The 72089-nt window shown below is 37.6% G+C and overlaps 5 protein-coding genes and 3 pseudogenes across 7 annotated transcripts in view; 5 read left to right on the top strand and 3 right to left on the bottom strand.

Annotated features, from left to right (window-relative positions):
• Nucleotides 1-5532: 5532 nt before the first annotated feature.
• On the bottom strand, nt 5533-10117 carry LOC148697549 (uncharacterized; annotated as a pseudogene).
• Nucleotides 10118-24828: 14711 nt separating this feature from the next.
• LOC137723434 (CASP-like protein 5B2) lies at nt 24829-26749 on the bottom strand. 2 transcript variants are annotated; one of them, XM_088692670.1, is made up of 4 exons: nt 26427-26749; nt 26245-26389; nt 25415-25547; nt 24829-25300 (listed from the first exon to the last, which is right to left on the bottom strand). In XM_088692670.1, exons 2-4 carry the CDS (start codon nt 26373-26375, stop codon nt 25097-25099), a joined length of 468 nt encoding a protein of 155 aa, XP_088548796.1. In that variant the 5' UTR covers nt 26376-26389; nt 26427-26749; the 3' UTR covers nt 24829-25096. The 2 variants fall into 2 exon arrangements, with proteins under 2 accessions (XP_088548796.1, XP_068318734.1); XM_068462633.2 differs by having other exon boundaries at nt 26245-26748.
• Nucleotides 26750-32576: 5827 nt separating this feature from the next.
• LOC137722387 (aldo-keto reductase family 4 member C10) lies at nt 32577-35761 on the top strand. The gene is made up of 7 exons (XM_068461378.2): nt 32577-32966; nt 33054-33104; nt 33237-33313; nt 34210-34297; nt 34603-34878; nt 34980-35228; nt 35425-35761. Exons 1-7 carry the CDS (start codon nt 32847-32849, stop codon nt 35509-35511), a joined length of 948 nt encoding a protein of 315 aa, XP_068317479.2. The 5' UTR covers nt 32577-32846; the 3' UTR covers nt 35512-35761.
• Nucleotides 35762-38046: 2285 nt separating this feature from the next.
• On the top strand, nt 38047-41011 carry LOC137723108 (aldo-keto reductase family 4 member C10). Its single transcript, XM_068462270.2, has 7 exons — nt 38047-38369; nt 38788-38838; nt 39337-39413; nt 39553-39640; nt 39946-40221; nt 40295-40543; nt 40708-41011. The coding sequence occupies exons 1-5, from the start codon at nt 38250-38252 to the stop codon at nt 40039-40041; spliced, it is 432 nt and encodes a 143-aa protein (XP_068318371.2). The 5' UTR covers nt 38047-38249; the 3' UTR covers nt 40042-40221; nt 40295-40543; nt 40708-41011.
• On the top strand, nt 40118-40794 carry LOC148697550 (NADPH-dependent aldo-keto reductase, chloroplastic pseudogene; annotated as a pseudogene).
• Nucleotides 41012-42150: 1139 nt separating the features above from the next.
• On the top strand, nt 42151-44292 carry LOC148697551 (uncharacterized). The gene is made up of 4 exons (XM_088691951.1): nt 42151-42493; nt 43691-43704; nt 43838-43981; nt 44192-44292. Exons 1-4 carry the CDS (start codon nt 42231-42233, stop codon nt 44290-44292), a joined length of 522 nt encoding a protein of 173 aa, XP_088548077.1. The 5' UTR covers nt 42151-42230.
• A 19435-nt stretch (nt 44293-63727) lies between these two features.
• LOC148697552 (serpin-ZX pseudogene) lies at nt 63728-65093 on the bottom strand (annotated as a pseudogene).
• Nucleotides 65094-69210: 4117 nt separating this feature from the next.
• Nucleotides 69211-72089, top strand: part of LOC137723637 (NADPH-dependent aldo-keto reductase, chloroplastic) — a 3277-nt gene continuing 398 nt past the window's right edge. Inside the window, exons 1-7 of one of the 2 annotated variants that reach the window (XM_068462834.2) lie at nt 69211-69351; nt 70191-70329; nt 70439-70489; nt 70607-70683; nt 70924-71011; nt 71135-71410; nt 71878-72089. The exon at nt 71878-72089 is cut by the window's right edge and continues 34 nt beyond it. In XM_068462834.2, the coding sequence (XP_068318935.2) occupies nt 70201-70329; nt 70439-70489; nt 70607-70683; nt 70924-71011; nt 71135-71410; nt 71878-72089 (833 nt within the window). In that variant the 5' untranslated portion in view covers nt 69211-69351; nt 70191-70200. Of the gene's footprint in view, nt 69352-69961; nt 70080-70190; nt 70330-70438; nt 70490-70606; nt 70684-70923; nt 71012-71134; nt 71411-71877 lie in introns of those variants that run through there. The other variant, XM_088692671.1, reaches the window with a different exon arrangement.

The raw sequence follows: 72089 nt of genomic DNA on the forward strand, positions 1-72089 counted from the left end.
TATGTACTTTCATTTCTCCCCCAATTTCAATCTTTCTTCTTCTCCTTCCCCATTTCATCCGTGCATCCCTTTCTTCCTCCTTTTCAGTTCTTCCTCTTCTCCTTCACCATTTGCTATGGATCACCATTTTGAAGATCAACATTCTGAGGAACTCCAATTCGAAGAGGAAGAGCTCGAAGGTGGTACATTTTTAAATTATTATGATTATTAATTTTAGTTTTTGTTTTGTATTCTAACTAGTTTTATGCTTAAATTGAAAATTTATTTTTGTTTCTTGGTTTTTAATTGTTTTTTCTGTATTTATAAGGATCAACTCAATAGAGATGTGGACCCTTAATTCCGAATTGGAAAGAACAACCTTGTTCATTTGATTCATCTGGAAAATGCATTAGTGATAATTCTAGTGCGTTTTCAAAACATGTAGTGGCAGAGGTTAGAGATTACAGAAATATTCTGATGGTGGCATATTGGAATAAATAAAAAACAAAGATAAACGTTTCATGATTTATTTTATTATACCTTGAAATTTGTCTAATAAATTCTTTTATTTTTTAGGGGATTGCCGAAAAAAATAAGCATAATCGGCAGTTGAAAACTATGAACCACACAACCGGTTCAAAATATTTTGCAAGTGTTCGGAAAAAATTTGTATGGGTTGTACAATTTTAAGAATTGTAGTTAATCTTAAATTTAATATATAGTTGGTAGAAATTTTATTTTTAATATGAAGTTTGCTTAAAATTGCTTATGTACGACATCATAACAATAATTTTATGTATCTAGATCTTATAATGTCAGTTAAAACCAAGAGTATTTTGAGTATTTTATTTGTTTAACGGTTGCTTGATGTCGGTTAGGACCGTCATCATGTCAGAATTCAACATCGCTTCTAACCGAAATAAGTTTAGATGTCACTTTTAACCGACGTTGTTCTTTTTTATTTTATATTACTTTGCTTCTTGGTGGCGGATTAAGGGGACTAATCAATGTCAATACCCTTTTCGTGACGCTAGCAATGGCGTCGGTTCTCCAATCCGACATTGCACGATTTACTGTTGGATTTTTACCAAAAATCCGACACTAATGTGTGTTGTCTGGCTTTATAGTTACGCAGCACCTGAGACTATGAAGGTTTGGGGGAACATGGATTACTCGTAAGATAGTAGTTTAGCGTTCCTTATCTTTCTTGAGCTTTCTTACCCATGTATGCTTGTATCCTACTAATGCAGATGTTTAATCACCTTTGCGTTTTTGCTTTAATTAGCCAATGATCATGTCTTCTTGTATCTTTCTTATGTCCTTACTTACATGTATAATATCATGCTCTAGTTACTTAATTATTTGCCACTATCTAATAATGTTATTTTATATTTTCACTAGACATGGACGAAAGAAAGATTATGGCATGCTTTATTGTTAAGTTGTGGTACTTGAATATTGTGACTTGGTTGATGATGTGGTTGATGATGAATCATAATTCAGCTAGAAGGCGGAATCGGTAACTTGCACTTAGAAATCGCATATTTGTTAGGAGAATGGTAGGGTCAACCTATTTAGACAGCATAATAGGATATGATGATGTTCATTGTGTGAACCAAATTAGAATGGATAAAAGAACGTTCCATTATTTATGTCGGATGCTCCGTGACCACGATAGAGTAAAATTGGATGGTGTGGTGACAATGGAAGAACAAGTTTGCAAGTTTTTGAATATATTTTCACATCATGTAAAGAATTGTACAATTGGGAGTAGGTTTTGTCGATTGGGGGAGACCATAAGTAGGTATTTCAATTCCATTTTACATAGAGTATCAAGGCTACAAGGTAGACTTTTGAAAGTGCCAGAACCCATTCCTAATGCCTACCCAGATCCTAAATGGAGTTGGTTTGAGATATTCTTCATATTTTATAAAAATTACTTCTAAAATTAATGTAATTAAATATATTGAGCTTACTAATGTTAATGACATTTTTTATAATTGCTTGGGAGCATTGGATGGGACTTACATTAATGTTCATGTCCGTGAACGATAGACCAAGATACTGATCAAGGAAGGGAGAGACTGCGACCAATATGTTGGGAGTTTGTAATCTGGACATGCATTTTATATTTGTGTATGTAGGTTAGGAAGGGTCGACCTCTAATTCTAGAGTACTCCAAGATGCGATAAGTAGACCATCAGGATTAAAAGTTCCCATAGGTGTTTATTTTAGTAATTTGAATCCTCAATTTTCTTATATATATTGTAATATAAATTTTTTTGGTGTGTTAGGGTGTTACTACCTTATGGATGGTGGGTACACAAATGGTCTAGGATAACTTGCACCGTATAGGGGAGTGTGTGACCATCTCTCGGAGTGAAGAAATAGAAGACTCCCGATTAATCATGAGGAGTATTTCAATATGAAACATGCTGCAGCTAGAAATGTCATTGAGAGATGTTTTGGACTACTTAAGATACATTGGAGCATCTTAAGAGGTCCATCATTTTTCCCAATTAAAATACAACTTAGGATTATGACAGCCTGCTACCTATTACATAATCTTATTAGAAGACATATGTCAGCTGATCCAATAGAAAATGAAATTCTAAACTTGGACGAATCTGAAAGTGATGATGATGATGAAGATATGATTGAGACTGTTCAACCTACACAAGAATGGACTGCGTAAAAAAACACTTTGGCTTTGAATATGTACAATGAGTGGCATGCACAAGTGTGATTTGATTAAATTTTCTTATATATGCATGTTGTGATTTGGTTATGGTTTGTTATTTGAACAAATAGTGATTTCTTATGTATTGTGTGACAAAGTGTGATTCGGTTATGATACTTTATTCGAACAAAGTGTGACCTGGTTATATATTTAGTTAAAAAGTGTGATGGTTTGCTTATGGTTTTTATCACTTACTATTAATTATATGCACTATTGATTATATGCTATCTTATTGTGTATGTAATTATAGGAATGGAAAGTGAACAAAGAATTCAACCAAAAGGAAGATTTGTCAAATTTTTTTTTTCTTCCCTTTTCTTATCCGGTTTAGTATCGAACACAGTATAAATAATACGGTCATTAATTAGTCCGATACTGCACCAAACGCCTGACTAATTTAGTCAGTACTATCCAATGACTATTTATCATATCTGACATAAATAGTCAATACAGTACAAGCTACCAAACGAGACCTTAGTCTCATTAAAGGCAATCTTTGTTTGCGCCAAACACGAGCTAGGACTCCTATCTAAGGCAATCCAGTCTAATGAGATTTAAAGAGGCCAAACAAATGTGCCCATAGATTTTAAACAAAAGAATTCAACGTTCTTTCTTATGAGCAAAAGTGCTTTTCTAAGTAGTCAACATCAAACGGACTCTCACTAAGAGGATAGAACACACTACTAGAATAATTCACATCACCCCATTTCCACCCCTATTTTAATATAGTTATCCCCATTTATATGGTGTCACTACATCACGTCATGCAATAAGATTATAGTATACAAGCCAGGATTCTTGACATTCACCAATAAATCTTGAAAGAGAAGATTGCACAGGTTGTATATGTGATCTCATGCTCCACACCTTGCAACCGCAAACCATTATTTTGCATATATTTATGCGGTATTTATCTTAGACCATTCTTTGCATATATAATTATCGATCATATTCGTGAATGGCATTATAATGATCGTGCTGGTTGAAGATCAAATCAAAGACCAATTTAACATGACCCCACCACGAAATGGCAAAATCTACAACACCTAAGCTGACAGCGTGACAGAAGCAGCTTTGTTTGAATGCCTCATGAAAACTAGGGTTTGAGCTAGGCGAAACCGGCACGCAGGGTTTTGCTTTGCTTAGGGTTGGCGTACTTTCGATGGCTGCTTTGAAGCTACAAATTCAATTGGGAAGGGAAAGTAACTTGAAGATTGAATTTCAACGGTGGGATTGGATTGGACTGTGATGCAGGCAATGACTTCATCCACGACAGAGACAATTGAGTGGTTTCTGCCTGTGATGAAGCAAGCAAGATGAGTAGCTGTACAAACAATACTAGAGATACACACGGTTGACGATTATAATATCTAAAATTATTTCTAAAATATATATGGCCGGTCCAAAAATTAATATTTAAAAATTATTTATAAAATATACGTGGCAGGTCCAAAAATATAGTTTAGAAAATTAATAAATATCCCCTTGCAATTTTTTATTAAAAACTCTTAGCTAATTTTTTATTATTATAAGGACAGTTCTTTTATTATTAAGAATATTTTATTTTGAATTAAAAAACTCTCATAGTCTCGTTAAACGTGGCTCCATTTTTATCTTTTTAATACACAAAAATATCCTTAATAATAAGAAAAGATGCTTAAGTGTTTTTTCATTTAAAAAATATTGTGGGAGACTTAAATAGTTCTCTCTTTTTACCCCGGATATTCCAAAATTCTGATTTCCCATTGGTAATTGACTATGAATTAACGATTGATTTGGAACTGAACTAGCCCAAGCTTCCTATATCATATGACAGCGAAAGCGTTTCGCGCCTATTGTTATTAGTGGAATAAATTTACTTGGCATGTTGTCCAAATCAACTCGTATAAGGGAAAAAGATTGTTAAGTTGTCAATTTTAGAGTTAATCTAGAAAAGTTTTTGACTGTCATACTTGTAAATGTTTATCCTCTATAAATATATATACTAACAAAAGCGTTTGATTACTAACATAAAAATTGATTTTCTTGATTTTCAACATTCGATACATCATGTTTTTTTTTATCTCAGAGTAGTACTTAAAATCATAATTTTGAGACACTTTCATACCTCCGTTAAGATTTAAATCAATGGTTAACTAGTGATGTGGCGCCTATATGGACAATAATTAGATGTCATGTGTTAATATAGGGCCCACGTGGATTAAAAAAAAAAAAAATATATATATATATATAATAATAATAATTATAAATAATTTAAAAAAAAAAAATTTCATCTCCTACCTCATCCCATCCCCCAACCTAGGGATGGGTTCGGTTCCGTTCGGTTCGGTTTTTTGCGAAAATCGGAAACCGAACCGAAATTACTATTCAGATCGGTTCGGTTCTGTTTCGGCCCGGTTCGGTTTTTTTTTTTTTTTTTTTACACCAAGTATCTTAAAAAAAGTATATGAAAACAACTTGCAGCCATTTTGTAATAAGTCATATTTCAACATAATCGTCAAAATAAGCATTCCAAATTTCTAATATAATCAAAGACAATGAAAATAAACATTCAATTCAAAGTTCAATTATAATCAAGTGTTCCAAAGTCCAAATTTAAATAAACATTAAAGTTTAAATCTTCCAAAAGTCCAAACTTAAAATAAACATCAAAGTTCAAGTATTCCACATCTAAAATAAACATTCCAAATTTCAAGTCTTCCACACCTAAAATAGCATTCTTTATGTGCTGAAGTGATTTTGAAAGGTGCCCCACAATGAGAGTGATCCATATACTTTTTCAATGACAATTTGCTTGTTAACGCTTGGGTGGCCTAGGGGGGCAACATATCACCTTTTTTTGAACTTCTACTTGCCATTTCTACATACAAATAATAAAAGAAAAGATACTAATTAAAATGTTATTTAAAATAATCTAACAAAATTAAATGCAATAAATAAAATTACCTTTCTCAACTTCTTCACAAAACTTCATCTCCTCAATGGTTGGCTCATGATGTAATGCAACATGAATGGACCTAAGCCAATTTTGAGTACATATCAAAGCCTCCACCATTTTTGGACTTAAAGAACTACGATATGGATCAATTATCCGTCCACTTGTACTAAAGGAGGATTCTGAAGCAATGGTTGATACGGGAATAGCTAAGATCTCTCTTGCAACACATGTCAAAATTGGATACTTAGAAACCCCATTCACTCTCCACCAATTCAATACATCAAAGTTCTCCTCTTCTTCTCCTTCATTAGGATCGGAAAGATACTTGTCTACATCATTATGCACAACCCCGGCTCTCTTTGCTTTTCTCATTTCACTTTTTTCTTTCAACTTTCTTTCTATTTTGATCATGCTTGATGAAGAGTCTCCTCTTATCGTTTGAGAACTACCACCACCACTTATACTTTGTTGTGTACTCAAAGACATATCTTCATGAATCTTGTAAATATCAATCAACAAGTCCTTCACCCCATTTGTGGCACTTTCAACCTTTTCTTCATCCTCACCAAATTGTATCTCAAAATAATCAACGACTTTCTCTAATTTGTGGCGAGGATCAAACACAAGTGCTATAAAAAGATATTGATTCTTGTCCTCAAGTGAACCCCAATACTTGTCATATTTTTCTTGCATCAACTTGGAGATCATAGACAAAAGTTCATCATCTTTGTTTTCATGCAAGAGACTTTTGATCTTAAACAAATCACCAAAAGTAGTATGAACGGTTGGAGTATTAGAACAACATACTTTTAAAGTGACTTCATAAAAAGGTCTAAAAAAGATTGCAAATATCCCCGCCTCACTCTAATCATCCATCAAAGGTGGCCCCTCCCTCATATTATCATGATTGTCTTTAACAAAGTACGGAGGGTAATGACCATCATCTACTTTTAATCTATCAAAAGGCATCTTGAACTTTAAAGCCGATTCCAACATTAAAAATGTGGAATTCCACCTAGTAGGGACATCCAAAATCACAAGTCATTTGCTCTCTATTCTCACTTTCTCAACACATCTTTTAAAGCTTTCCAACCTTTGAAGGGAAGATCTTATGTACCTAACCGCATTTCGAATGCTTTGTATAGCCGTATTCAACAATTTTATCCAATCATTCACAACCAAATTGAGGATATGAGCAACACACCTCATATGCAAATATTTTCCATCATGCAGAGTGCATTAGGAATCCCCCACCCACTTATTCGGTGCACCAAGCCCCTTAAACCGGAATCATTTGCAGAAGCATTGTCAACCATAATGGTTAACACCTTCTCTATACCCCACTCCACTAAACATTCCTCCAAAAGTTGAGCGATGGATTCTCTTTTATGATTTGGAATGACACAAAAATTCAAAATCTTTTTATGTAACATCCAATCATCATCAATAAAATGGGCGGTGAGAACCATATAATTGGTTTGTTGAATAAAAGTCCATGTGTCCGTTGTTAGACACCCTAAATGTCTTCAATTGACTCTTCAATCTATCCTTTTCGGAATAAAACAAGCTAAGTACATCCTTAGCAATTGTCTTACGTAGCAATTGTCTTACGATTAGGCACTCTCCACATAGGACATGCTTACATGCAAAAACGGTGAAAACCTTCTCCTTCAACAGAAATAAAAGGCAACTCATCTATAATTATCATCTCAACACAAGCCTTAGTTACTTCCTCTTGAGAAAATCTTATAGCTTCCAACTTATCTTTCGTGCCGGCAAAGGTTAAGATCTTTTGCCTATTTGCGGCAAATATTTCTTTATTAGAACCGTAGCTTCTACATCTTGCTATATGGTTTCTTAAAATAGTTGTACCATTTTTATTTGGGTCGGCCACATATGATTGAGTGTAATACTTGCACAACCCCTTAACTCTACCACCCTCAATTTTTCTTTCAAAATGCTCCCAAACTGTAGACCTTTCATGACTTTTTAATGATTCCAAAAGAGCTTCTTCTTTACTTACTTGGTCACGTTGGTCACCTTCTTTTGGAGTTGTATCGGCGGGATTTCCGGATCCACCAAGAGAACTAGGACTTTGTTGAGGTGCCACCATGGTGTTTTGAGGAGGAGTTGATTCACCAACAATGTCCGTCTAAAATACGAGAATCATACAATTAATTTTTCAAATAAGAGATTCATCACAATTAATGAATTAATTATTAAATACAAGGGCAAAAGTAATAGAAAGATATGACTACTTACTTCCGATGGTATACTCGAAGGTGAGTTTGTTTGATCCTGAAGGCTATTTGACTTTGATCTCATTGAGTTTGAACTTTAGCTTGAGGCCCTTGAGACCTTTGACGCCTTTGACTTCATCTAATTCACACAAAATAATAAGATGATAGTACTTAGTACTACAAACTTATACAAAAGTAAATTGGTGCAGATTCGGTTCCCTTGGTATAAAAGTTAAAAAATGCAGCAAGAATGCAGCAAGGCCAATGATACAAAAATGCAGCAAGAATAACTGCCTCACAAAATCTGACCGTTGACCATTATCAAAACCTCGTTAACCCAAAAATAACAGCAAACAGAAACTAACATCAAATATTGACATGTACATCTGTACACAAATCAATGAAAACATTTCCGCGTCTTCTCCCCATCTTCTCCACATCTCCAGGCTCCAACATCCATCTCTCTCTCTCTCCATCTCTATCTTCTACTCTACAATATCTGAGGATGGTAATATCCAGTCTGGTTTACATTTATGTTCTTTTTAATTTTCTATGTGGAATTTGTAATATCCAGTCTGGTTTAACATATCTACCAAACAGACATAACAAGCACAGTTTTACATGAAGAGGAAAGAACCATTCAGATGCAGCAGAGAACAAGAATTCACTTTCTAATGCACAGTTTTACAACAAGCACAATTTTACTGATGCAATTAATGACTTAGTTTATCCCAAACCAACCATTCATTCTGATGCAGTTAATAACTTTAACATCAAATCAAAATCAACATGTATAGCCAACAAGGAAAGAACATATCGAATATTACAATTTCTGAAACATGGATATTCTCTGAAATTCAAAGCAATACCCACAACCACAAACAGGTTCTCAAAATCCCAGGAAACCATCAAAATCTTCAATCACGATAAAGAATAAGTAATCAAATATTACAATTTTTGAAACATGGGTATTCTCTAATTCTGCATGCAGTTTTAATGATTGTTTTAGTAAAGACCTAAAGATATATATCATATGGCTTTGATGGAAGAGAAATGGATGCCTTCATGGTTAGAAATCCATAATCGGTAAGCAGAAGCAGAAGCCCAGAATTGGTAAGCAGAAGCAAAAGCCCAGATATGAGAGTATGAGACCAACCTTTTGCAGTCGAGACTCGAAACGGCAAGAAGAAGCTCACGGCGAGATCAAAGACTGGCGGTGAGGGCAAGGTGTGAGAGATTGAGAGTGAGAAAGGTCCGCCGATTGCGAACTCGCGGGTCGCCTGGGATTCAAGACTAAGAGAGACAAAGAGTTTGAGAGAGACAGAAAGTGATTAAAGTTGAAGACCGAGAGAGAGAAAGAGAGGAGGCTAACCTTTTGTTGTCGAGACTTGAAACGGCAAGAAAAATCTGACGGCGAGATGAGAGAGAGATTGACGATGAGAGCGATGTGTGAGAGATTGAGAGTGAAAAGGGTCGCGCCATCGCGGGTCGCCTGAGAGATTGAGAGAGACAGAGCGAGAGAGAGATGAGGCTCAGGCTGCGCGAGAGGGTTACTACTGGGTTTAGGCTCTAGGGTTCATGAAAGAACTCTGAACTGAAGGCATGGAACGAGATAGAAGAGGCCAGGGGAATGAAAAATAAGGAGGATGAGGGTTACACCATTACAGGGTTTTGTTAATTTCCTCATAAAAATTAAAAAAAATCTCACAAATCCTGGAGGCATAAGGGTTCGAACCCATGCCTTCACCTTGTAAAGTTTCACTGAAATCAACTTGGCAATAGGTTCTATTTTGTTATGATTGTATGGCTAAACTATTTATAAATATATATATATATATATATCGGTTCGGTTCGGTTTCCGAACCTCAAAAATCGAAACCGAACTGGCCAGATTCGGTTTGACAATTTCGGTTCGATTTTTTTGCAGTTCAGTTTTTTTCGGCCTCAATCCGGTTTAGTTATCGATTTTTTTTTGTTTTCAATTTTTTGAACCCACCTTACCCCAACCCTCCATCCCTCCCTTTTCTCCTTTGCACCCACCTAATCATCCTCACTCCCTGCAAATCCACACTTCCCCCTCCATCTTCAGCTGTGCGCTGCCAGATTTGCGGCGAGATTGAAGCTGTGGCACGCCTGTGCTGGCGGCGACGTCGATTTCTCCTCCGTTTTGGTCAGGATCCCGTCGCTTGTTCTCTGCGGAGTGGCTGCTATCAAGTTCATGGCGGGCCTGGAAACTGACAAGTTGTTAGCCAAGAGGATGAATAGAGAACAGCGAGGCATGTGCCGAAGAAGAAGACGGTACAGATGCAGATGGGTCTAGGAAGAGCCGACATCATTTGCCATGGTGGGGCTCAAAGGTTCGAGCTCACGGGGCTGTCGGATAGGAGAGGAGGGTTAGGTGGGTGCAGAGAAGAGAAGGAAATGAGGGAGAATGGATGGAGTGTTGGGGGAGGGGTGGGGGGAGGTAGAAGACGACCCTTTAAAAAAAAAAAAAAATATATATATATATATATTATTTTATTATTTATTATTATTATTTTTTAATCCATGTAGGCCTTATATTGACACATGTCATCCAATCATTGTCCATGTGAGCGCCATATCATCAGTTAACGGTTGATTTAACAACAACTTTAACGGAGATATGAAAATGTCCTAAAATTATGACTTTAGGTACCACTCTAGGATAAAAAAAACATGATGTATTAAATGTTGAAAATCAAGAAACTTTAGAGTAATAAAATGAGATTAACCCTAAAAATAAAGAACCAAGCTTTAAAGGAAAAAAAAATTTAAAAGTAAGATACTTTCCATTTATCAACTTTTATAAAGATTGTCTTCTACATGTTAAGGATTCAACTTGGGTTGGGTACATAAATCCAAATCCGTCTATGCCCAACTTGATTTCCAACCCAACCTCAACCCGATTATTTATTGTGTTGGGTTAGATTGATGCCTTGCCGCCAATGTTAAACCACAATTTGATTTTGAGCTCAAGTTCGCTCATGCACATATTGCCAGTCCAACTTTATACATTGATAAGGAATGAATATACTTGAAGTTCTTGTTAGTTTTCATATGGATAATGAAGGATAGTGTTACTTTTAAATTTCTTTTGGTTGAAGCTTTAGTATATGTGTTGTAATGTAATTTCAATTTTGCATAGTTGAAACATTAGAAATGACCTCCAAGTTGTTTGCTTTGACTTTTGTGCGGATGAAGATGTGTAAATTGAATATTTTTAACTAAGATAGACATTATTTTGTTCAAAATTTGAAAAAATTATGCAAAATAAGTTGTTAGAAGATTGAACTCGATAAAGTTAGATGAACCCAAATCCAACCAAAGTAAGATTGGAACTAATTAAAACCAAAACCTGACAAAACTTGCACGAATCCGAACCAAACCCAAGACCAAATTATGAAGATTGAGTTAGGGTTGGGTTGACCATCCAACATGTATATTATTCATATATATATATATATTGTGTTCATGCATATGTAGGTAATTTGTACCTTGAAATTAAGAAGAATATTTGGCTGCACCTAATGGGACGAGGATTCTCTCCAGATTCTTTTTGTGGGAATTCGAAAATCAATCAATCGTGTCTATTCATCGTACATTATGCCGTCTGTTTTTGTTAAATACTATTTATATTTAATTTTAAATAAAAAATTTCAAAATGATTTATAACCGTACAATGTACGATAAACAGACATGATTGATTGATCATCGGATCCCCACAAGAAGAATCCAAAGAGGATCCTATTACCACCTAATGTGCACCTTCTTATCCATTCAGTGTGATTAACAATGTTTGAATACATTTGATAATTAGAACAATATACTATTTTAATCACTAATTTTGTTACCAATTAAGATAATTAATTTGATATGATATGTACACACGTATATACACTGCAAAAGGTCACAAGGTGTGATAATGCAGGAAACAGAATACTGTTTAACTTGTTACAATTAAAAAGTTATTTTTTTTACTGTAAATAACGTAGACACATAATGTAAAATCAAATAAAAGAGAACTAAAGCACAGTGATTTTGTACCCTTTTCAAAAGAAGAGACCAAGGTGTGATTTGTAAAATGATTCTTACTAATATCTATATTAAGGAAGTACGGAAAACGTCTAGGATAATGCTAAGAAAATCATTTATTTAAATTATATTTTATGAATTATTAATAATTAAATTATTATTTAAATATTAATTAACGTTCATATTTTTTATTAGTAACACGACAAATTATTTGAAAGTGTGCTCTAAAAAATTGTTCGGCTAACATTACTCATCAAAGTTATATCATGTCAAAGATTGGACAACCCAACCGTATTTAGACACAGATTTTGATCTTGGGTCTAACCTTTTGTTTTATGAATAAATAATAAGTTGGCGTAGACAACAAGCTAAACACCCAATCAGATTTGATCAAACACGTGAAAAAAAAAAAGAAGCAATTAGATGAAGACAGCAACACAAAACCGACTGCTAAGAGAAAACCGCTGCTGATCAACAGATCAAGGCCATCAGTATTTGAACAAAAATTCAAACTTAGTTTTTTTAACCAAACCCTAATAAAATAATAGTTAACAAACTTAGTTTTTTTTTTTTTAAGTAATTAATAAACTTAGTAAAATAAACCATAATTACGAAGTTTGGTATGATGTTAATCAAAAGATGATAATACCGTGGGTTTGGATAGAGCTTTCAAGGTCGTCGTGCAGGCTTGCGTTGAAGTCTCTTGGCTTCAAGAGCTGGACTCCAAATTCCCTATCCTATTTACGCCACGTCACCAATTCCATATCCCATTCCCACACAGCCTTTTGAATTAAAACCCTCACCACCTTCAGCCCAAATCAAACCTGAAACTTCCCAAAAAAAGGAAATTTATTAGCCTTTGTTTTTCTCCCTTTTGGAAACCAAAAACTGCAAAAGTAAATGGAGGGTTTGATTCCTTTTGTGTACAAGGCCATAGTGGAATACAAGAATGGAAGACAAGGAGGTGGTCATCATGTGTTGAACTCGTGGTTCAGTGACTCGCCTTCAGCTTCCTATATCCGATTGCCTGGCGACTCCGGCCGGTTCCAAGCATCTGATTTCCAGCTGTTTTCTGGGACTTCGCCAGCTTCTTCAACTGCCCAAATGATGATATCATCTGGAGTTCAATCTCCACTTCGTCATCGAGTTGCTAGTAACTAATGGTACGACTTATGAAAGTATGAACTAATTAGTACGTATGTGGCATGCATGGCTGAAGAAAGCTGAAGGTGTGCAAATTTGTCAAATTATATGGTGGTGGTGAGCTGCTGCGTTAAGTGGAATTTGTGTATGATAACCTTTATTTTCGTTCAATCTTTATTTTCTTTGTTTTTATGGGTTTAATTTAGTTGAATTTCGAAGCAAATAAGCGTGTGAAAACCAAAGGGGCCATGTGCTGTTTGCTTTGTTGTTCTTGTTGTTGTTAAGATTTGTGTGAAAATGGCTCAAATCTCAAATGTAAATGGTGATTGTAATGTTTAAGAAAAGTCTACGTGTTTCAACAGTGAATTGGTCGACAGTTGTTTGTAATTATATCTTCATTATTTTATCTTCCCTTTGTATTTTTCCTTTGTTTGACTTCCTTTACATCTTGGATCATCTGAGCTTTGTTGGGGTCAGACTTAAAAAATTAAGCGAAGTGTTTGTTTTTTTTTTTTTTTTTTTTTTTTTTTTTTTTTTTTTTTTTGAGAACTTACTTTCAACTTTAAGTATATTCAATATAAATATAAACCCTTTTTTTTTTTTTTTTTGTTGAGCAAAATATAAATATAAAATTTAGAGATTAATAAAAGTCATACTATATACTTATATGACTTTTTACTGACAAGGAATATAGGGGCACGGCAAAGTGGTATTCAATTATGACCGAAGAGTTTACAAAATTCCAATATATGCTTATAAATATATAATTGGAATCATTTGGTCTTTTAATCTTTATTAGAAAATCACTTCCAAAAAAAATCATACAAATCATAGATTGTGTAGTCGTTCAAATGTTATGAAATAAATTTAAGGTTCATGATGAATATATTACTTGATACTGGCCACCGATTTTTTCTCCACATTTAAATGCATATACTTGGTGGTTAGAATTTTCTATTAAACCACATTATTATTTCCTTGTCAACAAAGATTCAACTAGAAAAATCCGCTAAGCCATCAATTCAATTATGCATCTTTCTATATTGACACAATGGAAATATGATCGTTCTGTTTCATGGGAGCTGCAACAAGTAAAATATAATCATATGGCTAATTCCCTACGATGGCTAATTCCCTACATCTATGATCGTTAATTATAGAAAGAGATCCTCTTCAAATCTCTTCTATCAAATCTTATTAATCAACAAATCCATGAGAAAGGGCCATTGCCACCATCACCTCCCCAGTTGTCATTTCTAATGATTGCACCTACCCCACCAACGGGTAAAAAAGCACCATCAACATTTAATTCGCAAGAACCTTCAGGGGGCGGTATCCAATGATAGTTATTTTTGTCTGGAACATGTACAGGTCGCTTATTGACTTGACAAAATTTCCCCATTGTCTTCTGATCGTATATAACCTCATTCGATTTATTTTTACTAGCAGAATTTAACCTCATTCGATTTATTTTTACTAGCAGAATTTCTCCGAAAACCTCAAAGCCTTCATAATTAATAGCAAACAACAAAGGCCATTTCATCCGGTCATACGCTTTTGCCATAACTAGTTTCGTAGCAACCTCTTGGGAGACTCCTCATTCGTCCTCTTTCCCATGAACTTCTAGATTTCATGATCGCATTCCATCCGATCATCTTACTAATTAACCCTTAACATGTTGCACGAGTTCAAGTTGAATCCAGTTTGGGTAATCCGAGCTGCAACCCTAAACAGGATTGGAGTTTTTTTTTTAATAAGACAATAATCTATTTCAAACGTCGAGGATTTGTACTATGTTACACAATAAGTCAGCCATAATAATTAAATATCAAGCATGAGACCTTCAGCTTACAAGTAGAGATAATTATCACTAAAACATAATAATTGTTATAAACTTCTTATTTAAGTGTAATTGTGTAAATCCTAGATTTGATTTGATTCTAGTTATTCTTTCATATTAGGACTTGTATTCCTTGGAGGGGAAGAATTTCTTCTCTCTCTCTTATTACTATAAATAAAGGTACTACATAGGGGGAACAACACATTCTCTACACAACTCTACAAACACATCTCTCTCTATATTCTCTCTGTGCTGCCGGCCCCCTTCCCTTGTCAGTTAAATATACACCACAACACGTTATCAGCACGCTCCTACCACTACGCTTAGGAATTTGATGTAGAAGTTTTTTGCATCAAATCAGCTCACCAATATCATCACCCAATCATGTTCTTTCAAAACAACGGTTTTTATCTCGATATTTTTGCAGCCCTAATAGCATGAACATTCACCATAATACATGACCCAACTTTACATTTTTTGAATTTTAGATTCTACATAAATTGTGTATGCATTATATCTATAATTTTTGAATTATGTGAATTTGATATTGTCATGAATTGGATCAAATATCTGCTCATGCATTAAATTATTTTATATGAATACGCATTGAATTAATCTAGAATTGAAAGAAAAAATTAAAAGATTTTTTTAGGGTTTCGCTGAACACCCATCCATGTTGATGGGCTTCCTTCCCCCGAGCCGAGCCACGTTAAGCCACCAGCCCTAGGCATACAGCCTAAGTGGCTGAGTCGAAGCCATGGGCTCCTGATTTTTAAAACCCATAAAAACCTAACGCTGTCAATGGCATCTCTACCATCACAGGTGAGCCTACAGCCCAACCATTGACCTTGGGTCACCGTCCCTGATGGCTTGAAGCTCATCCATCGATGTACATTAACTGAGATTCCTTCGAATCTCGTTGGATTCTTTTTTTTAAATTCCAATTCGAATTTCTAGGGTTTTGGTTGAAACGTTGAGATTTCTCCATCGTAGTTCATATTCATGATCCCTGTTGACTCACGAACTCGCCCCAAGAATTTTTGTCCCAAAACACGGCCACCTGAAGCAGGGATGCCTGTCTTCTTCCCTTACGCTGGGGTGTTTTTGGTCCCAAGTCGAGCCTAATTAGGCCTTGTTTTTCTCAGCCTAAAAATATTTTTTTTTTCCTTTTTGGGCTCACTTGTAACGGCCTAAACCATTAGCTCAGCCCAAGAGTGACACCAGCCCGTAGGGCTATGGTGTCCCATACACCTGTGACACATTAAATCTCAGCCCTTACTGGTGCATCAATGTCTGCGAAACACCAGATCAGAGCCTGTTTGGGCTTGCACCTGCAGCCCGTTTTCTGTGATGCTGGGCTTGCCTACATGCTAGGCCCGTGCCTATCCCAACCCAGTTTTGGGCTTGGACTTCACGACACCAGTTCACTCAACCTACCTGTGGGCTTTGGTCAAAATTTTTGGACCCCGAGTTTTAATTGCCTATTTTTTAGGCACTTTTTGGGTTTTATAATTTTTCACCCACGCTTTAAAATTTGGCCTGAAGTCCAAATAATTAATTCCATTATAATTATATACCTGAAATTCTATTTGCATATTTTCTTGTTGCATATTTCTGTATATATATCTATGTTTGTCTGCAGGAACATATGAACTTGAAGTTCATAATTATTTCGAAACCTGAAGTTTCTAGAAACATGCCTTGTTTGAAAACCTGAAGTTTTTTCATGTCAATTTAAACCAAAACATGTCTATTAGAACCAGAATGTTCTACTCTTATATGAATGGATTGATTTTTCTCCATTACACTAACCACATCTTGTCCATTTATTTTGTGATAAGAACATGTCCAATTTGAATAAACTTGACTTCACCGCTTTAGAGGTCTCTGGAAAAAACTACCTTAAGTGGGTCCAAGATGTGAAGCTCCATCTCACTGCAAAGAATTTGCGCCCCGCCATTGAAGATGAAATGGACAACCCAGTTGGCGAAGCTGAGAAAGCTACTGTCATGATTTTCATCCGAAGACATATTCATGATGCAGTACAAACCGAGTACCTTGATGAGGATGATCCACAAGCGTTTTGGGTCACTTTGGCTAATCATCTTGATCACCAAAAGGACATTTTCTTGCCTTAAGCTTTTACGCTTCCAAGACTTTAAGTTTGTAAATGAATATAATTCTTAAGTTTGTCGAATTCGATCACTTCTCAAGTTTTGTAATGAGACCTTGATCGAAGAGGATCTTTTGGAGAAGACCTAGTTGACTTTCTCTACTACTAATATTGTCCTACAACAACAATATAGGGCTCAGAACTTCACTAAGTTTTCGGGTTTGATCTCTGTTTTACTACTCGCTGAAAAGCAGAATCAGCTATTGATGAAAAATCATCAAGCTCGACCTACTGGGGTGACTGCTGTGCTTGAAGCACATTATAGCATAAATTAATGCCCAAAATGCCAAAATAGGCGTGGTATGGGTGTCCAGAAACTACCTCATCAAGGTCAACAGAGCCAAGGCCCATCTAAGGGAGGAAACCAAGCCTAGAAGCGCTCTAACCTTGCTCCCAAGGGCCCAAACTTCAAGAATAAGGGCAAAGCACCTGAAACCATGGATGTGGACATGTGCTATTGATGTGGTTCCAAGGACCATTGGTCTCATGTCTGCAGAGCTCCCCAAAAGGTTGCAGCTGAATATTATTCTTGTCGTAAGAAGTTTGAATCAAACTTTGTGCAAGTGGATGAACCGGAGAGTATCAAGATGGAGGTTTCTGACTTTCAGGAGGATACCACCCCTATAGAAGATTATAATCTTAGAAATAAACTATTTTCTAGTTGAAATTTAGACAATGGGGTCGAATTCCACCTAGTGGCCGAACCCCACCTTGTTTTTGGGTTTAATTTTGAACAATTTTCTTTTATGCTTGGATGATTTGTTGGTGATTTATTTTTGGATATTAAGTTTTTAATTAATTATTATCCTTGAATGCTTAAATTATTTTGAATGGATATTTGTTTTAGAACTTTTATGCATGTGACCGATTCAAATTAATTTCTATTTTAGGTATGACTAGTGGAAAAGTTAGTTGTCTGTCAGATAGTGCAACCACACACACCGTTTTGTGTGAACGCATGCATCTATTTCACTAACTTCATACCTAAGAATGCATCTCTAACAATCCTCTCAGGCTTATCCAACCTGATCGAAGGATACGGTAAAACACGTATAATGTTGTCCAATGGTACAATCTTGACTATTGATTAGGCACTTTATTCTCCACGTTCCAGAAGTATGTTGCTAAGTTTCAAGGACATTATAGATAATAATTAACATGCTGAAAGCTATGTCGAAAACGGAGTTTAATTTATGTGCATAACTTCCTACAAATATGGCCAGAAGTGTACTCTTGAGAAGATGGAGCGTATCCCGAGTGGTCTATATACTACGACCATAAGCCCTATAGAAAGCCATTGTATGGCCGACCCTACCTTTGGTAATTACACTTTGGCATGATCATTTGGGACACCCTGGACAAGTAGCGTTGCGCTATATCCTCAAATCATCACACGGGCATCCACTAACCCGAAGTTTAGGTTCGATTCAAGGACTCGCATGTCAAACCTACTCCATGGGAAAGCTCATTATTAAGCCTTCTTATGACAAGATTCATTCGAATCCTCCTTTCTATAAATGATTCAAGGGAACATTTGTGGACCGATTTACCTTCCCTACAGACTATTTAGATATTTTATGGTTTTGGTTGACACTTTCACACATTGGTCACATATGTGCTTGTTGTCCATAAAGAACGTTGTATTCTTTAAATTGTTGGCTCAGGTTATCAAGCTCAGGGCTCACCACTCTGATTATCCGATTAAATTTATTTGATTGGATAATGCTAGAGAATTCACATCTAAAACTTTTGATGACTATTGCATGTTGGTTGGGGTTGAAGTTGAACATCTAGTAGCCTATGTTCACACCTAGAACGGCCTGGCAGAGGCATTCATTAAGCGCTTACAAATGATTGATCAATCGTTGGTCATACATACCAAGCTCCTGATCGCTGCTTGAGGCCATGCAATATTGCACGTGGCCATGTTAGTCCGCCTGAGGCTTGTTGCAACCCAACCATATAACGTCATTCGGTTGGTTACTGTATACAAACCCGATATATAGCATCTGCGAGTTTTTGGTTGTGTGGTCTATATGTCAATTTCACCGTCTTTACGTACAAAAATGGGGCTACAACGAAGGATGGGAATCTATGTTGGATATGATTCTCCTTCAATAATTTGTTATTTAGAACCTTTGATAGGCGATCTGTTTACCATTCATTTCGTGGATTGTCACTTCTATGAGATAGTTTTCCTGTCATTAGGGGGAGATGAGAACGTCAATGTGCCTAAAGAACGATGTGAATTATCGTGGAAGACTCCTACTTTGTCTCATTTAGATCCCGCACTTCTCAGTTTGAGACTGAAGTGCAGCACATATTAGATCACATATTCCAAATGCTTTTACCGATTTAGCGCGATGGACAAGATCACATATTCCAGCTGCGAATGTGCCTGCAAAGATGGATATACCCAATGTATGAATGACTTCCCTCTTGGAAGCCTAGGACACCACTTTGGTTGAGGCTCAGAACCGGCTGCAATGGCAGCCAAGGTTCACAGCTTCTCTGACCTAACCGACCGAGGTGGGTTCAAGAGTAAAACTAAGCAGCCACAAACCAGCCAATTGAGTCGTGATTGCCCTCAGGGTAAATGTCCATATTGTGGCAGGACGGGACACTTTAAGAGCCAATGCTTTGAGTTGATTGGGTATCCTGAGGATTAGGATAAGACACGTGACCCTGACTTCAATAAACCTCGAGCTTCTGTTATAGAAATCAAGGATGATTCAGATGATGTTACAAGCAAAGCATCAGCTTTGATTGTCGGTACTTAATGTTTCCACTTCTGTTATGACTAATACATGGACAATTGATTCTGGAGTCACTGAACATATGACTTATGATTCTAGACATGTTTCCTCACTAAAAACCTACACCCATGCCGAGGTTAATGTTCTTAACAATGATACCGCCTCAGTTCTTGGGGAAGGCATTAGTTCCCTTTCTAATACCATGAGACTTGATATTGTTCTTGTGGTTTCCTCCTTAAATTATAATTTATTGTTTGTTGCCCAAATAACCCTTACGTTATATTGTTTGGTGGTTTTTTGGCCCTATTTTTGTGTATTTAAGGACATCCGAATGCGGAAGACAATTGGTTATGGTATTAGACGGGGGAAGCTGTATTTTCTCAAGTTGAATTCTAGTAGCTCGGGATTGCTCACTCAAGCACTGTCAGTGAATGGGACTTTATCAGATAATAATAAAGTGTCAGATGTATGGATGTGGCATCGTCGTCTTGGCCTTGCTTCGTTTGGTTATATGCTTAAGTTATTTCCTAATTTGTTTGTGAAAAATGATGTTTCGCAGTTTAAGTACGATGAGTGTGAAATGGCTAAGAGCCATCAAACTTCTTTTCCACCAAGTTTAAATAAGAGTTCTGTTCCTTTTATGATTGTGCACTCGGATGTTTAGGGCCCTTTAAAAACTGCATCTCTTGGTGGAGCTCATTGGTTTGTCACCTTTATTGATGATTGTACGAGAATGACTTGTGTTACTTTGTTAAAATCAAAAAGTGAAGTTAGTATGGCCTTTTAAAAATTTCACAAAATGGTTTCGGTCCAATATAATATGAACATTCAGGTGGTTCGAAGTGATAATAGAGGCAAGTATGTTAATACCGAGCTCCGTTCTTTCTTTGATATAACAATATTGTTAATCAGACCACATGTTCATATACCACTCAGTAGAATGGGGTGGCTGAACGAAAGAATCGACATTTATTAGAAATGGTTCATGTTATCTCCTTGAGGCACGATTTCCCTTACATTATTGGGGTAGGCCACTCACGTCTGCTGCCTATATTATTAATTGGCTTCCCTCAAGTACTCTCGAGTTTCAGACACCATTTCAAACACTTATGTCCCTGCTCAATTGCCCATCAGTTCCCAACCTCTTATTCGAGTCCTTAGATGCGTGGCTTTTGTCCATGTGCACCCCTTCCCCAAAAATGACAAAGCAAACTCGAACCTCGAGCTCTTCAATGTGTGTTTATGGGGTACGCTACTACTCAGAAGAGCTATTGTTGCTATCACCTTCCAACCAAGAAAATGTTTATCACTGCCGATGTCATTTTTTCATGAAATTGAGATGTTTTTTGGTTCTTATGAGTCCTCATTTCAGGGGGAGTTTCAAGGTGAGGAAGTTCGTTTATTCGATTATGAAACCAAGCAGCAAACTACTATGCAGCCACCCACCACCGAACAACAGACCATTACACATATGTTGACTGCACAACAGCCGACCGCCGAGCAGCAAGCCACGACACAGTAGCCTACCGCCAAGGAGACGCCAACTGCACAGCAGCCTAATTCCCAGCAGGTTGTTGCTGCACATCAGCTTATCGCCAAACCTGAGATGGCGGGTGACACGTCTCCCTTGCAACTAAACCCCATGGTTGTAGAAGAAACAATTCATGCTAACTAGTCCCTCAGTGATTCTCATAACTAATCGTCTTCTAGACCAAATGAACCACCACTCCATAGTCTCCTGGAAAGAATTAATCGAGGTATTCCTAAACCCACTTATAAGCAGACCTTAAGTGTAAAACTAAATATTTAGTGAGCAAACCAACCCATAACTCAAGAGTGAGGTACCTATTAAACAACTATGTGTCCACTTGTCGCCTGTCTAAATCAAATAAGTCATTTGCAAATCAATTGTCTACTGTATATATTCCTAACAGTGTGTATGAAGCCTTAGCTGATCCTAGATGAAAAAAAACGATGAATGAAGAGCTAAGAGCACTGAAGAAGAATGCTACCTTAAAACTATCGAACTTGCCAGCGAGCAAGAAACCTGTGGGATGTAATGGGTTTATATAGTGAAATACAAAGCCGATGGAACGGTTAATCGATTTAAAGCAAGACTAGTGGCAAATGGTACACTCATAAATATGGCATAGATTACATAGACATCTTCACACCAGTAGCCAAGATCAATACCATTCGAGTTCTATTATCCCTGGCAATGAACCTAGACTAGTCGCTTCAACAGTTCAATGTCAAAAATGCATTCCTACATGGAGATTTAACTGAAGAAATTTATATGGAGCTTCAACCAGGATGTACTAGAACGGACATGAACAAGGGTAAGGAACGTAAGCTAAAAAAGTTACTGTATGGATTGAAGCAGTCACCAAGAGCATGGTTCGGCAGGTTCACTAAATCAATGAAGGCATTCAGGTATAGACAGGGCAATTGGGATCACACTTTGTTCTTGAAACAAAAGAATAAAAAGATTACAGTACTCATTATATATGTGGATGACATAGTGGTTATAGGGAATGACCCAGCTGAACAATCAGTGTTAAAGAAGTATTTGTCCATGGAGTTTGAAATGAAAGATGTTGGATCTCTGAAATACTTTCTTAGAATTGAGGTATCAAGAAGCAAGTCTGGAATATTTATGTCCCAAAGGAAGTATATTATTGATTTGTTAAAAAAGACTGGGATGTTAGCATGTAAACCTGTAGCAACTCCGTATGTTGAAGGAAAGAAGTTGAGTATTGACCAGAATCAAGTACTGGTAGCCAAAGGAAGATATCAGAGGTTAGTTGGGAGATTGATGTATTTGGCACATACAAGACTTGATCCTGCTCATGCCCTGCGTGTGGTCAGTCAATATATGCATGATCCAGGAGAACAACATATGAGTGCAGTTATGAGAATATTGTGTTATTCGAAAGGGAGTCCAGGAAAATAAATTTTGTTTAAGAAGAATGAGCATTTCAGGATTGAAGGATATACCGATGTCAACTGGGCAGGTTTGGTACATGACCGATGATTGACATCAAGATACTTCACCTTTGTTGGAGGTAATTTAGTAACATGGAGAAGTTAAAAGCAAAATGTAGTAGCTAGGTCGAGTGCAGAAGCATAATATAGAGGTATGGCTTTTGGTATTTGTGAACTTTTGTGACTTAAGTTTCTATTACAAGATTTGTGGGTTGATCATAGTCAATCGATGAAGTTATTCTATGACAACAAAGCTGCAAAGGATGTTGCTCATAATCCAATACAATATGATAGCACTAAGCATGTGGACGTTGATAGGTTCTTCACTAAAGAAAAATTGGAAGGGAAATTAATTGAATTTCCTCCGATTAGGATTGAGGTTCAAGTGGCGGATATACTTACAAAGGCCGGTTCTAGCTACAAGTTTTCAATGTTTTTGGACAAGTTAGGCATGTGTGACATATATGCACCAACTTGAGAGGGAGTGTTGACTTGTATAATATTTCCTTTAATTGTGGGATTCCTATAATTTTGAGTTTCCTACTTTAGGAGATAAATTGCATGATTATATATACCTCAGAATGAGAAGAACACAATAAACACATTCAAAACATTCTTTTCTATAACCGGCTCCGGCGGCTTTTCTCAAGTCTTCAAGGGCACTCTTGATGACGGAACCATCGCCGCTATCAAGCATACCAAGCACGGTGACACCGAGAGCATTGATCATATTCTTAACGAGGTTCGAATTCTCTGCCAGGTGAACCATAGGAGCCTGGTGAGACTCATTGGCCGCTGTATCAACCTATCCTCGTATATGAATACGTTCCAAATGGAACTCTTTCTGATCATCTTCACTGTCGTCACAGCGAAAAATGGGCTCCGATTGGTTGGCGTCAGAGGCTCCGAATTGCTCACCAAACAGCTGAAGGCCTTGCCTATCCTTCACTCTTCTGATGTGCAGCCCATTTACCACGGTGACGTGAAATCCAGCAACATATTGCTGGATGAAGATTTTGAGGCAAAACTTTCAGACTTCGGGATCTCGAGGCTGGTTGAGGACAAAGAAACCAGTAATTAGGGGACCCCCGGTTATCTAGACCCTGACTACCTCAGTAACTTTCAGCTCCCGGATAAGATCGACGTTTACAGCTTTGGTGTTGTACTGTTGGAGCTGTAGACTTCTCAGGAGGTTATCGATTTCAACAGACGAGAGGAAGATACGAGATTGGTGCCGTACATGAAGAGGGTATTGAAAGGAGGAAGGTTGATGGATGCTGTCGATCCAGTTATTAAAGAGGGTGCTAGCGAGCACAAATTGGAGACGATGAAGGCGCTGGGATTTCTTGCCCGATCGTGCTTCAATGATCAGAGGCGTAATCAGCCCTCAATGAAAGAAGTTGCTGATAAGATTAAGTATAGGATCGCTTTCTTACTAATTTCAAGTGATGTTCCTGCATCCGTATACCTGCGAACAAGGCCGTGGTAACCAGTCTGAATCCTAATTCAGAAAGGTATAGCTCATCAAACTGTATAAACTCTTCTATTATTCAACTGTCATCAATGTCCATGCCTCGACCAATCGATACATGTTTTCTAGCATAACAAAATGAATAAACCCTAAGAAATGAGTAAGAGGCAAAGAATTTGTGGGAAGATATATCAAGAATCGCAATAAATAGTGATGGTGCCACAAACTATCTACTCGCCTTTGTAGTTTTGAGATGATTATTCAGCCAAACCTCCGTGATCCATCCGTCTCTTCGAATCCTCGGGCCTTTATATAGTGGCACTAAAAAGTTGACAAAAATACACATAACCAACAAACAAAAGTATAACAAAACGCGAACACAAAGCTCAGTTACATTGCACGATGGTTGAACGTGGGGTGTTGTCCGCATGCTCCGTTCGCACATCTGTTGTGCACTGCAGGAGGCAAACCGATGAAATAACTAATGTGCATGTAGTTTCAAGATTTAAATTCCATACCTAAATCCCGGAGGGCAGGCAAACAAGAAATCATATTGAATCTGTAGAACTGCTTCAATACATCTCTGTACATTAAGTGGATTAAGATATGGTACGGTTGAGGGTGCAACATAAAAAATACACATTGAAATAAAATACGAGGGTGCTAAATTGCCTCAGAAAAAAAAAATGAGGCAAGTTGCAGACTCTTCCATTTACGAGCAAATAAATGAATGCTGTAGCGTAAATGTATCATCGGTAGAACTGAAAAACACAACCCTCTAAACTAATGCCGATAGGATCCAAAACATCACGTGAAAGGATATGGAAGTAAGGATCCAAGTGACAAAAGTGAAGGAAACTGCAAGCTTGTAGCTACCGCATGGTAAACCCCATCTAACCGTGCAGAAATGAAAGTCTCTTACAAACAGAATTGCAATCCCTGATGAAGAGCTTGCAGCAGCCAGTGATAAAGTAGCTGTTAACTGAACATTCAAATTTGGATTTATTTCAGCAGCCGGTATTCGACCTCAAACGTACACAAGACATAACATCAGCCATAAAGGATGTGAAAAGAGTTTAAGGGACGAGTGACATACCCAATCACCAACAACAAATAGCCTCACTAGTAATTTATTTTGAAGGTCTCTCTTTTTGCTCAAAGCATAAATATCAAGACAAGCAAGCCCCAAGCTCCATAGCACTTGAAGTGCCATCGACGCAACCAAATAGCTGAACCATAGGACAGAGATCAACACGAAGCTTTTGCAGAACAATTAACTACCACTAATTGAAGAAAAGATTCATAACCCATCTCAGACCCATCAGGAACAAACTAATAGCAGTTAACAACAATCAATAGCATCAAGGAGCACATATTGGAAACAAAGTAGTGACAGAAAACTATGAGAAACAAACAAATATGGCCAATTGGTTTCACTTTCCTTATGTTAAAATCTCCGAAAAAACTTTCAAAAATACAAAGAAATGTACATGTCGATGACTAGTGTACCGATAATTTCTGCATTCGTGTATCAACAAGGTCAGTGGATTATGCACTAATCTCATTCTAAGGTGATACATATAGTTCTATAACTGTATGCTAATTCTATAACTCCACCACTCATATACAGTTTCGCCGAAAATTTCTCAGGTTGATCTCCTCAGTGTTTGAATTTCAATTTCAACTATCACGGCCGGATTCTCGTCATATATTTATGTGTCAATAAAACATAAGCAGCTTAAACCAGTCAAAAACAGTTCACCACTGTAACAATATAAATCCTAAATGCAATTAGATACCAAATTTCAAACCAAAACTCATAAAATTCAATAAAAATAATTAGGAAAACCAATAAATAATGACTTCGGGTAAATTAAAGTGCAAGAAGTTGAAATAACGGAAACAGAAAACAATAAATAAATATACCAGAAACAAGTGAATTCAGCGAAGCCGTCGGTGGTGACCATGACGGCGATGGCGATACCAGCACATGAAAATTGCGATACCCTCAGCAGCAACCCGCTCACGGACCCAGGTCTCCCGAGCAGCTCCTTCATTTCTGAACCGGATTGTGTCTAGAGAGACACAGGGGAGCCGGATTGAGCAGAGAGTCTAGAGAGAGACAGGGGAGCGAGAGAGAGTCCCTAAAATCCAAAACCCTAAACCTCACGCTCCTCCCATACGGGTTCAATCTCCCCCAATCTCCGCCATGAAATCCTCCACTTTCCGATTTCAATCGGAGGAAACGTGTGTCGAAATCGCTGATTGGATTAAGTTGGATTCGGGAAGATCCAGGGAATCCCAATCAGTGGTTCTGATCAATTTGATTTCTTTGATTCCAAATTACGAAATCGTCCCATTAAAGAAACCCTAATGTTGATTTATGACCGATCTGGGTTGTTTAAGGACGGAATTACTGTCCTGTCGTGGTGGACCCCAGTTGACTATTGAGAGTTTATCAGTGATTACTAATTAATTAGCTCGTGAGGTTGAGTAGGGCCCACTGACTGACACTTCCTACGTGGCCCTGCTTTTTCATGTTACTCGTTGCGAATGAGAAGGGTTCCTGTACTTTAAGGACCACCGAGTGTACCATGTGAGGGAGAGGAAATCTTGGATCTAGCATAGGTGATCGAACTTGTAGAGCCGTTTAATAAAAAAAAGGTAATGACATAAAGACTATGGAAGGGCAAATATTCATTGATTATGAGTAATCGGGGTTATCAGTATATTTAAATTTGACGGTTACGGTTATGGTAATCATTTAGATAAATAAACGATTATGGGTATAACTGTTTACCTATGAAATTTAAATGGACGGTTATGGGTATTATCAGCGATTATAAACGAGTACCTATTTACCTGTTTATTTTAATATATGTAAAACTAAAAAGAAAATTAATAATCAGCTTCTAACTTAGGTTTAGTAACCCGAGATATATTTGGTTATAAAGGGTTATATAAAATATATATATATATATATATATATGCCTCACTTGGGAGAAAAATATAGTTAATAGTACAGACTAATGTTTAATATATGTAATTGAATGTACTAAAGCATTAGAGTGTTCAACAGTTTTGTTTTGGAGTCTTATGGAGATTTGACCAATTCAAGATAATGATTACCTTGAGCATTTAGAAACATGTTATTATCAAATGATGTGTACTTATATATATATATATGTGTGTGTGTGTGTGTGTGTGTGTGTGTGTGTGTGTATATTTAATTGGCCTCCAATTTTCAATAAATATTTGACGCCAAAATTAGAAATCGATTAAATAGCTTGGATGACACACTTCGACCCAGAAAGTCTACTTAGACCCTGAATCGAGCTGTGCTGGCCGACACCTGGAAGGTGACGAAGCCATAAAATGTGATAGTGTATAAAAAGTGAATAAATTTGAATCTAAAAGTGTCTAAGTACCAGAGTGCGCTACGAGTGGGAGTGAATCCATTTCACACGCGATGTCAGAGCATAAGTAAGGTACAATAGTGTGGGTAAGAATCATACCCTCAGAAATATACATCAATACTAAGATTCGCCACAGATTCTTATCGATACAAACTCAGCAGCTAAAACTTGGAGGGCACCAAACAGAAGGTGTGAGTAAGCAATAAAACCAAGCTTCCCAAGGTTATTACCTCTCTAAAAGTAATGCCCCTAAATGTAAAACCCGTATCGTTTTCCATAAGACAGTACAACATATATACATATATCCAAACCATACTCAGAAATGACCAAAACCACGGTTTGCCATCAACTCCACCATACATTAATAAGTAGGCCAAATGAATTAAATCAATACAAAGTAATATATCAGTCAGAGTCATCTAAAATGACATGTACAACTTATCCATATCTCATCAATCATGACTAGCATATAAGTCGGAGTCACCTATAATGACCTGTACGACTTATCCATATCTCATCAATCCTGGCTAACATATAAGTCGGAGTCACCTATAGTGACCTGTACGACTTATCCATATCTCATCAATCATGGCTAGCATATAAGTCGAAGTCACCTATAGTGACCTGTACGACTTATCCATATCTCATCCATCATGGCTAGCATATAAGTCGGAGTCACCTATAGTGACCTGTATGACTTATCCATATCTCATCAATCCTGGCTAGCCAATAGCTCAATAAGTATACCCGCACACGAGTCGGAACCACCTAACGTGGTCTGTACGACAGGACTGGGTGTAAATAAATACGCTCAAATGCTACGATCATCTGAAGACTGGGCGAATAATCGCGGGTCACCTACGAGTCGGAACCACCTAAAGTGGTCTGTACGACAAGACTGTGCACCTACCTTGAATCCAAGGTGAGCGTAAGGTGCGGGAGGTGAACATCACACTGTACCCTGGCCACGGGAGGGAGCACTAACACCGGGGTGCAGGTTTATGAGCTCTCAATGCATCTCAATGTAACATGTGGAACTCATGGCAACCAGTACGATAGTATCAAAGTTGCCTAACACATAACTGTAGTCATGCTATAACTCAATCGATTCAATTAATACCATAAATTCACCTGAATTTACCTGGGTGTCATGAGTTCACCTTTGCACTTGAAAGCATTCCCAATAATTATATGCAAGTAATATACATATGGATATACCATGATGCAATCTAATACTCAACCATGTCGTAGCATGTACAATTATAAACAATACAGTGAGAAGTGTACAATCAATAACACCCTACTCCCAAATTACTTATTTTCAGGGATAATTATCCATGACGACCCAATTAACACTAATTTAGCTAACTAATTCATAAAACTAAAACTTGTCTTTACCAATTTCCTTCGCATTACTCAATTTCCCAAGCAAGGCTTTTGTCTCAAATATTTTATCGCTGAATCTAACGTCTCGTTAGACTGCCTACATACCCTAAACAGGGATCAAACCATTCGTAGTTCATATAGTACTTCAAGCATTCACAATAATTATATATGAAAGTAATATACCTAATCAATTTAAAAGTGTCGATAGAACTCTCAACAATATATACGATAAAAAGGAAAAGATCCACTTACCTGGAGTTCACGCTATGATTCTCTAGCGCACACATCGAGGCGTCTTGAATGATTGGTCCCTGTGACCAATTATTAAATCACATCTCAGAACTCTTATCCGAAGAATACGTAATTCACATAAAACACAACCTCAACGACATTTTAAAATAGTTTGGGACCCATTGACCACAAGTCAACCATCGATCAAAGATCGACGGTAGGGTTTACAACCCTGTATAACTTGACTCGGAAGATCTGCATATCAGATTTCTAATCCGCAACTTCCAACGATCCACAATATGTTTCTAGAATAACATATTAAAATTTCTTTACGATCCAACGGTCAGATCTCCACCAATTGCCTAAAACAAGTGGCCGTGAACATTTATTTTACTAACTTACAACTCCAATTCAGGAAGATCCGTAAGTCGGATTCCCGATCCATAAATTCCTATGATCTTTAAATATTACGTATTATAATGTATCCAATTTTGGTGACGATCCAACGGTCGGATCGTCGATTCACATTTTTATCAAGTAACGTATCGTAACGAATTTAGGTTCCAACTATCAACCTACGTTATTCAAATGACAAAACTGAATTCAAGACATTTGACATAACCTAAAAATAGCATTGGCGGCCCACTGGCCACGCGCCACCGCGGGTGGTGGTCGGCCGCCCCGACTCGCCGGAAAATCCAACTATTTCCAAAAATTCTCAAACTTCACATAAATGAAAATCTCAATGAGTGGAGCAACTTTCATACCTGCCACGAAATCCAAAAGTGGACGGAAGATGGTCAATTTTTCCCACAAAGCCGGCTGGTGCCTAAAACTTCCTGACGCCGATTCATCGTCTACGGTGGTCCAATAGGGTCAAGGTTGGTTGGGTTTTGCTCCTGTGATGATGGGCTACAAAGCCCAAGTGGTGGCATCGTCCATCGCTTTGCCGATTTGCCGGAAAATCGAAAAGGGTGGCCGGAGCACCATTGATTTTCGTCAACTTTCGTGGCCTTAAACCGCCACATACCATGGTTAATCAAGGTGGTTCTTGGGTGGGTTTTGTAGAGGGGAATGAGATCTTCAAGATGGTGGTGGTGGTATCGAAAACATCCACCGGAGTTGGCCGGAATCGGCCTTGGAAAATGGACTCGCGGTGGTGCGGGTATGGGTGCACGGGAAGCTTTTCCCCCTTTTTTTTTTTTTTTTTTCCTTTTCTGTTCTTCTTTCTTTCTGATTGGCTGCAAGCTTCACTTCTCTCTTCTAATTGGTTCCTTGTCCCTTTAATTTAATTGGTTCACTAATCCCACAAGGTGGGAATTCAAATATTTAAACAACGAATTTCAAACGTCCATAAGTATACCGTTATAAACCGGACTCGTAAACGGTTTTCGCCTATACGTTCGTACCAATGAGTACTACGAGGATATGCTAAAAGAATAAGTCCCACATCTCTCAAGTCGATGGTCAACAGAAGTCAAAGTCCTTGCCTCTAGGGCAATTTCGTAAATTCACGCTTTTAAAATAAAATAAAAACGTAAAATTTGGAACGGGTTGTTACATTGGATAGATGAACATATGTTTCTAAATAAAAATCCAAATATTTTTCAAATTAGCTTATTAGCAGACTGATGCGTACTTACACACACACACACACACACACACACACACACATATATATATATAAGTATACAAGAATATTAATTAACCTACAACCATGCATGATTCTTGTAATAGATTGACCGTCAAATAATTGGGAGACATCGTATATATTCATAAATAATATTGCCGTTAATATAAAAATACATGTTAAATGTACTTATAACGGTATTTAATAGTTAGAAAAAAGAAATTATGACAAATTTCTATTTAATTTTCAAGTTGTTAAAAAAATAGGTAGACGGGTAAAAAAAAAAAATGTAAACAGTATGCGGTTATGGGTAAATAGGTATCCGGTTATGTGTATGGTTAACCGTTTATAAACGGTTATAGGTATGGGTATACATGTTTATGTAAATATCCAACGGATAAATGGTTATGAATAAATAATCGCGATTATCTGCCCGTCATAACCGTCACTCATCCCTAATAAAAACTAATCCTTTAAATTAAATTTGCAAATAATGTGTCATCAATATGAAATAAACATTAATCAACATTGAGTAATAAATTCAATCATCAACAATCGCATCATATAGTTTAGAAATTTAATTTCGTCATCAATATGAAATAAACATTAATCAACATTGAGTGATAAATTCAATCATCAACAATCGTATCATATAATTTAGAAATTTAATTTCATTAACATTACCCAATAAAATATCGTCACGTTGTGATGTCGGATTAACCAAAAGGAAGAGGGATGTATGCCTTTTGGTGAGAGAGTGGATCCAGAGACCTAGTGAAGGGGTGGACTGTCCGACTCAACATATACACACGTTTTCTTAACTATCTGACATACTGGTTTTTATTATATGTTCAAGACTTTGATTGCATAATCGTAACCATGCGGCAATGTTTTGTTCTACGGTTGGATAAACACAGGTAGTGCATATTTTAATTAGGAATGTTTTGGTTTCGAAATTATTACAATAATTTAATAAATGAGAAAATTTCAAACGTGTTACGCACAATAGAAAACTCAAAAATCTAAGATATTAGACCACATAAAGTAAAAAGTCTTTGTTTTGATCAATTTGGTGGCTTGAAAGAGCTCTTTTTAAACAAATTATTTATTGTTTAAACAAACGACAAACATTAAATTAACCAAATAATTTTATTGTGGATATAAAATGGTAGAAAAAAAAATGTCTCGTTTTTCAACCTTGATATAGGGTATAGACAAGCAAGTGGTGAAGAAACTCAGATTATATCTGAAATAAACGAATTAAAAAACAAATTGGTAACAAATATTGATCAACGTCAGTGGTGACACGACGATGACGACAACCAAGCTGAAATATAGGAGAGAGAAGCACAAAGGAAAGAACCCAATAGCCGAGTAAGGATTCTTGTCAGATTTTTTTGTGAGGATCTCAAAAATTTTTAAATCACATCTATTTATCGTATATTATGCAGTCAGAAATTATTATAATTTTTTATTTAAAGTTGAATATAAATAGTACTTGATAAAAACTGATCACATAATTCACGATGAACGAATATAATTAAAAGATTCAAAGAATTCTCACAAAGAAGATCCGCCGTCCTCTCTTTAATTGTCCAACTCCAAAACAATTCACGGCTGGGCCCATAAAATTACCATTCTCTCCAACTTTAGGTGTAACAGCAATGGACCATATGGTTCTTCCGTTTAGTTTTTGGTCAAATATTTGCTTCTTTTAGTCTATGCAACGTCATTCATTTGCCGTGTTGCCGTTTTCCTCCAGCCATATATGGTAACTGGCCCAATTATCTTGCTCCATTATTTGCACTCAAAAATCGAAGAAAAGTGTGAATTTTTCTGCAAACAAACCACAAAAAAGGCGAAAAATGGCGGAAGCAATTCGGTTCTTTGAGCTCAACACCGGGGCCAAGATTCCGTCAGTCGGACTGGGCACGTGGCAGGCCGAGCCTGGCGTCGTCGCTGCCGCCGTCACCGCCGCCGTCAAGGTATCTTCGGTTGCTTTAATTTGGAAGTCCAATTCCAAAAAATAAATAAATAAAATTGAGTTTAATTTTGCGTCTGTGTCAATGCAGGTTGGATATCGGCATATTGATTGTGCTCAAGCTTATGGAAATGAAAAGGAGGTATTTAAATTTCAATACTTTTGATTAATTGTGTGTTTCGAATTTTTCTGCTTAATTAATCTGGTTTGTTCTATGATTTATGTATCGCAGTGACCAGTAATTTCATGGATTTCTTTTTTTTTTTTTTGGTAGATTGGGTTTGCTCTGAAGAAGCTTTATGCTGATGGTGTAGTGAAGCGCGAGGAATTATGGATCACTTCAAAACTCTGGTCTGTTTTCAATATCTTATTAACTTTGGGAAATATACGACACTGGCTACAAACTTTTAGTAAAAAATGAACACGATGTTTGTCAACAAAGGGGTACTAAACCGTTGTTTATGTATGACTTATTGTCGGTTTAATGTCCTTTCAATTTTTATTTTTTACTACATGTTTGTAACCGATTTTGTTGTGTGTATTTCCCTTTCCATTTCAAGACTCTTGAGTCTTTAGATCATCTCCAACCCTTCGAGGTTAAGCTTAAAAATTTAAGTCAGAAAATTTTAAGCTATGAGTCCGAAACTATTTTTCCCCTCCAACCCTTGTGGTTTAAAATTTTAGTTCGAAATTATTAAAAAATGATTCTAGCCTAACTTTTTGTTTTCGGTAACTTTTTTTGAAAATAAAATTTATATAGATTATCCAAATTTATTTTTATGAACATTTTAATTTAAAAATATTTAAATTTCGATAAGTAATTAAATATCATACAAATACATAGGTATTTATAAAATTTGAAGTTAAATTTGATTTAAATAATTTTCTTAAATTATTTTAGACGTTAGATTTAATTTTGGACCGTCAAATATTGTTTTTTTTTTTTACCATTATATTTGATCTTATTTGATCATAGCCATTAGATTATAAGTAAAAAAAAAAAAAAAAAAGATTTCAAATATGACAATTTAGTGGGTCCAGAATAATTTAAGTCAAGCTTAAATCGTGAAGAGAATCTAGCCCAGATATATTTTATCCCCAAGACTTATTTTAGCCTATAGTTAGAGATGGTTTGGAGATTTTAAAGCTTATATTTTAAGTTTTATCCCTTGAGTTAGAGATGATCTTACCATCTAATTGGAAAGGTTGAATTTGAATTTTGAAATTGCATATGTGACACTGTGCAGGTGTAGCAATCATGCACCAGAAGATGTGCGGAAGGCAATAGATGGTACCCTGCAAGACTTACAACTCGACTATCTCGATCTGTATCTTGTATGTACAATCTGATATCTTGGTTTGCTGGTGTATGGGTTTAGGATTTGGATCGTACATTCAAATAATAATCGAACATTACCATTAAAAAATGTTAAATCTTCGACAAGATAACATTTTATTTGACATGATCCAAATGATATCTGCAAAAATAATTACAATCTTGGGATATGATTTAGTTCGTTTTCATGATATGACGTTGGAGTATGTTTAAGAACAAGCAGCAACCTTACAAATTTCACTAGTATCATAAACTCATAGAATCTCGTTTTATTTGCCACCGAATGTTCGTAAAATTATTGTAGATCCACTGGCCGGTCAAGATGAAGAAGGGTTCCGCTGGCTTTAAGCCTGAAAACCTTGACCAACCTGACATACCCAGTACTTGGAAAGCACTGGAGGCAGCATATGACTCTGGAAAGGCCAGGGCTATTGGAGTCAGCAATTTTTCTACCAAAAAGCTTGGCGACCTGTTAGCTGTAGCGCGCATCCCTCCCGCTGTTAATCAAGTGGAATGCCACCCTCAGTGGCAGCAGCCAAAGCTACATGAATTCTGTAAATCCAAGGGAGTCCACTTAAGTGTGAGTATTCTGATATGAAGTTAAAAGCCTCTTTTGATGATTTTCGAAAGGCACAAGCTGCTAATTATTGGTATAATGCTGTGATGCTTTTCTAATTTCAGGGGTATTCACCATTGGGATCCCCAGGCACAAGTAGCATTAAGGGTGATGTCCTTAAGAATCCAATTCTATTATCGGTGGCAGAGAAGCTGGGCAAGACTCCTCCGCAAGTGGCTATCCGATGGGGGCTACAATCGGGTCACAGTGTACTGCCTAAGAGCACAAAGGAGGAAAGGATCAAGGAAAATTTTGATGTTTTTGATTGGTCTATTCCTGAGGACTTGCTTGCAAACTTTGCTGAAGTAAAGCAGGCAAGTAACTCTTTCTTTGTCCCGTCATTCTTTCCCCAAATTCAAGCTGTGATTTCTTCTTCTTGGTGTATCATGCTTGAATTATGAACGAACTTTCTGTTTGGGAAGATTCGGTTTAGTAACATCTGCTATAGTCTAATTTCATTTCTATGTGATTCGACTTTGCTAAAGTTTCTTCGTATTTCCTTCCGTACAGGAAAGGTTAGTGAAAGGTACTGGATTTGTCAACAAGGAGCACGGTGCATACAAGACCATTGAGGAGCTCTGGGACGGAGAACTGTAAGCATAGGCTGGAAGAGTGAATGTTTGAAACATTCATCTTTTCTATATGCCTTTCTTTAGCCTGTTTGTTTCGTTGTAGCTTGATTTTCAGTGGCTTCTTAGAGAAGGGTGAATTCAGAAGCTCTGGTACTTTTGTTGAACATTGTTATAACTTGTAAGGTTCTTCAGAATCATTGAAACATTAAACCTGTTCACTTCGTCTGTCATGAAACATTGATGTCAAATGTCAATGATCATTTGGTTTAACGACATTTGCAAAATGTCACCTTCTTCGGAGCCAGATATATCAAGTTTGTGGCAATGTGGGCATGCAAAAAAATTAAGCTCTTACAAGGCGATGTTTTATGAGGCATTTCACAAACCGTTTGTCCAATTATATCTTAACCCGGATTAGTAAAAGTAATTCAAGAGAGTTGACAAATTACTCTATCTTAAAAGCCAGTTCTGAATTCAAGAGAGCTGACAAACTACTCTACTTTAAAAGCCAGTTCTAAAAGAACTGTTCACGCAGAGTGGAACGACGCTTTTGCGTGAACAGTTCCATTTCATCTTGAAAGAGATGAACATCAGTCTGATTTTAATGCCTGAACTGTTCACGCATAGTGAACGATGGTTTTGCCTCTGTTTCTCTGTGGTCCCGTTTACTGTGCTCAAAATCAGTCCGTCCATTTCATCCTTTTCTCTCCTCTGCTGAGCATCGCTCTCTCTCACAACAACGCTCTTCTGCTCAACGTCGCTCCCTCCTTTCTGGAGCTGCGCAAGTCGACCGCCCCCACCCCACACATCATCCCCACGAACCCAGAGACACCCCAAACCACCCCCACGAATACCTCCTGGAGTTAATCAAGGGGAATTGCGCTCTCACCGGCAGCAACCAAAGCTGCGTGAATGCTTTGAAAACAGAATGGACCAGTTGTCAATCTTTTCGGCTCCCCAGTTCAGTAAGGGCTAGTTACGTAAAGATTTTTGTGATTAATACCATAGTCCAGGGATTTGCATCATTGGCGACGAACAAGGTCCTTACGAATGCTATTGGTGTATACCTCAGTACTTGTTTGCCATGTTTTCTGAAATTTATCAGGCAAGTGCTTTTTCCTTTTCCCCTTCTTTACATTCCTTCTTTCTCGTTCAGTTGTGTTAGTTTCTGCACTTGCTTGTCATTATACGACAACGTTCGATAGTTTTTTCGATGTATCCTTTCATTGGTCATATCGATTAGGCACTCGTAAGCTGTGACTTTAAGAGAACTTCCATATTCGCAATTATTCAACTTCGTTAATACAAGACATTGATTGAATTCAATATTCTGTTCGATTGATCATACAGGAGAGGCTTATTAAAAGGAAATGGTTTTGTGCACGAGACTCTGGGTGCATACAGGACCCTGGAAGAATTATGGGATGGCGAGAGTGAGCAGAACCTTGATGTTAGGAAGCAATTTCCTTTACATCTCCTTCAGCTTCTTCGAATACATAGAACTAACAGTATGTAACTACAAAATTTAGTCTGCATAGAAATCTGGATTAGGAATGTCTTGAATATAGTACGTTGTACGTGAAGATATTGCTGAAGGTCGAAAATGTTGCATCTGTTGGGTGTTGAAATGGTGGAACTGTTCACTGTTGCTTGTTCGATTTCCTTTCCTAACCTGCTTTTTACTCGTGTCTCTACACTTCAACGGAAACTAACTAATCCTGATTTCTCTGCCTTGCCTTAACAACAGCTCTCATCATCTTTCTGTCACGTTTTCACCTTATGCACTCTTCTCCTGTATATATTGAAGTGACTCATTAAAAATAGAAATGAAAAAAAATTGTGCAAACAATTGGTTGTAAAGAAGAACGACTTCTTGCATGTAAAAATCATTTTATTTTAGTATATCATCAAATTAAGAGAATGATTTAGGTGAAACGGGTTTACATACCAAGACAAAGTTATAAAAGTGACCATAACACTAAAATAAAAAGTGTGTTCCATTGAAGATCTTCTTTCTAGAATTAGATAATACTACAAAAGCGAGGGACTTTGAACACTAAACAGATTGAATTTGCAACAAAAAAGTTAGAGAATTTGAACACAGAATGTAATGAGTTTAAAAAGAAAACCTATTCACTTGGACAATTGCGGCCATTTAATTTGGGAGAGACTAGTATGACACACCTCAAAATTTGACAATTTATCATTTTCCTTAGAATTGTGTGGTCTTCTGGAAAAAGATTGAGATCATTTTTTATGGCTTGAATAAAGGCAAAGAAATAGCTGGTTGATGAGTCTACCAAGTGTCTTACCTGGACCACTTGATGACTTGATTTGACAACGTAAAAATCTACGGCCACAAAAGGTGTCAACTTCTATTTCAACGGCTCAGATCTCCTGTGCCACTTTATAGGGTGATACCAGAAAGATTTTTCAATCCGTTCAAAAAATGTGTACAGTGTCCATACAACATATTTCATTATCTAAACGGTTGAACACTTAAAAAGAAATTCAACTAATTGTATGTTTGCATGTAACTTGCCATCTCGTGCACTTAATTACATTGATAAATCTCTATATACCCGAACGAGTAGAGCACTAACCACATCCCAGAAAACGAAAAAGTAACATTCCTTGTCAAACGGTCGTAAACGATGACGTCTCGGATTCTCTCCCGCTCTCTTATAAATGCGAAGAGCCTTTTCATTTTTCTAGATTACTCTCTCTCTAAACTTCTCTGTCTCCACCTGAGGAGACTGAGAAATGGCGGACGACATTCGTTTCTTCGAGCTGAACACCGGAGCTAAGATCCCTTCTGTAGGGTTGGGGACCTGGCAGTCAAGCCCTGACCTCGTCGGCGACGCCGTACACGCCGCTGTCAAGGTATTTTTCTTTCCCTTACTACACGTTCTATTTAAATTTTTTTCGAACTGAAAAATCGATCATTGTGGAAGATTATTGGCTATCATTAGTGAAGAAAGTTGAGTTTTTCTTTCCCTTACTTCATTATCATGGGATTCGTTCACAATACACCTCTCGTGTGGTGAAATTTGAAGCCTAATACGTGGAGAATACAAAAGAAGGTAATATAGAGTGCCTGTGACTGTTGAGCACAACCTATTATGAACAAAGTTAATTGGTTTTATACCATAAAACCAATTTGACAATACGAAGAATAATCCAACTTCCTTACAAGGCCCTACAATATCCCTATCAATATGTGATTCATTCTTAACAATTAGCCGTTTGGTTTTGCTGAAATTTAGTATATAAGATAAATTTGTTGATTTACTAATTGTAGGCGGGTTGTCGACATATTGATTGTGCTCAATTCTACGGCAATGAGAAGGAGGTAACTTCAGTTTCGTTTACGCTAAATTACTTATTCGAGGGCATATTCGACAACTATTTTGTTTTTAGTTTTACGGTTTGTGTATTGCGCGAGAGATAGACGAAAAGTATATGGGGAAATGCAGGATGAATAATGATGGAGGGATCTATCTATAACGAAAAATGAAAATTAAAAATTAAACGTAAAATGGTTATCAAATGAGCCCTGAACATTTGTTGTAAATTTCTTTTATGGTTGACGTTCGTCTTTATGTGTTTGTTCATGTTAAGTAAATTGTACCCAGTAATTACTATCATTATGTTTAACTGTCAAATTTTTATTTTTTATGTTGAGCTGATTGATTGCCTTTAATTACCTTTATAATTTTAATTACTATGCGGTCATCTCTTTACATTAAATCTGGATAAAATTTGAAATGATTTATGTTAGTATCATTCTTTGAAGATGCTTGAGTCGTTACCAGAATTTGGTTCGACCAACAGTTTTTATTTCTTGTAGGTTGGTTTGGTTCTAAAGAAACTGTTTGAAGATGGTGCGGTGAAGCGCGAGGATTTGTGGATTACTTCCAAACTCTGGTTTGTTCATGCTAATTTAACTAAGTAGTGAGATATTTTGAGTAATTTCACTGAGCACACGAAGAATTAATTAGAGTAACCGCTGGTTATTTATGCTAAGTGATAGTGCTGTGACCCTTGTTTGGTTGTTTATCCGCAGGTGTACTGATCATGCTCCCGAAGATGTACCAGAGGCATTGGACAGGACTTTGAGAGACTTGCAACTGGATTATGTTGACTTGTACCTTGTACGTATTTCCTGTTCCAATCTTTTTCTCAAGTTATGCCTGTATCAGAATTTGATACCAAATTGTGTGCATTTTGTTTTAATAATTTACATATAGAAGAGGCTCCTTATAAGGAATGGAATCGTCGCGTGTTTTCCGAAATCCAAAATTAGATTATATAAGTTACTTTCAAAGGCATTGATTCCCTTGAGTCTGGCTATATTACCTGCATCTTGCTCTAAATATCAGGTTGAAATCAAATATTGTTATGTCATTTTGTGAGCATTATTTGGCTGCAACTAATGAGCCTGCTGGAAATTTCGAAGATACACTGGCCAGTCCGGATGAAGAAAGGGTCTGTGGGTTTTAAGCCTGAAAACCTTACTGATACTGATATCCCAGCAACTTGGAGAGCAATGTAAACCCTCTATGATTCGGGCAAGGCTCGAGCTATTGGTGTGTGCAATTTCTCCACAAAGAAGCTGTCAGATTTGCTGGATGTTGCACGTGTTCCTCCTGCTGTTGATCAAGTGGAGTGCCATCCTGTATGGCAGCAGAACAAGCTACGTTCCCTCTGTAAATCCAAGGGAGTTCACCTTTCTGTGAGTATGCAATACTTAATCACATTGTCTGTGTCCTGCGCAGTTACAAAAGTAACATATATTTTTCTTTCAGGGATATTCACCACTGGGCTCTCCTGGAACAACATGGGTCAAACTTGAAGTCCTTAAGAATCCAATTCTTCGGACAGTTGCTGAAAAATTAGGCAAAACTCCTGCACAAGTTGCTCTTCGATGGGGGCTGCAAAAGGGTCATAGTGTTCTTCCCAAGAGTACTAATGAAGTGAGGATCAAGGAGAACCTTGATGTGTTTGGCTGGTCTATCCCAGATGACTTGTTCGCCAAGTTTTCTGAAATCGAGCAGGTAACAAGTCGTCACTGGAAATGATTCTTATTCTCAGTGCTATCAGTACCCGTACTTACCTACAAGGAGAATGCCATTATTGCAGTATCGCGAGCAAATCATGCTGTAGTAATTGCTATGCAGCCTTTTCTCCTAACTAACTACACTGATTTCCAATTATGCAGGCAAGACTGATCAGAGGGGCCTCATTCGTTCATGATACTTTTGGTCCCTACAGGAGTTATGAGGAGTTCTGGGATGGTGAAATCTAGATTATAGGAAGTCTCATGAATCATGAATGCTTATGTGGAAGAGATTCTGGGAGCATTTTTTATGATTAGTATGACGGTTGATTTCGTAAACAGCGATTAGTTGATTATGCCACTTGCAACTTTCAGCATTTTGTTTTTCTTGATTGCCTTTGCCTGTTGCCCAGCTTTGGCTTGATGGTATTTGTGTTTGGTAATTCATTTGTTCTTAGTTTTTGGATTTTGTTGAGTATCTCACAACCAAAGTCTAGCATAAAAACCCTTGCACTTGTGACCAATTGATTATAGATGTTACACGCCACTAATAAGAATTGAGAGTTTGTCGAGAGTATCCCACTTACATTTTTTTTTCTTTTTTATTAGTAATTTTTTTGAGAAATTGACCAAAATGATCAATTTTTCGATAGTAGTCAATATACAAATGCAATTTACCTAGGGGAAGTGTTATTGGTACTCTAAAAAATCTCATTCTACACTCCTCACAAATGTTTTTTTTTTTTTTTTCCAAATATAGAAAGTTCAGAGTGTAAAATGAGATTTTTGAAGTGCCAATAATAATTCCCTTTACCTAAATGGTAGGGCTAATCGGAACCTGGAAAGGTTAGAGACACTTTAGCTCACCCATCGTCACTATCAAATAACACATCATCCCAAAGCCTTCAATCGTATAATCATTCGTGTTTTTTCTTAATTATTTGACGGACTACATATAGCTTAATTTTCAATTAAAAACTAGAGAAAAATTTGTCGAATTATCAGATAGAAGGCCCACTTTCAACAACATCCATATTGTCTTCAACTTGATAATTACTACGTGCAAAAATCCGTTAAGTGTGGAGTTTTCTCACAAAAAACCTCAGTATTAGTTGAAGTGAGGTTAGAATATTTAAATGTTTTATCACAAAAAATCTCAATATTAGTTGAACTGAGATTAGAATATTTAAACTTTTCTTTCTTAGATATACGGTCAATATGGAATATTTCAACACGCTCCTTCATGTAGAAATCGACACATCGGCAACTACATAAAGCAAAGGGGACTCACCCTACACACACAGCCACATGATCCACCATCATCGTGCGGAGCCAAGGGGACCCACATATCACGTGACAATACTCGTTAAAGGGGCTAAGTTGAACCACATTGTTATGGCAATCTACTTTCTCATCCTTTTAGTATAGATATTACCATTTGTTCAAAAAGAAATAAAATAAAAAATATGGTTCCCTAGCATTACCCTTTAATGTGTCACATCTCCTCTTTTACGAAGTCACCAAATTGGGCACTTTTCCAACCTCAAAGCCATAGGCCCATAGATGATAAGCCCAATACTAAATATTTTATTTCATTTACCTAAAACCCCAAGCATAAGGACAAAACCCTGATCCAATTCCAAAACCCTAAACCATCTGAATTTTCAGCCATAGCCGGACCTCAAATGTCTCTCTTCTCGATGCTCCGCAGGCCGTCCTACCCCGCCCTATCCCTCGCCGTCGGGTCAGCACCCATCTTTCACCGCGTGATCTCCACCATCCCTACTTTCAGCCCTCAGCTCATCCGTAGAAGCTTTGTAGTTCATCGATTCTCCACCGCCACTGCCACCGCCGTGGAGCCGATCAGCGAACAAAGTCTTGTCGAAGTCCTTGAGTCAGAGATCAAGTGTGCCCAAGACGAGAAACCCAAAGAAGCGTATAACTTTTAGTTTGCAACTTTACTCTCCAAATTGCTGTTTTTTTTTTTTAAAGTTGCATTTTTTTTTTTTTTTTGGGTGACTTTTTCATCGAATTAAGCTAAGGGCCGTTTGATATTAAACGCAAAACCTTTAGTCATTCTTAAAAACAATTTAAAGGAACATCTCTTGAAAACAGTTTTTTTTTTTTTTTTTTTTTTCTTTAAATCCAAAAATTTGTTTGCCATTGAACTCAGAAACTATTTTAGATCTTAAAATTAGGAAAGTCCCAAACTGGTTTCATAGTACTGGTCAGGTAAGTAAGTTAGGATCTCATTGGCAACTACCCTTCCCATCTCCTCCCTCACCGTGTTGTCGGCACCATCCAAGGCTGGCAATTCCCTTAACCTTTTCCGCGTAGCATTAACTAATTGGAGCTACGGCGGAGTCGAATCGACGCTGGCAGTGGACTCGAAGCGACGCCCAGCGGAGGGCGGACCCGATCAACGCTGGCAGCGAAGATCACGAAGAGGGAGATGAGAGAGAAGACGGAGAGGGGAGAGAGAAGAGGGTGAGGGCCGGGCCGTAGAGTTTTGTGTTTGGAGATTCTGCTTTATTTTATTTTATTTTTTTAACAAATGATACAATCTAAAGGATGTGAGAGAAATAATTTGAGATGTGTGAATATAATCTTTCCCAAACTAAGGAGAGAGAAATGTGCTTAGTTTCGCAATGAGTTAGTAATAATGAGGTTCAAATTTGTCTTTGACGAGAATCGAACTTTGTACTTAGCTTCACAATGAATTAGCAATAATGAGGTTTAAATTCGTCTTTGATGAAAATCAAACCTAAGATCTTTCACTTACAAGAAAAAGGAAATACCACTAAGTAAAGAGGAGGACCACTAGACGATAGTATTAAGTAGTTGTAGATGATTGTGTTTAAAACTTTAAAAATATACTTTTTGTAATTTTATCAAGAAAATTGTTATTAGCACTCCAAAAACTTTATAACACTCCTTATGTATTTTTCTTTTTATTTATAGAAAGTTTAAAATGAAAAATAAGAAGTGCCAAAAACAATTCCCTTTATTAAATACACATTGTTTTTAAATTATTCTTAAATTTAGTTTTTGAAAATTTAAAAACAGGCCAAACAAAAATTTAAAACTTATTTTAAAGTTATAAAAACTGTATTTAAATTGAATACCGAACGGGCAATTTTTTCAGTAATCCAATGTCGGGTAATTTTTTTTTTTTTGGTGAAAATTGTGGGGTAATTTTTTATTTATATGATTTTCAAACATTAGGAGTGTGAAGACGATTGGAGCATTTCCAAAGGTGAAGACGATTGGAGCAATTGTATGATTTCCACAGGTGAAGACGATTGGAAGTGTGAAGACCCCGCGATTCCGATGGTTGTGAGCATTTCCAAACCAAATGGACTGCAATTCGAGTTTGGCGTTTCTGCTTTTGCAACTGAGATTTTGATCGATAGCTTGTCAGTCAAGCAGCCTGAGCGTTGTTCCATAGACCTTGATTCTACTTATGATGGACCTCAATTTCAGTAAGCTTTGTGTCAATGGATCATACCTTTTGTTTGCATCTATTATGCACTGGATAGATTCTGATGATGGCTTCTTTTGTGTTCTGATATGTGCTGTTTTTTTTCCGTCAGTGACTTGGATGAGGAGTTGCAGAATGCTTTCTACAAGGATCTCGAGGGTTAAGTCGAGCACACCATGTCTGACTTCTTGTATGATTACATGGAGAACAAAGACAAGATGTACCTGATGTGGTTGAAGAATGCCAAGGGTTTTGTTCAGCTCTAAACGAAAAGAAACGGAGCTGTGTCGTGGAGCTGTATTAGTTTGAGAACCTCTTATTTATACTAGTAGTTAAATAACTAGTTTAGTATAGTAGATTGAGAACATTAGGGCAATGCTGAGCTGGAGCTTATTATATGTGGTTTAGAACTAGGTCAAATATTGTTTACTTCTAATGCTTGATCAGCGCAGATGGTGTTTCTATACGTATTAAGAGTTGTTACGTGTTAAATGAATCGATTACAAATACATTGCCTACTAAGATGTTATTTGGAAGTGTTTTCAGAATTATTAAAAGCGCTTTTGATTTTCATAATGTTATCAAAAAGAACTAATAGATTGTAGAAGTACTTAGTGCTTTCTCAAGGCATTTCTCGTGGTACTTCTCGTTCACATTACTTACCCTACAACACCATTGCCAAAATTATCAACCCTTTGCTTTCCTCTACTTCGCCCTCGGCCTACCTGTTGGAACTGTGGATGGTTGAGTTGGGCGAGAACGGTCACTTACAAACAAGAACAAACAACAGTGAACAACCTAAGGCATTGGTGTGGGTACCGATCAAAAGTTCTCCAATGGTCAAGTCAGTAGAAGATATTAGAACTTAAGCAAGGGCTAGAGAACAAAGTATGCGTTACCAGTGATACGCCCTTGGTGGGTGTATTTATACTAGTCGGGGAGAGAGTCTTTTTAAGATATAATATGTATTAAACCAGGAGAATCATCCATGATATCTAGCATAAGATATTGCTTCCTTTTAGAATTGTGATTACTTGTGGGCACGCCAATCCATAGACTGTGGGAATTTCCAAGAATATAGGAAACCAATATGATCTTTAGTCGGATTAGTTTTTCATGTCTTGCGGAGCAAGTATGGTCAATCTCAGCAAGGCCTACAAGCCTCACCCATCATTCCAGAGCCCAATAGGGTGTGGTGGAACCGTTGGTCTATTTAGTCGACTAAGTCTGTTCTGAGCCGTTAAGTCATTGATCAGACTTCTGAGGTACTTGTATTCTGATCAGCCTTCCTCCAACTGAGTAAAATTTATGGTCCCACATTGCCTGTGTGACACGCCCAACCCTAATAACCTCCAAACACCAGGGTAGGCACATGCTGGCTGACACCCGAAGATGATGAAGCCATACTAACATGCATGAGAAAAATGAAGAATTACGAATATAAATAAAACTTATAGATTTAAATACAATGCTTATGCAATTATGGAACTTGTTCAAATCATAAAACTAATCTGAGACACTATAAAGGAAATAATATAAAATTGAATGAACAAAGGGATAGGTCCTACACCGAGAGGACTCGAAGATGCTGATGCGGGAGTGCCCTGACACCGGGATTGTACGCCTTGATTCTAAGTCTTGAAGGGGTGCAAAACAAAACATGAGTAGACCAAGTTGATACATAAGTAATACGAAAACAGTTAATCTTTAATGTACTAACCCCCAGGTTTAGAAAACTCATATATCATAATAAGTAATAGGTTTTTTCCGAAAACCCTAGCATGAGACATATATCGTATATAGGGTGCTTAGTAGTAGTAGCACAAGGTACACACACACACACACACATATCTTCATTTTCCCGAAGGCACTACATCTCCCGGCCGAAGCCAATATAAATATATTCCGGCCGAAGCCACCAACCTACGCTCGGCCGAAGCCATATATAAGTATCTTTCAGCCGAAGCCACCAACATACGCCCTACCGAAGCCAATATAAATACCATTCGCCCATAGGCAGTATCATTTTCCCGTAGGCCCTACATCACCCAACCAAAGCCAATTAATGATTTCATTCGCCCATAGGCAGTTCGTATGAATAACCACTAAGTAAGCACATAAAAACATTAACATAATATTTCTAATATATATATATATATATATATATATGTCTTAAATCGGAGCTCAGTAACTAAAACATCATATCGTAAAACCACGTTCAATCATATATACCACAAAGAACATAAAGTTGATAAAGCATAATATATCATAAAGTGTAAATCCAATTTACTCATAAACGTTTCATAAAACGTAAACAACAAATCATGCTTTTCATGTATGCATTTCTAATATTAAAATATACATTTTAGAAGGGGTCTACTCACAGATACTTTGCCGTCGAAGAGCCGTTCAAACTAGAGAAGATGAAAATGTCATAAACAATTGCACCTAAACACATAAAAGGACCAATTAATAAAACTCTATCATAATGATTCAATTTCAGGAAATAGACGTCATAAACAGATTCAGGACGTTGAAAAATGTAAGAGGGGACCTTGGATACCCTTACGCGTCGCCACAGGACAGCGATCCAGACAGCTACGCGCCATTGGACGCGTCAATTTGGGTCGTCGAAAAGTTGGCCAGAAAAGTCGCCTGCACTGCCGTCCACGACGGCGGAGCACAATACCTCTGGTAGAGGTGTTTTTGCACCACGCGCCGGCCAAGATAGGTGCCCACACGCCAACTAAGATCTGGGTTTTGGGTTTAGGCAGGTTCTCTTTGGGTTTAGGCCTGATGTTGCTGGGCTTGGGCCTAGCTTGTTGGGTTGGGCTGGGTCTCATTTGGGTTTGGGCTTGTAACTGGGCTGGGTTCAATAAGTCACAATTGTGGCTTGGGTCGAGAGTTTGGGCCAGGTTCTATAGCCCAATAACTTTAGGTCGGCTAGGGTTGTGGGTCGGTTTAACCCCTTTTTCAGGTCGAGTTAGCCAGAATCTGGGAAAACTTCCCAAGCTTCGTTCGAGCTCCAAACTACACCATTTTTAATGTTTAAACTGTGGAAAAGAAGCTACGTGAGAGAGGAAGAGGATCATACCACTTTTTGGCCCTATTGTGGCCAGGAAGTGCCAGGAAATCCAAGTAAAGTCGCGGTCCATTGCCGAGGAACTGGGTGTGCTAAGTTCTGTGTCTTTATGCTCATAGAGAATGAGAGAGAAAAGAGGCAAGGAGTGAGGGTGATGGTGGTGGTATTGCCGTCATTATCATGGTTGTTTGGGTGCCTATGGCTCAAAAATGAGAGATGAGTGAAGAGAGAGAGACTTACGAGAAGGAGAGAGAATGAAGAGAGAAAGTTGTGAGGTTTGTCACGGGAAAGGGAAAAAAGAAAGAGAATGAAGTGTTTGGGCTGGGGGGCAAAAAACCAAAGGGTGGGCCCCACGTGGCTCACCAATTAAGACCAAAAGTAACCCTTTCAAAATATCTAGCCCAATCCTAATGAAATTACCAAAATACCATTCCGTTCTAAAATCCGTAAAGTTATTCGGGACGGGTTGTTACAATCTACCCTCGTTAAGAAAATTTCATCCTGAAATTTGAAATAACTTACTAAAAGTAAATACTCGAAGATAGGAAGAAGAATATATATATATACACACACACACACACATACACATATAAAGAAGAAATCAAGTCAGAACAGTTGCATCAAAGAGAATATGCCACACCGTCACGAACGGGTTGCAATGGTTCTTCTTCCCCCATCAATATAAAAGTAGGAAGATATTTTGTAAGGATATAAAGTCGAAAATATATAATAGCGTAAGGTGAAAAGTATGTACATAATACACGATAATGTCAAAATAGATATGTATTAGCATAGGAGTCAAAAACTCATATTGAATTTAAAACTGAAAGTGGAGATGACTCGACCAAATATTTGTAACGTCAAAAATACAAATATATAACTAATATAAGGTAAGTTAAAATATTTGTACTGAAAATTAAAGTAAAAAATGAAAAGTGGGTCTCGCCTAAGCATTCATAACGTCAGGTACTCCGAGAACATGTGTGTGTCTTTGGGTCGAGCTGCAACAACAACTAAATAGTAACAACTATCGAAGACGAGTATACCTACCCACTTGCTTAATGAACCCAACGAATATGCCATCGATACTACAGTTGGCTGCCTGCAATATCGACAATATATTGTTGTCTCGATAAGCAAGTAGCGATTTCCTAAGGTTGTAAACGTACCAATTTATCCAACACCAAGTCAACAACAACAGAAGCACACAGTTTCTCATATGGTAAATTCAAACATCCAAAGACCAATTCGCAAAACTCTACTTTCTAACCAGTGCTGCTAATAAAATCTATCATACCAAGTCTCAAATAGTGCCATACTCATATTGAAAATAAAAACTTTCATCGTAACTACTCCAAAAAAGATCGGTGCAAAATCTAATCATTCAAAAACCACAAATAAAAAAAACGCAACATGTCTTTCAAGATCTAGATAGTTTGTTCAGACTGTCTAATGGTCAGCAAATAAAAATGTGATACAAGATAAACAACTTAATACTCAAGGTCTTCATGAAAACTTCACAAAACTTATAAGTGAAATGCGCATCATGATGAGGTACAAAAGTGGCGATGCACCGAAAACCAAAACAATGTGACTCATAATGCCTAGGCAAGTTGATTCATTGAAAATTTCTCTCTAATTTAGCGAACAGCTATGCCGAGAAGGCTAAGTGAACACCCATGAATTTAAGGGTCAAAACAAGTCCAACAAATCTAAAGTATATGGTAACTGAAGTGAATGTGTAGCTTTGATGCAAGAATACGCGTAAGTACCTAACTTGATTTTTGTGGTGGCAAGTCGAGATGGTTGAGTGCGGATTCGACTCGGGTGATAGTCTAAAGTAATCTAATAGACAGGAACTCAAACTTTTTCCCCATTCTAATATTCACAACAACTTGTTACAATGATAATCTCAAAGATATTCAAACACTGGTGGTAATAATTCGCTCGATAGGATGTTAATGGGTGATTGAATGTTTAATGGTTCTGGCTAAAATTTTTGGATATGAGTGGATCTCCTGAATAGTCACTCCGATTTGGAAATGATACAAGTGTTTTAGGGTAAACACGAACCCAATTTTGACTAAAATGCTCTAAGACCAGGAGGTGAATCTGGGATTACGGTCACAACCGATGTAAATTGAGACGTCAGTCAAACAAAGTCTAGGATGAAGAATTCTGCCAAGTGGTTAAAAGTATAGTCCTCGCGGATTGGTAGATAATATGTTGAGTGAGTTAACCATCAAAGTATCGAAACGTCATTACAGTCTCCACATGTACTAGGTGGTTTGTACAAGAAATCTATGGTGACACTCACCCGCCTTTGTTCGCATCCCTAGTGGTTCCTCAATAACCCAAGAAGGATAACCACGGGAATTTCTTCCCATCTCCACACAGGAATAGAAAGAATTTGAGATAAGCCTGGTGGCTTCCATCTCATCGTTTTCACTGATTAGTAAATTAGATATTCCCTCACATATTCAGCGATAAACCATTCATACAATATAAGTAATGAAGTGGATGAACATTATGGTACAATTTAGTACTGCAAGCATGCATGGCATACGCTGAAATGTGAGCCAACAATGTTCACAGTGAGTCGAACACCAACGTAAAGCTAATTCTTCGAAGAAAAAATGCTAGTGGGACATGGATAGCTCGGATGGAGGTAAATCCATGAGATTTCCGACTAAGAGCATTAACTACGACAGTTGCCTGGCCACGATGGTACTGAAAGGTGCAATCAACTCACCGCAAAATTCAAAAAGTGTAAGAACTACGATCAGCTGAGACAATACCCCGTTGTCAGAAACTTCGTTCACCGTCAGCATCACTACAAAATTGACTGGTTTCTTAGCCAAAAAGGAAATACGGCTAAGCTCAAAGAATAGTTAAGAACTGCTGAAAGAAAGAGACAAAACTAAGGATATTTCGTATTTCACAACACCCTGAGAGGATTCTCAATTTCTAACGATCGCAACCCTTTTGGAAATTAATGAGAAAAACGTCTATTATAAAAGAGCCTCCCATGAAAGTATTTAATCTAAATGAAGTCAACACTCAATGGATTTGGTGTAAAGCTAATAGTCGATGTTTAGTGAACTTGGCCTCGTTGTTGGAGTAAGAAAGAAGATTATCGATAAAACAATTGCCCAGAATTGTTCTGAGGATCCACACGAATTTCCTCAGCGAGAATGAGTCAGAGGACACTGATTCGATCCCACCAAACTAATACTTACTAAACTTCGCAACAATTAGCTGTTACTCACTCTCTCCAACACGAACCTCGAATGTTTTGAATAATTTCCATAAAGATATAACTATGCATGCCATTCTTAGGTAACGCATGACACATAGTAACATCACCTTTTTAGATCCCCAAACACAAACCACTTAGTTTTTTTCTGTTTCACCACACTCTTGTGTAGATACAACTCTGCCTGTAATTCCTAAAGAATGCATGTCACAGAGTCGCATCACCCTTCCGAGTCTCCAGTTGGTCTTAACCAAATCATACAATTAAAATATTTCCATTTCCAAACACTCATATGTAGATCCAACTCTACCCGCAATTCCTAAGGAACGCATGTTGCAGAGTGGCATCGCCATCTCAGATCTTCAGCTGGTCTTAACCAGACTTCCCTTTATTGAGATTTCTAATTCATGTCACTTCAATGTAAAACCGACTCTGCCCGCAATTCCTAGGGAAAACATGTCGCAGAGTATCGGTCCGATGTTAAAAGTTATCCAACAATCTATTTTGTCACCGATGAGGCACAATCCTAACACGAATCCTTGTATTTCAACCAGAAGGTGACAATTTAAACTGAGAAAGGTTTGCACAACTGCGCCGAGTGGCACCAAATCTAGAAGTTGTGACATCTAAATGATGTCATGACCGACAAACCACTACAATAATAGAAGAGCCCAGTATGCTCTGAACAAACCTTGCTCTGATACCAAATTGACACGCCCAACCTTGATATCTTCCAAACACCAGGGTAGGCACATGCTGGCCGACACCCGAAGGTAACGAAGCCATACTAACATGCATGAGAAAAATGAAGAATTACAAATGTAAATAAAACTTATAGATTTAAATACAATGCTTATGCAATTATGGAACATGTTTAAAGCATACAACTAATATGAGACACTATAAAGGAAATAATATAAAATTGAAGGAACAAAGGGGTGGGTCCTACACTGAGAAGACTCGAAGATGCCAATGCGAGAGTGCCCTGATGCCGGGATTGTATGCCTTGATTCTAAGTCCTAAGGGGGCGCAAAACAAAACATGAGTGGACCAAGTTGATATATAAGTAATACAAAAACAGTTAATCTTTAACATACTAATCCCCAGGTTTAGAAAACTCATATATCATAATAAGTAATAGGTTTTTCAGAAAACACAAGCATGCCACAAAATCTTTCATAAGATATATATTGTATATAGGGTGCTTACTAGTTGTAGCATAAGGCATACACACACACACATATCTTCATTCACCCGAAGGCACTACATCTCTCGTCCAAAGCCCATATAAATATCTTCTGGACGAAGCCATATATAAGTATCTTCTAGCCGAAGCCACCAACCTACGCCCAGCCAAAGCCAATATAAATATCATTCACTCGTAGGCAGTATCATTTGCCTGCAAGCCCTACGTCACCTGACCGAAGCCAATTAATAATTTCATTCGCTCGTAGGCAGGACCATTTGCTTGCAGGCAATTCGTATGAATAACCACTAAGTAAGCACATAAAAACATTAACATAATATTTCCAATATGTGTGTGTGTGTATATATATATATATATATATATCTTAAATCGGAGCTCAGTAACTAAAACGTCATATCGTAAAACCACGTTCATAAGTAGGTATATAGTCATCAATCATAATATATCGTAAAGTGTAAATCTAATTAACTCATAAACGTTTCATAAAACGTAACCAACAAATCATGCTTTTCATGTATGCATTTCTAATAGTAAAATATGCATTTTAGAAAGGGTTCACTCATAGATACTTCGCCGTCAAAGAGCCGTGCAAACTAGAGAAGATCGAAATGCTATAAACAATTGCACATAAGCACATAAAGGGACCAATTAATAAAACTCTATCATAACGATTGAATTTCAGGAAACGGACATCATAAATGGATTCAAGAAGTCGAAAAACATAAGAGGAGACCTTGGGTGCCCCCACGTGCCATCACAAGACAGCAACCCGGATAGCCACGCACCGTTACGTGCTGATTTGGGTCCCCGGAAAGTTGGCCAAAAAAGTCACCAGCGTCGTCGTGGAAGGCGGCGAAGCTTCATACCTCCGGTGGATGTCCGTGTGCTCCACACGTTTGCCAAGACAGACGCCCACGTGGGCTCATACTCAGGCCTACGTGCAGACTAGGATCTAGGTTTGGGCCGTTCTCCTTGGGTTTAGGCTTAAGGTAGCTGGGCTTGGGACATGCTTGTTGAGTTGGGCTGAGGCTAAAGGGTTGGGTTAGGTCTCATTTGGGTTTGGACTTGTATCTGGGTTGGGTTCAATAAGTCACAATTACGGATTGAGATGAGAGTTTAGGTCGGGTTCTATGGCCCAATAACTTTAGGTCGGCTAGGGTTGTAGGTCGAGTTTAACCTGTTTTTCTGGTCGGGTTGGCCAAAATCTTGGAAAACTTCTTGAGCTCCGTTCGAGCTCCAAAGTACACCATTTTCAACGTTTAAATTGTGGAAAAAAAAGCTACGAGGGAAAGGAAGATGATCATACCACTTTTTGGTCCAGATGTGGCCGGGAGGTGGCTGTGAAATCCAAGTAAAGTCATGGTCCATCACCGGGGAACTGGGTGTGCTAAGTTTCGTGTCTCTGTGCTTCACAGAGAATGAGAGAGGGAACATGCAATGAGTGAGGGTGATGGTGGTGGTGTTGCCGTCGTTGTCGTGGTTGTTTGAGTGCCTGTGGCTTGGAGATGAAAAATGAGTGAAGAAAGAGACTTGCGTGAATGAGAGAAAGTGAAGAAAGAGAGCTATGAGATTTGTCACGGGAGAGGGAAGGAAGAAAGAGAATGAAGTGACTGGGCTAGTGGGATAAAAATAAAAAGGTGGGCCTCATGTGGCTCACCAATTAAGACCAAAAGTAACCCTTTCAAAATATCTAGCCCAATCCCAATGAAATTACCAAAATACCCTTCCGTTCTAAAATCCACAAAGTTATTCAGGATGGGTTGTTACACTGTGACCGGAGATAACCTGATGTATTCCAAATGAACATAAAAGCACTTGAAAACGCTTAATGAAAAGGCACTTGAAAGTGTTTCTTAAAAAAACATCTGGCAGGTGCTTCTATAGGAAGTGCATTCATAAGTCAGAAGCACTTTTAAGTTTTTTTGTTAAATGCAATAAAAAGTGCTTTTGACCATCAGGAAGCGAGAGTTTTTCATGCAGTTAGGCTTTTGTAACAAAACAATGTGCTTTCTGCATCTAAATATGTATGTGGTTCCTATTCTCGCTTATTCATCTATTTGTTCCACCACTACTACAAAAGAAGCTATCACTGGCGATGGAAAAACCGATAAGAAACCTCAATTACTGTCGGATTTTTAGTAAAAATCCAACATCAAATTGTGCAATGTCGCATAGGAGAACCAACGTCATTGCTACCATCACGAAAAAGGTATTGACGTCTATGGATGCAAATTTCCGCCTTCTTGATCTTGGAAAAAATAGCACCTACAAAATAATTAACACCTTAGGTTAAGGCCAAGAGCCTCACGAGCCCACGATGAATTAGGGGAGCCTTGGCCGAAGAACCTCCGATGCCAAAGTTAGAATTTAGAGAGAAAAAGTGTTTGGAGAGCTTTTAGAGTTTACAAGAGTATGGACTTAGGTTTTTAGATAAAAATTGGTAGTATTTATAGGGTATGGCCGGTCCCCTTTGGAGAAAAGGTGGCCGGCCTTTGGGATGCTTTTTGTGTGCACTTTGTGGTTTAATGTGTGAGTTATTTGGCAATTAATGGATTAATTAGGTAATTAATCCATTAATTAGCCAATTAACACATTTTTGGAATGAATATTTTGGAGGTTATGTAATTTATGTGGAATATTTTGTAAGTTATGGAATGATAACTAATTGATTAGCTAAAAGAGGGAAAAAGAGGTAAAAATATATGGAATGAAATAGGTTTTGGGAGTTACCTTGTAGAAGGGATTTGATGAGATGGATTTTGAATTGTTACCTATTTTAGGCACTTTTGACTTGGTTGAGGGATGATTGTCCGCTACTCGCGCATAGAAATCCCGGTATGCCTCAAGGGTATTTTTATCCTCTTCCATCCAAAAATCCACGTGTCATCTTGAGATTATTTTTGGCTCCACAAATGCCCCCACACCTGTTGGGCTGCTCGGAGAAAAGAGCAACACGTGTAGAGATTTTTTTGCTTTAGGAAACTTTGGACTGCTTCCTATTTTGATGTAGATTCCCTCTTTAATAGGAAATTAGATCCTTCTAGGAAAGGGAAATAAATTTCTCTCAAAGCCTATTTAAGTCTACCTTAAGTGGTTTATTAAATCAACGTTGAAGAGCGATTTATTCTACCCTACAAGAGAGAAAGAGCTTAGAGGATGTTTGTTCCCCCTCCTCTAGCAATCTTCTACATCTTGCTTGTGCAAAGGATCATCTTTCGTTGCTTTCTTCGTTTTCTCCGTGCCGCATTGATGCAAGAAAAATTCAATTTTCTTGTCTTTTTCGTGGATAATGCTGTCGCGGGGCAGCCGTCTAGGTGGTGCAACACGTCGGTTGGCAGACGCCAGGAGTCGGCTTAACATAAGCCAAGTAGGTGGTTTGGCAAGGGCCATTGCTTGTGCTGCTCGGCTTGATTGAAGCCAAGGATTGGCTCGGCATGGGTCGAGGAAGTGGCATGGCATGGGCAACGGTTTGGGCTGCCACGTCTAGGCTGCTTGCCAAAAATGAGAAAGCTGCTGGAGTTTGATTTCTCAGTTGCCGTAAATGGAGCAGTTAGGATGGAGCTGCCAAGATCGGGTTTGCTGAAGATGAAGTGTCGGATGAGCAAACTGTTAAGTGTAAAAGTGGCTGCTGTCCCCTAACCATTTGTTGCCTAGTTGATCTTCAAGCATTCGATCTTTTGAGCTATGTGGCATTCTCGCACTAGAGGGCTTACCCAGATAGGTGTCGGGGATTTAGTTTACCCTCTCGCACTGGAAAGCAATTAGTTTATCCTCTAGCATTGAAGAGCACACCCATATGGGTGTCGGGGAATTGGTTTACCCTCTCGCACTAGAGAGCCAGACCCATATAGGTGTCGGGGAATTAGTTTACCTTCTCGCATTGGAGAGCAAACCCATATGGGTGTCGGGGAATTGGTTTACCCTCTCGCACTGGAGAGCAGACCCATATGGGTGTCGGGGAATTAGTTTACCCTCTCGCACTAAAAAGCAATTAGTTTATCCTCTCGCATTTGAGAGCAGACCCATATTGGTGTCGGGAAATTGGTTTACCCTCTTGTATTGGAGAGCAATTAGTTTATCCTCTCGCACTGGAGAGCAGACTATTTTGGGTGTCGGGGAATTGGTTTACCCTTTCACACTGGAAAGCAATTAGTTTATCCTCTCGCACTGGAGAGCAGACCCATATGGGTGTTGGGGACTAGAGAGCAATTAGTTTATCCTCTCACACTGGAGAGCAGACCCATATGGGTGTCGGGGAATTGGTTTACCCTCTCGCACTGGAGAGCATGGAAATCATTGTCGTGAGTGTAGTTGAGGAAAGATGGACTACTAGGACAACCGAAATAATCATTAACTTGGCCCCGATTCTTGGTAGTTGGGCTTGGTGTGTCCTTTTGGTACTTGTCTGCCCTCGGCGTACCATTAGGCTGAGCTGCTACATATGTCGAAACAGAAGTAGTCTTTATATCCAGCAATCTATATAGGGTAGTCTCGTCTGCTCGATCTTGTCATTGAAAGATGACTCGTTCATGTTGGTTATGTTTTATCGGAGCGCCTTGTCAATAGTTTCGTTGCGCAATCACTCGGTCATGAACCTTTCTACTTCTTCCTGAATTCGCCTTTGTTGGGAGTGGCAGAGTTTTTGGCTGCCCCAGTCTTGACCTTTTGGTCTAGGCTGCTCTTCTACATACTCTGCTCATCTACGTCGCGGCAGCGATGCATGTGGTGAATTCCTAGCAAGCGAGGGATTTTGCAGGCTGTTGGTTGAACTTAAGCTGGATTGAGTGACTGCTTCTTTCTGCCCGTCATGCTGCCTACCCCGATGTGATATGGAGGATGCTCCTTGCGGGCCTAGCCGCAAATGAACACTTCGCTTGGAAGGCTGCTCATGTTGATTATCGGAGTGTGGCTCCAATCATGACTGTATGCTCGTCCATGGGCCTAGTCGAAAGTGCACGCTCATCCACACACTAAGACTGGTCGAGTGGCTGCTTGTCGGGACGCTGCTGGAGAGGTTCTTCGTCTGCCCTTGTCCTTCTTCGGGACACCTCATTTGGAACACGTTGCATCTTCGTGCGCTGCAAGAGCTGGTTCACCAAGGTCGTCTACTGTGTTAGGGCGCTCGTCAACTCTATGACTTGTCGAGACAAGTGTTGTTCACCATTTGGATTGGAAGAGCTAGGAATGAATGTTTCGCATTGAACAATGGAAGTATGGTAGACTCCAGGAGCAAGATTTAAGCTGGGAAATGTCAAATCCGCAAAAAAATATGGTGAAAATACTCCCAGTTTGATCATCGGTCCAGAAATTTGGAGCCAAAACAATTGAACTAGTCTTGGACCGATTTGGGCTAGTTGGAAGGCCACGGGAGCAGGAACAGACTGGGCTGCGAGAGTAGGCTGGGTCACAGGAGTAGGCTGCTCGGTGGGAGCAGGTTGGACCACGAGAGCAAGCTGGGCCACGAGAGCAAATTGCTCAGCAGGAGCAGGCTGGGCCACGAGAGCAGGCTGCTCGGTGGGAGTAGGTTGGGCCACGGGAGTGGGCTGCTCGGCTTATGGCACACGTGGGTGCGAGGCTAGGACTCAATTTGGCAAAGCGTTGGGCTCATGTTTGGCTTGGAATGATATGGCTTGGGTCATGGCCTTGGTGCCATGAGCCTTGGATGGCACGACTTGGGCTTGCTTTGGCGGCACGACTCGGGTCGTGGTAGTGGTGCCATGGACCTCGCCGAGGGTAGCCACAGCGGTGGTTCCCATGGTGGAACCTTGTGGTGGTGGTGCCGCTCCCCCTAGGATCACATTTAGTCTCGTGGATCGCCGCGGTCCCATTTCTTGAATATTGGAATTTTCACTCATGGAGTTTTCTAAATTTCTAGCCATTGTATTTCTCTTTTTCATTTTATGAAATAATCTTTGCAAATAAAAAATTCTAATAATAAGAACGTATGAAAAATACAAGTGGACTAGAAAATAGAGAAAAAAACTTTTTTATGCGAGAGTCTTCTACGAGTGTGAATTTTAACTCTCAATGAAAGCACCAATTTGTGGATGCAAATTTCCGTCTTCTTGATCTTGGACAAAATTGCACCTACAAAACAATTAATACCTTAGGTTAAGGCCAAGAGCCTCATGCGCCCACAATGAATAGGGGAGGGGGGTTTTGGCCGAAGAACCTCCAATGCCAAAATTAGAATTTAGAGAGAAAAAGTGTTTGGAGAGTTTTTAGAGTTTACAAGAGTGTGGACTTAGGTTTTTAGAGAAAAATGGGTAGTATTTATAGAGTATGGCCGGTCCTTTTTGGAGAAAAGGTGGTCGGCCTTTGGGTTGCTTTTTGTGTGCATTTTGTGGTTTAATGTGTGAGTTATTTGGCAATTAATGGATTAATTAGGTAATTAATCCATTAATTAGCCAATTAACACATTTTTGGAATGAATATTTTTGAGGTTATGTAATTTATGTGGAATATTTTGTAAGTTATGGAATGACAACTAATTGATTAGCCAAAAGAGGGAAAAAGAGGTAAAAATATATGGAATGAAATAGGTTTTGGGAGTGACCCTGTAGAAGGGATTTGATCAGATGGATTTTGAATTGTTACCTATTTTGGGCACTTTTGACTTGGTTGAGGGATAATTGTCCGCTGCTCGCGCGTAGGAATCCCGGTATGCCTCAAGGGTATTTTTGTCCTCTTCTATCCAAAAATCCACGTGTCGCCTTGTGATTATTTTTTGCTACACAACGCCGGTTAGTCCCCTTAATCCGCCACCAAGAAGCAAAGTAATATAAAATAAAAAAGAACAACAGCGTCGGTTAAAAGTGACATCTACACTTACGTCGGTTAGAAGCGACGTTGAATTCTGATATGATGGCAGTCCAAACCGACATCAAGCAACAATTAAAGAATTAAAATATCAAACCTATTGTCGGTTCTAACCGACATCACGTAACAGTTAAACAAATAAAATACTCAAACTACTATCGGTTTTAACCGACATTACATAACATATAGATACATAAAATAATTATTATGTTGTCGCCCATAAGCGACACCAAATATATTAATAATAATAATAAATCTTTTTCAGTTTTTAATTAATAATAATTAAAAAAGTTATATAAAAATAAATCCCAGCATATGTCAATGAAAAAACAAACAATTTTAAGCAAACTTCATATTAAAAATAAAATTTCTACCAACTATATATTACATTTAAAATTAACTACAACTCCTAAAAATGTACAACCCATACAAATTCTTCCCGAACTCTTGCAAAAGATTTTGAACCGGTTGTGTGGTTCATAGTTTTCAATTGCCGATTATACTTATTTTTTTCGGCAATCTCCTGAAAAATAAAATAATTTATTAGACAAATTTCAAGGTATAATAAAATAAATCATGAAACGTTTATCTTTGTTTTTTCTTTATTCCAATATGCCACCATCGGAATATTTTTGTAATCTCTAACCTTTGCCGCTACATGTTTCCAATTCGGAAATGAGGGTCCGTGCCTTCGTTGAGTTGATCCTTATAAATACGGAAAAAACAATTAAAAACCAAGAAACCAAAATAAATTTTTAATTTAAGCATAAAACAAGTTAAAATACAAAACAGAAACTAAAATTAATAATCATAATAATTTAAAAATGAACCACCTTCGAGCTCTTCCTCTTCGAATTGGAGTTCCTCAGAATGTTGATCTTCAAAATGGTGATCCATAGCAAATCGGGAAGGAGAAGAGGAAAAACTGAAAAGGAGGAAGAAAGGGACGCACGGATGAAAGGGGGTAGAAGAAGAAGAAAGACTGAAATTGGGGGAGAAATGAGAGCACGAATGAAATGGGAAAGAGAGCGGTTTAAATATGCGTACTTAGTTGGCGTCGGTTTAAACCGACATGGATTGACTGACGTCAAATTAAAAGCCGCTGGTGTCGAATTAAATGTACATGGCATCAGTTATAATCGACGCCAACCTAACACACTTTACTGATATTCACGTCGAATTAGATGAACCAGTCAACTTTCTGACACTCTTTATTGAAAATACAGCGTCGATTTAAATTAATGTTGGTGTCGGTCTTAATCGACACCAACTTCTAACACATTTTTTGAAGTTCACATAGCGTCGGTTTAATGAAACTTGCGTCAAATTAAAAGATTATAACGTCGGTTAAAACCGACACTAAGTTTAACCCATATTTCCCGTGCAAAACAAGCGGGAAATTTCCCGCCTAATATTTGGGAAATTTCCAGCCTAAATATTCATCCATTTCCGCCTAATATTTAACCCAAAGAAAAAAAATAACTAGCTTTTTTCTTCTTTTTTTTTTGTGTTATCTCATATAACATTTTAAGATTTTAATAAATAAAATTTAACTTGAATAAAATACGTAATAAAAAACATAAATATAATTTTATTATAAAATATCATCACATACTAATTGAAACATAGTCTAATTAACTTAAAATATAAAAAATAATAAATATATTTATTCCAAGTCATCATCGGTTAGGTCGTCGTCGGTATTGGCATAATTAACGAACTTAGTAGGCAACGGTAATGATTCAAGAAAATGAGTCTCTTCCACGTTGTTAGGAAATTTTCATTGTCAAGTATCCGATCTCAAATCATATGCATACAAGTTTGATGGTTGGATCGTTGAAATTAGTTTCGTGTAATGTGTATCCCATCAAAATGATAGATTTACTAACACTTAGAATTTATTTATACTTTCATTAAATATAACATAAGATAACTAGTGTAAATATTTTAAATTGAAGATCGAATTCATTCATTATATTCATATAGGGACAAAGAGTGTAGCTGTAAAAAAATCATCAAAATCGGAGTTAAAATAATTGTCAAATCGTGATTTTTCATTTATAACCATCGAAAAGTTTTGTCCCATTACTTGATCTCTGAATGTTTATTTTTTTCGATTTTTGGCGTATGCGATATCAAAGTATATACAAACAATTTTGACGGTTGGATTGTTGAAATTAGTTTCGTAGAATGCGTATCGCATAAAAACGATAGATTTTCACTAACACTTAGAGTTTATTTATACTTTCATTAAGTATAACATAATATTTTGTGGTATCCACTAGGGTAAATATTTTAAATTGAAGATCGAATTCATTCATTGTATTCATATAGGGTCGAGGAGTGTAGCTATAAAAAATAATCAAAATCGGAGTTAAAATAACCGTTAAATCCTGATTTTTTTTGTTTTATAACTATCGAAAAGTTTTGGCCCATTACTTGATATTTGAATGTTTGTTTTTTTTCAATTTTTGGCGTATGCAATCTCAAAGTATATACAAACATGTTTGACAGTTAAATCGTTGAAACTAGTTTCGTAGAATGTGTATCCCATCAAAACAATAGATTCACTAACACATAAGAGTTTATTCATACTTTCATTAAGTATAACATAAGATTTTGTGGTATCCACTAGTGTAAATATTTTAAATTGAAGATCGAGTTCATTCATTATATTCGTATAAGGTCAAGGAGTGTAGCTGTAAAAAAACCATCAAAATCAGAGTTAAAATAACCGTTAAATTGTGATTTTTCGTTTGTAACTGTTGAAAAGTTTTGTTCCATTACTTGATCTCTAAATTTTTGTTTTTATGATTTTTGGCATATGAGATCTCAAAGCATATACAAACAAACTTGACGGTTGGATCATTGAAATTAGTTTCGTAGAATGCGTATCCCATCAAAATGATAGATTCACTAACACTTGGAGTTTATTTATACTTTCATTAAGTATAACATAAGATTACTAGTGTAAATATTTTAAATTGAAGATCGAATTCATTCATTGTATTCATATAGGGTCAAGGAGTGTAACTGTAAAAAATCATCAAAATCGAAGTTAAAATAACCGTTAAATCGTGATTTTTCGTTTATAACCGTCGAAAAGTTTTGTCCCGTTACTTGATCTCTGAATGTTTGTTTTTTTGCAATTTTTGGCGTATGCGATCTCAAAGCATATGCAAACAAGTTTAATGGTTGGATTGTTGAAATTAGTTTCGTAGGATGCGTATCCCATCAAAATGATAGATTCACTAACACTTAAAGTTTATTTATATTTTCATTAAGTATAACATAAGATTTTGTGGTATCCACTGGTGTAAATATTTTAAATTGAAGATCTAATTTTGTAATAGAGTAGTAGTGTATGGATGTTTGTTCATTAGGCTCTTATTTTCGAGTGTAGATGTATTACTTAAACGACAAATGTGTTTTAATGTTTTGAAGTAATATTTATGTGGCAACGTGTGGTATGTGCAAATTTAAGAAAAAATATATATTTTTCTTAACGGGTCATAGCAGGTCGTCTGTTAAGAACCCGTTAAGATCATGGGGACACGACCTGTCAAGATAACAGGTGTTACACGAAAACGATAAACACGACCCGTTTATTAGGCCTAGTTGCGTGCCACCTCATAAACTCATCCTTAAGAAAGATGCAAGAGAGGAAGAAGAAAACACGGGGGGATAGTATATAAAGACCATCAATCTATCGCTTACAACTGACACCGGGTTTCAAAATATTAAAAAAATAAAATCTATGTCGCTCAGAACCGACGCAGGCTTTAAAATATTTAAAAACAATAATTAGTGTCGGCTAGAAGCGACATCAATACTTAATGTCGCTTAAAAGCGACACTATTTTTTTTAAAGCGACACCATTATTTAAAAATTATTAAAATGTATGTCGGTTATAAGCGACATTAAATGTTTATGTCGGTTAAAAACGACATAGACAGTTTATGACGCTTACAAGTGACAGTGAATCCGACGTCATGTTCAGTAGGTGTTGCAAATGTCTTATCCGTCACTATATTATATTAAAGCGACATCACCCAGTGACACAATAAGTCCATTTTTAGTAGTGCACTTTTTTTTTTTCTTCACGTTTCAATTGATTTCTAATGAGAATTCCGTGGTCAGCTACAATTCCTATTTAACTTTAGATCTCTTAATGAAATGTCATTACTGTTCTACGAATTTAGCATGCGTTGACAAAGCTGCATTTTACTTTCTCATTTCTTGTTTTCTGTCAATTTCGAGGCCGCCTTTTCGCATCACAAAAATTTACTGGAGAGGTGATATTGTTTTCCGTTGAACACGCTACATGTTGTTCTACCGAATAACTACCTGGAACAATTGCAGGACGATCTGCAGAAACAATGTCCAAGTACTGTTACATTTTAAGAACAGTAAAGCACATAATCTCGAGAACAATATAGGTTAGGTACTTGAGATTAATGGATTTCTTACAAATTTAATCTTAGGGGATCCACTGTAAGTGAAACATTAAGTTCATTTAGACAGAAACAGTTCGCGTAGCAGGCAAAAATTTTCAATGACGAAATTTGTCTAGCACTTGGTGAGCCTATCATCTTTTGCTTTCATATCAACAAATGCCAAAGAAATATACCGAGAGTTGTCAACGCATCCTGCCAAATGTTGCCAAGATACTCCTAGAAGGCATTTTCACTAAACATTTGATGGGCACAAAAGGGGCCTGTGTTAGACATTTGGAAAGTACTCGAAGGACCTTCACATGCATTTTTTTCCGGCCTTCAGAGGGTCCTAGGATCATCTGGATCCCTATGTGAATCCGACCATGATGACAATAACTCCAAGCAAAAGGGGTAAGAAAAGTTAAGTATATCGTTACAAACGAGAATTCCATCCAACAAGGAAGGAGAACATCAACAATCAAAAGCCCAAAATACATTCAAAACAAACCTAGTCAAGTAATTAATACCAGTAAGTAATTAAGCAAAAATCTAATGTGCTAGATAACGTGTGTTTTGCAGATATTTCACACAGTTGGCTTAAACTGAGACAAATGCAACCATCGAGACAAGGGGTTTGAAGTTGGCTTTAGAAGCAGGCTTTTCTCTGGCATAGTAGAATCATGTGCACAATGTGCTCGAAAACATAGTTTGATCCGAATTTGGACAATTATTGGAACAAAACTAGCCCAAACTAACTATATCTGCTCAAAATCATCCAAGATCCAAGTTATAAAAGGTTGGGAATTAATAAACATAAAGGTATAGTCTGTTTAGTCTTCATATTAAACTCACAGGCAATGCAGACCACATCCAAGTACTAAGTGAACTTACATTAAACTCAAGATGTATTGATCATCCCTCGAGCGGATTGAGCAGCTGCCCGATGAACAACACCGTTCTAGTAATTTCGTCTCTGATGAAGAACATGAAGGGGTGATCAGCCACAAAATCTATCTTTTTAGGAGGATTAAGAACACGAGAACTCCCCATAAGTTGTGTCGCAGTAACAGCTGCAGCTTCAGTGCCTCCTTCATTAACTTCAATGCACGATTTGTGGAGTATCTTGAAAGCATCACCAGGTGGCGAGTCAACCATCTCTGGCAAACCACTAGTGAAAGGTAACACCAATCCTAACTCCTTGAGAGTTTCGGACGCTTCAAAGTTGGAAGAAAACTTAAACCTAGGGATTTTGAAGTCGCCCACTTCAACTTTACTGTATGGCTGATGTTGATTCAAGAAGTCATTGTCGGTACAAACTTTGTCCAACAAAGCTGGCAGCCCATCTTTCGCAACAGGAAGAATAATGTACATGGAGAAACGCCGCTGAGGAGGCTTGCCTTCTTCTTCACCACCTTGTCTGTAAGGAAGCTCTAAGACTTGAAGCCGTCAAACTCCCTTAAATACTGCCACCTATCGGTGGACATGAAGTGTGCCTGAACTGATCTCCCGCTGAGAAGGTAGAATTCTTGCTCTTTTGTTTTCGACACATCAAACTTCTTCTCCCAATCCCCTTTGAAGTACAATGCATTCGAAAACACGAGCCTAGTTAAATCGTCAATTGATCCGGGAGCAAAAAAGTCTTTGATCAGACCACCAGTCTTCTCTTCGGCCCATGAATTCACTTCGATTCTCACCTCTCCCGCCTTGTTCTTGAAATCGACTTTGTTTGCAACTGCCTTGTAAAACACGTCCACCACCTCTTTGAAAGAAGGCTTAATATTGAGAGACTCGTCGACCCAAAGTCCATAGGCAAAAAACAGACTGGGACCCCCATTGCCGGATCCGTCCGCAAATATCAACGGAACCAGATTCGCAGCGAGGGCATTAAGTTCGTCGGTGGAGTTGGACTTGAGAAAAGAGAGCAACTGGTCCCTCGCCGGACCATTGGTACCAGCCGCGATCAAGCTCAAAACAACGTGGATGGACAGCGGCGAGAACACCATGTTTTTGTCCTTACCCTCGGACAGAAACAAAGGCTTTGCGATTCGCATTGCCACGTCGGTTTCTCTTTGGGAGGCAGACACAATCAAATCCCTAGGTATAACAGGGAGGGGAACTGGCGGAGTGTTTAGGGTTTTGATGACGAAGTTGTGGTGGTGAATTGGCGGCTTTGTGGACCAGAAAACAAAAATAAAAACGAAAAAGAGCAAGGCGGAAGAGAGTACTGTGATTTGTGCTCGGCGTTTCGGTTTGAGAGGAGACGCCATAGCTGATGATCCTGTTGGAGATTTAGCAAAATTGAGCCCTATATATTTGTCCTAGTACCAGAGCGGAAGAGCTTTCCCACACGGTTTGGGTTTTCCTTTTGGGGTTTTGGTGCATGGAATAATTGGAGAAAAGTATGCGTATATTTTTTTGTTGTTTTATGTGTTCTTTTGGAGTCGGATTCTCATTCCCTCCCCTCATCTCCTCTCACACTTTTTATTTTATCTTTCTTTTTATAAAAAATTAGTATAAGATATTGATGTAGTTTAATCACGACCGTACAAATTCGAGAGGAGTGAAGGAGAGAAAAAAAAGACGGAGAGAGAATCCTATTATTTTTTCCAAAAAAAAAAAATGATACATATATTTTCACTCAGAAGTGAGCGAATAATATGGTATTAAAGTCGCTATTTATGAAAATCAAACATAAAATCTCTCGCTTACCAGTAAAAAAATATCACTACATCGTAATAATAATGGGGTTGTTTTATTTTTTGGGTTAAGTATCTAAAACTCTCTAATCTTTTAGTGTCATTTCAAATTAGGTTCAAGTTCTTTAAACATTCTAAACAAGTACCCAACTTATTGAAAATGTTACATTCATTGAGCCCCAATTAATGTTTCAAGCATAAACTATATTCAAAACCCACTAACTCAGTATATCATGGTTAACATTAATATTAGTTGCCTCAAAATCTAAATTTCAAACATAAATTATACAATATGGAACCCAATGATCAAACGGGTTTTGAATTGAATCGAAAATGAATCAAATTGAAATTATATTAGGAGCGCAGTCTTCTAATAAATGAGAGGGTTAAGAATTCAGATAGATTTCAAGGATCTTGTTTCTGCTTAAGTGTTTTCCTCATACGCTGATTCTTAGCTCATAAAACTTTCAGTTCTTCTTTGTGGACTGTGAAGATGGTGGTGGCCACATCATGGCAGTCCATACCATTCAACAACCTCCATGACCTATCGGTGTTGGCAACTTGAGTTGTAGGGTAGAGTTGGTGGTTTTGTGTTGGGTTTGAAGGTGATGACATGTTGGGGGTGGTCATGACCGTTAGTTGGTGAAGACTATGTTTTCATGACCTTCTATTGATTTTAGAGACAAAGTAACCCCTAGTTAATTTAACAAATTTAAATGGGAATTAACATATGTGACATTTTCAATATGTTGGGTACTTGTTTGGAACGATAAAAAAAAGTTAAGACAAATTTGGAATGATACTAAAAGGTTGAGGGGTTAAAGTACTTGATCCTTATTCTTTTATTCATATTGCAAACTAATGAAAAATGGCAAGTGGCCCTTTACAGCAGTGGTGGAAAAGTGTTGAGCCATTGCATGACAGTATGGGTTCAAACTCCGTCAGTGACTAATCTAACATCTAATTTAACAAAATCTATCATTTGACAAAAAAATTTAATGAAAAATGTCTCACGAACATTTTCTTTTTTTATCTAAAAACACGTAATGAACTCTTTTTAATCATAAGACAAGAGGCGGTGACAATATCGTACTATATTGAATTTAGCAGCTAATTTACGAAGAATCAGTTGCCGAAAATTTGTTGAAGAAATAGTTGACAATGCACTAACTTCAATTTAATTATGATACTGCCACTGTAACCCAATTTAATATAATTAAGACATTGCCACAGCTCCTGTAGTTTTGCCCTTATTACTATTTATTATTTAAAGTTCATTAGTCTCATGGAAATTATAATTAAGACAGTTTGGCAGCGTCTCATTATTAATTTAGAAACTTTGGCTTACATGGTGGGCATGCGCATGACCGTGGCAATGTCTCATTGTCATTGAGAGAGGATGCTCACTGAATTTTTTTTGTGAGGATTCTAAGATCCTCCAATCACATCCGTTTATCATACATCGTATTGTCAGTTTTTATTGAGTACTATTTATATTTAATTTTAAATAAAAAAATTTACAATGATTTTTTACCGTACGATGTACGATGAACGGATGTGATTTGAGGGTCCCTAGGATCCTCTCAAAGAGGATCTGACGAGGATCCTCACTCATTGTCATTGCCCCCACTCCTCTGTTGCTTATAAATATTGTTCACTAATAATTTGTTTTGTAAAGCTCTTTCATTAAGTTCCGTTAATTTTTTTTTTTTTTTTAGTACAACGAGATATTTTACATTAAGGAGAGGGAGAGTTCGGTTAAGCCACACAATGGGCAACCTAATTTGGTATCGAATTCGCCATCAACGAGAATCGAGCTTGAGACATCTCACTTACAAGTGAAGATGAATACCACCAGATCGTAGTACTGAGTGTTAAGTTCTGTTAATTATGTATTAGATAATACTTGCATTCTTCATGAGCAATGCACCATACTTTCAATACGTAAGTTTTATAATCGACATCTTTTAATTTTTTAATCTTCTTTTGAAGATCATCTATACAATAGAAATCATCCGAATTTGAGATTATTTAGACATCAAATTGTGTGGACTAATCGAATAATATATTCATGATGAATCGTCAATTTATTTGATACTTTAGATAATTAAACGATTTTTTATTCCAATGTATCAAATAATTGGATGGTTCATCATAAACATGTTACTTGGTACTCACACTATCAATTTGTCCATCCATTGAATTACTAAATAATCTTCAATTTGAATATTTTTTGTGTAAAAGATAATCTCACGATAACAATTATGGCGTGTTTATGAAACGGGAATGATGTAAGTGGAATCGGAATTGCATTCCTTCAAATGCATTCATGCGTTTATTTGTATATAAGGAATGAAAACAAAGGTGGGATCCACCCAAAATGGGGAATTCAATTCCGGATTTGCTCGGAATCCGATTACCAAGATATAGGTGGTAATTGAATTCAGAAAGAAATGGCCCATCAGTAATCAAACTTTTCTTCCTAAAGTGCCCTTGTACTTCTTTTTATATCCCAAAACACCCATGCCGCTTCAACACTCTTGCTTCTATCTCAGTGGACTCCTTGCAACTTCTTCTCCAATTTCTCTTCATTCCGCGACTTGGGACTAGAGCTTTCAAGGTCCATCTTCCTCCTTGCCTTTAGTCAGCTGTTGTTTATCCCAAACCCGATTCATGTCCCTATTCTTATATATTCTCATCTCAACTCTTCGATACGCCGACTCCATGGTTAAAAACTCATTCACTGCCTCAACTAGGAAACTCAAAATTGGGGTAAAAAAATTAAGGTTGGGACATGGAAGGAGGGAGCATGAAAGGTTCTTCGTAAACGTGGGGTGGGTCGGCAGCAAAGAAAGATATTTTAGAAAGGGGTAGGTCAATAGTACGTCGGCAGCAGAGAACGGGGAAATTTTAGAAATGGGTAGGCCGGGAAAGACGGGGAAGAGAGGGAGAGACCGAGGGTCACAAAAAAATTGGAAAATGAAAGAATGAGAAGAAGAGTTTCTGGGAAATTGAAGTTGCAGAGTTTCTAGAGGGTTTTTGAAAGCGTGAATGAGAAGAACAAATACTAAAAAATAAAAAAAATGAAAGATAAAAGTTTAAAAATAATTAGCATAGAAAATAGATTAGTTAAACTAGGAGTATTTTAGTAATCACATCAGTTTTCATTCCGATTCAAGTAAATTAGTAAACAGTTTATATAAATCAATGTCATTCTTACTCCAATTCCAGACAGTTTTAGTAAACAACTTCAACAGTAATCTGATTCTAATTTCATCTTATTCCAATTCCTCCTCAATTCAATTTCTTCTCAATTCAACTTCTCTCAATCTGATTACGGATTAGTAAACATGCCCTTAAAGTTTTGTCCTTGTATACTTACTGTTTAGTTAAAGACACGAACCAATTATGTACTATTTGTTAAATCTAATTCTAACGTTTACTCTAATTAATAATACAAACTTCCACATTGCCCACTTAACTTTCAATTTGATTGGAGTATTGAAAACATTGTCAAATCACAAAATGGCCTACTTTGGCTGGCGCGAAATCTTTTTAAAAGGCACTGCCCCAATCATCTTGTGCATCTTGAAATAGTCGACTTCAGAGTCGAACCATTCCCACGCCATTTTTCACACTCTCTCTGTCTCTCTCTCTCTCTCTCTCTCTCTCTGCACGCCAAAAGTCGGCAATCAGCGAGCCTCCGTCCCGCCACCAACGCCGACGCTGTTCATAGATCGTAAGCCGTTTGTCGAGGGCCATCCCTTCCCCACTTCGCTCAATTACCGGAGTACGCGAATCGAGACAACACAATCCTCAGCGACTGCTGGTATTTCCACGATTTCCCGCGTATCTATCATGTGATTTTCGTGGCACACAATTTTTTGTTGACAGAAGTCTATAAATTGTCAAAGCAGAATTGGTTAATGGTTTTTTTTTTATTTTTTGGATGGAATGTAATTGTCCATAAATTGTCACTGATCTTTAGTCATGTGTCACACATAAGAATGACTTCTGTATAACGATGGCAGTGAATCAATTTCACTTAAGTTTCTCTCATTACACACATAATTTGTGTTTTTTGGTTATTATTGTCTTTCAACCGGTCTTATCTCTCAGGATCTTCCAATTTCTAAGACTAAATTATCCAATGTTGGAACTATTGATTTAGAAATTAGTCTCTACTTTGGAGAAAAACTTCGCTACGAGCATCTGAACTTCACATGTTGTCAGGCCGCGCACACAAAACACCCTCGATGTCACTCCGTTTTTCATGTCTCACACACTGATTCGTGGTACCTACCCTTTGAGTCTACGACCGTAGTGCCGCAGCCTCGCCAAACACTCTCCCCTCTACGCGGATGCTATTTGCACCACGTGGCACTTTGTAGTGTTTCAAAATATATGCACAAAATGCAATTTTCTTCTAATTTGAGGTCAATTTTCTTTGTTTTACGGTTAGGGAGTCATGAAAGATCCTAATTTTTTGCCGTCAAAATCTGTCTAACACATATATCTTGTGCATCGTACTCCTAGAAAAAAATTTCGACATAGCTGGTGAGTACTCCGAATCTTGCATCTCTGTCATTTTCCCCAGGCGAATTTGTAATATTTTCTGATCAAATAAGCTAATCTTGTGCTTCCTCTTGGTTCTGATCGCATGTTCAGTGCGTAGAAGATGGGCGAAAACAAATCTGAAACTTTGTATTTTGATCTGAATACGGGAGCTAAGATCCCATCTGTTGGTCTTGGAACATGGAAGGCTGAACCAGGTGTGGTCGGTCAAGCTGTCATCGCTGCAGTCAAGGTTCATTATCCACATATTGATTCTTCAAAAGTTTAAACTATCACATGATTAGATAAAGCCTTTGTCTAGGGTTAAAATTTATGCTCAAGAAGTGTTCTTGGTTATGCAGAATGGCTACAGGCATATTGACTGTGCATCAGTCTACGGTAACGAAAAAGAGGTAGAATTTTAATCATTTCTTACAGAACCTTAATTATAATTTCTTTAAATTTTCTTTTTTTATCCTTCAATATTGTTATGGACTTATGTTATCTTTTCGTCTGTTGACATCTTGCAGGTAGGAGTGGCATTGAAGGAACTATTTTCAACTGGCATAGTACAGCGTAGCGAACTCTTTATTACATCTAAGTTATGGTATGTGTTCATTCTCTTTTGTTTCTTCAATCGAGTCTCGTATTTCTGAATAAATATGATCTCGGCACAATCCTAAGTTCATTTCGCTAAGTGTTTAGAAACAATATTCTTAATTATATATGTTATCGATAGAGAAAAATTGATGAACTTACAAGAGTTGGATCTTACTTTAGAGCCAAGTATTTGGTATGTGCAATGGAATCTTATGTTGTTTCCCCTGAATCTTCGTGACGTATACAGGTGCAGTGACCATGCCCCTGAAGACGTATCTAAGGCACTGAGCAAGACTTTAGAAGATCTGCAGCTTGATTATATTGATCTATATCTTGTATGCAACTAGTACTTTGTATAAGCACGACGTTTCGTGAGGCTAACCTTTCTGCCTGAATTCGGAACTCCAATAACAATGAAACTAAAATTTTAAGTGGTTTTGTGGAACATTCTTGTGCAGATACACTATCCACTTCGTACAAAGCGAGGCTCAGTAGGTTTCGCTCCTGAAGTCATGGTTCCATTGTGCCTTCCAGAGACTTGGAATGCAATGGAGGGCCTGTACGCATCTGGTCAGGCACGAGCGGTCGGGGTGAGCAACTACTCGTCTAAGAAGCTGCAGGACCTCCTTTCTTATGCAAAAGTTCCACCTGCAGTAAATCAAGTGGAGTGCCACCCTATCTGGCAGCAACCGGCTCTTCACAATTTGTGCAAATCTGCTGGAATTCATCTGTCGGTAAATTCTATATGCCAACTTGAGAAATTTTCCATGGAGGAATCCGCCCTCAGTTCTACTCAATTTTCTTCAATGTTATTCTCATTTATTGATTGGGTTGATAACTTGATTATTTACCGTATAGAATGGTTCCTTAAAAGTTTTAGAACCCGAAATGTGATACTTAAAAACTAAAAATCAAAACAATTTTTCCGAGAGTATTGTATTGATAACTCTACACCAAAACAAATGTCTAGAAAAGGTCAAAGTTAAAGAAAATTAAGTAGAAGTGAGATTTTCTTGACGCATCTTGCACGGAGCTCAACTGATACCAACTTCAAAGGTTCAACATCCATTTTAATTTTCAGGAAACTGAGTAGCTTATTTTTTTTTCAACATCCATTTTAATTTTCAGGAGACTGAGTAGCTCTTTTTTTTTTTTTTTTTTTTTTTTTTATTTATCTAGAAAACTCTTCCTTTCCTTTCAGGCATATTCTCCTCTGGGTTCTCCAGGGGTTTTGATGAAGGGGGAAGTTCTGAAGGATCCAGTACTGAATGAAATCGCCAAGAAACTCAACAAGTCAACCGCGCAAGTATGTCTTCGTTGGGGCATTCAGAGTGGACACAGCGTCCTTCCAAAGAGTGTAAATGAAAGTAGGATCAAGGAAAATCTAAGCTTATTCGACTGGTCCATTCCCCC

This window comes from Pyrus communis, chromosome 4, assembly GCF_041283825.1.
Source record: "Pyrus communis isolate YQ-2024b chromosome 4, ASM4128382v1, whole genome shotgun sequence".
NCBI classification, from domain to species: Eukaryota; Viridiplantae; Streptophyta; class Magnoliopsida; order Rosales; family Rosaceae; genus Pyrus; species Pyrus communis.

Bases quoted from the DNA above. Each gene is read 5' to 3' on its own strand.
- LOC137723434 (XM_088692670.1), bottom strand. From the start codon at position 26,375: ATGAAGGAGCTGCTCGGGAGACCTGGGTCCGTGAGCGGGTTGCTGCTG. The intron at 25,548-26,244 runs GTATATTTATTT...CCTATGGTTCAG, and splicing joins GCTGAATTCACTTGTTTCTG to CTATTTGGTTGCGTCGATGG. The intron at 25,301-25,414 runs GTATGTCACTCG...TTGAATGTTCAG, and splicing joins TATTTGTTGTTGGTGATTGG to TTAACAGCTACTTTATCACT.
- LOC137723108 (XM_068462270.2), top strand. From the start codon at position 38,250: ATGGCGGACGACATTCGTTTCTTCGAGCTGAACACCGGAGCTAAGATC. The intron at 38,839-39,336 runs GTAACTTCAGTT...TATTTCTTGTAG, and splicing joins TCTACGGCAATGAGAAGGAG to GTTGGTTTGGTTCTAAAGAA. The intron at 39,641-39,945 runs GTACGTATTTCC...GAAATTTCGAAG, and splicing joins ATTATGTTGACTTGTACCTT to ATACACTGGCCAGTCCGGAT.
- LOC137722387 (XM_068461378.2), top strand. From the start codon at position 32,847: ATGGCGGAAGCAATTCGGTTCTTTGAGCTCAACACCGGGGCCAAGATT. The intron at 32,967-33,053 runs GTATCTTCGGTT...GTGTCAATGCAG, and splicing joins CCGTCACCGCCGCCGTCAAG to GTTGGATATCGGCATATTGA. The intron at 33,105-33,236 runs GTATTTAAATTT...TTTTTTTGGTAG, and splicing joins CTTATGGAAATGAAAAGGAG to ATTGGGTTTGCTCTGAAGAA.
- LOC148697551 (XM_088691951.1), top strand. From the start codon at position 42,231: ATGTCTCTCTTCTCGATGCTCCGCAGGCCGTCCTACCCCGCCCTATCC. The intron at 43,982-44,191 runs GTTGTTCCATAG...TCGAGGGTTAAG, and splicing joins GTCAGTCAAGCAGCCTGAGC to TCGAGCACACCATGTCTGAC.